Here is a 50477-nt window from a genome sequence, read left to right as displayed (position 1 = left end):
TCTGCTAAGGCACTACTCGCTCGAGTAATGTGCCTTAGCGAGTATACTCGCTCATCTCTAACAGCTATCATTTCAGTGAGTGTGTGTAAAGAGCAGAGAGGGAGGGGGACCAACAGGCTGCAGAGAAACTCTTGAGTCTCCTGTAGAGATGAGCAAGCCTACTCGGTAAGGCAGGCTCTCTCTCTTCCCCCTGCTCCGCTTCACTCACTCGAGTAACTGCCTTACCGAGTAGGCTCGCTCATCTCTAGTCTCCTGTCTATCACCCATATTTGCTCTCTGATTGTCACACATGGGGTTTAACTGAGGAAACAAGTGAAATGCTAAGGACTCGCTCATCTAATTACTCCCTTACACCATTTAATACATATTTGAATTGCGTATTCTATTACACGCAGTACATCGCGGCAATTCAAATACATTGATTTTCGCTGTTACACTCAAACGAGCGGTTTTTAATTGCATGTCATTAGCGCGTAAAAAGAACGCAGCGTGTTCCATTTTACTGCACAAGCCGTCAGACATGCGCAGTACAGATTTTTGTTTTTACACTCCTGCTTTTCCCGTGTCATCGCCTAGCGATGATGCGGAATCTGCAACCTTTTCGCAACATGATTGCGGAAGGGCCGCGGTTCAGACGGATTCCATTGACTTTAATGGAAGCCGTCCGTGCAGAATCCGCACAAAAATGGAGCATGCTGTGGTTTTTCCTCTGCTTGCAGAAACCGCAATTGGTTTCCGCAAGTGTGCAGGAAGAATCAATTTTTCCATACCATGCTATGGGCGCTATTTGCTGCGGACACCTGCCGCGGATTCCTCAGCAAATATCCATCCGTGGGCAGGAGCCCTAAGGCAACTGAGTTCTGCGCCAAACATATTTCCATTAGATATAAATTCAAAAGCCACAGTAAGACTGGTTTCACACAGCCAAGAAAATCGCGCAAGATTTGTGCATTGCGAGACGCACAGATATGAACTCCATTCTTTTGAGTGGGGTCATTCACATTTGCAGTTTTCCTGCATGGCACCGCGACGCTATACAAGAAACACATGCCGCAATGCATGTTCTATCTTGCTGTGATAGCGCCCACTGTCTGCAATGGGGCAGCAGCTGCAGCGCCGACCCCACTGAAAGCAATGGGAGTACTCCGCAATCCTCTGGCATGGCTGTGACAGCCCCGGCTGGGGGAATCCCTTCATTGCCGGCTGGGATTCCCAGCAGTGATGCAAGGCTGTCTTCACATGAAACAGCCTCGCATGTACGGGGCTTTCACGCAGTGGAAAGTGCGATATCGAGCTGCAAATCACGGCCCGATCACCTACCTAATCTGAGCCCCCAGCGTAACCTGTCTTCACACGGGCAAGAAAATTGTGCGAGATTTGTGCGTTGCAAGATACAGAAATCTCGCACAAATATGGACCCCATTCTCTTGATTGGGGTCATACACGAGTGATGTTTTCCTGCATTGCAGCGCGATGCTGGAAACGAATCGCGATATATTCTACTTTTGCGTGCTCTCGCATCTTCTTATCAATAGGGCCGGTGACAGCATCACACTGCGTACTCGGTGCGCGCAATATGATGTAAGGTCTCGCATTGAAAACACGGGTGATTTTCACGTGTGAATTCCATCCGATAGCGGTATGGAAAGAACTCGCACGTGAAAATGACGCGCTGATTTCAACATGTTTTTTTCACATGAACAATTTTTCTCTCACAGCGACGCTTCCAGATGGAAATATCGCCGCCTATCCGATTTTTGGGGTGATTCCTCGCTCATAAATTTCTATGGAATCCTTAAACAAATGCCATCACATTCGCGCGCCGTGTGATTTGCATACGGGTGCGATGTGATTTTTATCACTGAAACTATTGGAATGACTTGCAGTTTTTTTATATGTGTGAAAATGTTTGAAAAATTCCAATTGCGTAGATGCGATGCCTTTTTAAGCAAACATGCGTTGCGCTCGCATCAAAAACTGCCGGTTTGTAAGTGCAATATCAGTCCGAGTTTCTTGGACCGAGATCACACTCACTTGTGTTAGGCCTGCCTAAGCTCGGCTTTACGTGGACAAAATTTGCGCGCACAATACGCAGAAAATAGAAACCATTGGTTTCAATGGGTTTGTTCACATTTTTGTATTTTGCGCGCATTTCCCTAAAGAATAGAACGTGTGCTGTCCGTCGCTAGCAAGCCTTTAGCGTACGCTCACATGGTGGAATTTTATGTGTGAATTCCCCCTCAAAATCCGCACCTTTTTGGCGCAGTTTTTATCAAGGATCCGCTCGCAGATTTACCCCCGTCAGTGGGCAAAATCCACGAATTCCGATGTGGAAAATCGCGGATCCTATCAGAAAGGGGACACGTCGCCTCTTAACGTGTCGGAATGCCACACACGGATTTTGCCCGCTGACAGGGCTAAGTCTGCATGCCAATCCTCAATAAAAACTGCGCCAAAAGGATGCAGATAACGGATTTTAGAGACGGATTCATGTGGAATTTTTCCAAGAAAATCCCGCCATGTTTGCGTACCCTGACGCGTCACCTCTTGATGTGGAAACGTACGGCGCTTAGATTTTCGGAACATAGATTTACCGCGCGGTTCTGCGCCATAATCCTTGTCAAAAAGATGCGGACTTTAGAGGCGGAATACATGCGCAATTTTTCCACGCTTAGTTCCGGCGTGTGAACGGACCCTAAATCTGTCCTTTCTGTATGCTGCAGATTTTAGCCCCTTTCAATGCCTAAATGCCATTAATCTGCCATCTGTAGATGCGCCGCAGGGCATGCTGGGAGTTGTAGTCCCCACAGTCTAAAGACGACATGATGCTCCCCGCTGTGAATCACTGAGCTGCTCTGTGTGACTGACATCCGGCTCAGCCAATAGCATGAGACCATGAGAGAAGCGCCAGCCAATAGCAGCAAAGCAGCGCGCTGAAAGTGCCGGGGACAGCGGAGAGCGGCTCTCCTTAGACGGGGTCTGTGCCGGTAGTCGCCATGACCGCCCACTCGTTCACCGTGCCCATGATTATCTTCACCACCTTCTGGGGCATCATTGGCATCGCGGCCCCATGGTTCGTCCCGAAAGGCCCCAACAGAGGGTAAGCCGGGCCCTCCATACACATCCCTGCTGCAGAGCAACCTGACAGTGCATGCTGAGACTTGTAGTCCCCCACACATCACAGTGCATCACTAGAATGACCTGTCAGATCTGCACGTGCTGAGACTTGTAGTCCCCCGCCTCCCAATGTACAGCTGTGTAGTAGCAGGATGGCGTATGGGCCTGGCTACCAATATTGCGCTGGCGGTGTGGATGCGCCCTGCTGTGACCGCCCTATCATTGTAATGTATGGACGCTACGCCGATGCAGCAGAGCTGACATGTGGTTTACATGGGACTGCAGGTAATTGGCTGAGATAATTAAAGGGATTTTCGAATAGGCCATCGGTATCAGATTGGTCGGGTCCCACCGATCAGCTGATTGAGGGCGAGCGGCGCAGGCCTGTGACGTCGCAGTGATGGATCACATGACCTGAGGGCAGCTCAGGGCTTTTCCAGGCAGAATACTATTGATGACTGCGGTGTCCTCAGGATAGTTGATCGCTGGGGTCCGTCACTCGGGACCCTGACCGATCAGCTGTGCAGGTGCATGTTGTCAGCGCCGCAATAACACAGATTGGAGCGGAAGCCTCAGCGCCGACCTCAGTGTAGTGGCCGGCACTTGTAACTGCAGGTACTACGGCTCACGTTAATTACAATGTAAAAAAAAAGTCCCCTCATGAATCAGATCCCGTCACGGATCTGATCCATGGGGGGAGGTGAAAAGACTTACGGAATCTTTAGTCCGCTGACCTTTCCCCAACTTCGGTGCAAAATGGGGTCATTTGTGGGGTTTCTCCATAGTTTTGGCCGCTCAAGGGCTCTACAAGTTTGCAATAGGGCCTAAATTACCTCCGAGCCAAATGTCTGTTCTGAAAGCCTCCGGCTGCTCCTTTCGGTTTGGGCCCCGTTGGGCATCCAGACATAAGCTTAGGGCCACAATGGGTATGTTTCTGAACACAGGACAAGCAGGGGGATCCATTTTGGGGTGTAAATCCTCATTTTCATGCGCAGTATAGAAAAAAACCTGCCTTTAAAATGACACATTTGCAAAAATATGACATTTTATTTTTTCTCCTCTAAATTGCATTAACTCCTGAAAAGAAACTGTGGGGTCAAAATACTCATGCCGCCCCTCAGTGAATACATTAAGGGGTGTAGTTTTTAAAATGGGGCATTTATGGGGGTATCTATCATTCTGACACTTAGGAGCCTTTGCAATCCTGGCTCGGTGCAGGAAAACAAAGTGTTCCTCAAAATGTTGATGATAATTGTTAAATTTGTACGTCTCCTAAATGGTTAAAAAAACCAAAGTTTTTCAAATGTGCGTCCAGAATAAAGTGAACGGATGGAAATGTAGATCTTATCAAAGATTTGTACAGTGTGTTTGTGCATATTTGAGATATTATAGTTGAAAATATGAAAAAATGTTCCCAATTTTGGTACTATCTACATGAAGTACAACATGTGGCGAAAAAACATTGTCAGAATCCCTTGGATTTGCAAAACCTTTACGGAGTTATTCTATGTTCTAGTGACACATGTCAGATTTCCAAAATTTGGCTTGGTCATTAAGGCGCAAACAGGCTTGGTCACTAAGGGGTTAAGGTGCTTGTGAAGCCTCTTCTCCATATGAGAACACCAGTATAATTAAGCATTGGAGCCCAGCAACTTCAGGTTACACTTCTGCTACAAAGAGCGGGTACTGGGCAGAGGGGTGAGAACCAACAGAAGAAAGGCATTGGCGGAGTCGTTGGGGCTGACATGACCGGTTCTTGTGAACCGATGTACCCCACAGAGCCCTCGGGCTGGGTTCACACGGGGCGGAATTGCTGCAGAATTTCCAAACCCAAGAGTAAGCAGCAAAGTGGATGAGATTTGCAAATATCTCGTCCATACGCTGCGGACAAGCCGCGCGGCGTGGAATTCAAATCTGTGCCATGTCCATTGTATCGCCGTTTCCGCTGCGGGCTCTGTTCTCTCTATGGGAAGAGATTTCTACAGCGGCATACGGGCAGACAAGCCGCACCAAATGGCGCAGGTTGTGAAGCGGCCTCTCCGTGGTGGAAATCTCGCTGAATTTCCCTGCGGTCCCGCTGTGGACATTCCGGGGGATCTCCGTCCCGTGGGATCCCAGCCTCACTGTTCCAGTTGGGGGGATGCTGTATTGCGGGTCTATACTGCAGTGTATAATTGGGTATTCTTCCCAGAGGCAATAATAGTTGAAGGGGAGAGAATCTCCATAATACGGCGTCTAATACGGATGATTTCACTAGCTGATCCTTTTATATTGACTACTTCTTGTCTTCTTTCCCCTCTTTCAGGGTCATCATCACCATGTTGGTCACTACGGCCGTGTGCTGCTACCTCTTGTAAGTATCGGCTCTTCTGTATCGCTTTTACAGAATCTGGGGGTTCTGTTTTCATGCTCCATTCAGGGGCAGGAAAAGGGAATCCTCTGGCCAAACGACATCGCCACGAGAAAATCATAGCAATATCGCATTGGTGGGCCATGCGATATGGCTGTGTTTTCTCGCAGCAATATTGCGATTTTGTGGCGCTGCAAAGTGTGGGGGGCTTGAAATATAAGCCGTACCCCAAAAATAAGCCCTAGCTGCAGAAAAAAAGAAAAGAATACATCACCTTAGAATTGCTGTCCGGCTCCACTGAATAATCTTCCCAGTCCCCAGCACTAGTCTTCATTATCTCTGCAGGCCGGGGATTGAAAAATCCCCGCCTCCTGGAAGTGCTGCCTCTGATTGGCTGAGCGCTGTGACGCTTAGCCAATCAGAGCTAGCGCTCGATGAACTAATGATTCATTGAATGGCTCATCAAACATTCAGCCAATCATCGCCGAGATGGGAATTTGCTGCTGCCTAGCCGGTAACTATGAAAGCAGCCGAGCGCTTCAGCGCAGCACGCTCTACGTGGCTCCCATGGAAATGAATGCAGTCATACACGAGTGATGTTTTCCCTCACAGCGATGCGGCGAGGTGAAAAATCGCTACATGTCCTATATTTTTCGCCTTCTCTGAACGCATCGCCCATTGTTTTGAATGAAACCTTTAAGACCTCGCATGGCGTCAGCATGCAGTCCGATACGTTGCTTCCTTCTGAAGTGTGTGAAGACCAGAATCTCACAGAAGCAATGAAAACCGCCTCGCGTCCGCGGTAAAACTCACATTGACGAGCGCAATATTGGGCAGAATTTCTTGGCCCAATATCGCACTCGCCCGTCTGAATGTAGCTTTAAAGAAAACTTATCATGCCTTCAAGTCAGTAGGGCCGGCTGCGTAGCTCTGTAGCCGCAGCCATGCTGACTCCTACCGATGTCTGCTCACTGTCAATGGATGATGTCACTGGTGGGGACTACTCACTAAAGCTGGGAAAAGCCCATGGGGTAACAGGAGGGGGTAGAGGGAAGAGAAAGACATTGTTGGCGCCAGCCCCGCTCACACGAGGACGTGACTGGTGCCCTTTAAATGTTAGTTCTTCCTGACTCTCATGCACCATTGTACAGGTGGTAATATTGGATGTCAGATGTGATTACTGGGGGGCACTAACCATTTCCTGATGTTGCTTCTCTCCTCCATAGCTGGCTGGTGACCATCTTGTCCCAAGTCAACCCACTGTTTGGACCACAGTTGAAAAATGACACAATTTGGTACGTGCGATTCCTGTGGGAATGAAGAGGTGCCAGGCCTATGAGGTAAGGTGCCCGCTGTTAGTGGCTCATTATCGGCTCCAACATTAGAGATTCTTCACATGGAAAATGTTTAATGGCAAAAACTGAATTTGGATCCAAATTTCTAAGGGCTTCTGCACACGGATGCGATGTGCCTGCGGCTTGTGGAGCCAATGGGGGAAGAAGCCTTGGCATAGTGCATTGGATTCCTCATGTACAAACATATTCTCCCCTAGAAGCATCGGTATTGGGGTAGAATAGCTATGTGGAAACGGCGCCCAACGGAGCGTTATATGACGGCACACTTCCTCTGCCTGAGGATGTGGTGATGGCAAAATCCATAGAGGAGTTTAAAAGAGGACTAGATGTCTTTCTGGAGATGAAGGATATTACAGGATATAAATCTTAGGTTAATTGTTAATCCGGGTTTACAGGCAGGTAGGAACTATGAGGGGTTGATCCGGGGAACAGTCTGATTGCCATTAGGGAGTCGGGAAGGAATTTTTTCCCCAAAAGGGGCTAATTGGCTCCTGCATCTTGGTTTTTTTTTTTTTTTTCTTCCTCTGGATCAACAACATAGGAGGCTAGACAGGCTGGAGTAGATGGACATTGTCTTCATTCGGCCTTACATACTATGTTACACTGGGGCCTATTTACTAGTACTGTCTAAAAGTTACACCGTGCAAACGTAGACTGGACGGTCTTTAAAACACACCTGACTTATCACTGAAGGATAAATCTAGCAAATTATAGGACTGTCCAGTCTAAGTTTAAACCATCTAATCGTTGCCTTAGTTTGCGCCAAACTTCTTACGCAATTTAGACCACGCCAATTAGGAAAAACTGAAGGTGTGTCAAATTTCAATGGGTTTGGTCACAAGTGTTCTATTTTTGTGCATATTGTGCACAGAAATAGTGCAAACTGAACTAAACTTAATTGGCCATTTGCATAAATGGCATGCGTGGTTTTTTTTTTTCTTCCTTTTATTTGTGCGTGCATAAAATCCGCACAGACCTGCGCAAATGCACTTGTTTTAATGTGCAGCCGGCCTAAAGGTCCCTTAATCCAGGGTGACTATCGGGTGCATGAGTGCCCAACAGCCATCTCGTGGACTGCAGCCTGCCTCTCACTCACTTCGTTTTTCAAGTAAATGGAGGCGGAGCGGCTGGGGGTCGTCCCGGTTGCACTCACAGTAAACAGGAGTCGCTGAAACATTGAGCGCTTCCCGTTTACACAGCCGATAGTCACTTTGTATTTAGTTTTGCTAAGAACCAAGTGAGTTCAACAAGTGGACAGATTCTCGCTCGGTGGCCGCATGCGCACATGATGGTTGTTGCCTAAATTTGCGGCGAGAATTCGCCCGATAATCACTGCATGTAAAGTTCCCTTCAGCCTGCAGCAGAAATCCAAGGCTGAGCAATGGAATTCTGTTGCAGATTTGTACGCAGGGGCGTAACTATAGAGGGTGCAGTGGATGTGGTTGCACCCGGGCCCAGGAGCCTTAGGGGGCCCATAAGGCCTCTCCTCTCCATATAGGGAGCCCAGTACTATGAATAAAGCATTATAGTTGGGGGCCCTGTTACAAGTTTTGCATTGGGGCCCGGAAGCTTTAAGTCATGTCTCTGTGCAGCATGGTTTGGGTATGGGTATGGGTATGGGTACGGGTACAGATACAGATAGAGTGGGGGGGCCATAACTCACCTTTTTGCATCAGGGCCCCTGAGCTTTTACTTACGCCCGTTTGTACGTATATTTATCCACCTGCACACATCTGCGCGCAGCGACCTGCTGTGGCTTCTGCATCAAGAATTGACGTGATATGGATTTCTATTGCAGTCACTAGGAAGCAAAAGCCCTTCAACTTCTCAGTAGCAATATTCCTCTATGTGAAGCCAGCGGTGTTAGCTGGAGAGTTGGTGGTGAACATGCAGGACGTTTGGCTAGTAACATCAGACCTGTGACTGTTTGTGAGTCGGTCCATGGATTAGCACGCTGCAAACCAATCTGCCACAAGAGCTGTGTGTCTTCCATGCAGATTCTGATCTGAATGTCATGAAAATGGTGGAAAACTCGCAGTATTTCCCAGGCAAACCTGTATCAAAAAACACATGTAAAATCTGTACCAAATGTGACTCCGCTCTAATCCGGAACCTCTTCTCTTTGCAGGGTTCCAGTGAATGTCGTCTCCCTCCTCCACCCGGTAGTAGTTGGATTACTGCGAGGATTCTTCACCCCCTTCTACACTTGTTGACCAATTCCAGCCCTTGTAGACACCCCTCCATCCTGGTTCTGCCTGACATTCCGGATAATTGGAGACTTGAGCCGGGGCTTATGTGATTATTGTGTGTTGTGAATGAAATGTACAGGATTATTATGAGACCCTCGTCACTCCCGTCTTATGACTCCGATACATCAATGGAAACGGACTTAATGTTTTCCCCATCAGAGGTGATCAGTGTGATCCCCGTCGTCTCCCAATACACATGGAGCCTGTAGTCATGTTCCTGCCAGACATGTAGCGGATCATGGCTGGCTGATGCAATGGCTGCTGGGAAGTGTACTTGCAGATCATACATGGTGGATGGTCAGGAGGGCATGTAGACTAACACTTCCCCAGTGACAAGTCACAAGGCGTAAGGTCTGGGGAACGTGGAGGCCGAGGAAGTTCACTGTCGTCACCATCTCCCCTACCAATCCGTCTGTTTGGTAGTCACTAGGGATGAGCGAGTATACTCGCTAAAGCACTACTCCCTCGAGTAATGTGCCTTAGCCGAGTATCTTCCCGCTCGTCTCTAAAGATTCGGGGGCCGCCGCAGCTGACAGGTGAGTTGCGGCGGGGAGCGGGAGGGAGAGAGAGATCTCCCCCTCCGTTCCTCCCTGTAGCTCCCTCCCCCTGAATCTTTCTGGACGAGCGGGGAGATACTCGGCTAAGGCACATTACTCGAGCGAGTAGTGCCTTAGCGAGTATACTCACTCATCCCTAGTAGTCACCTATTCAGCTGGCTTCTGACTTCACCATAGCTGTAGCGTCCAGATAAATTGCCAGGATTGTTTCTTCATAGAAGAAGGGGCCGTACGCTTTCCCAGAGGTTGTAGCGTAGAGCACATTAACCTTGGGGGGGGGGGGTCGCACATACGCTCAATGTACATGGGGGGGGGGGGGGGGGGTTCCCCTCTTCCAGATTCTGACACTGTCTGTTGCCCAAAAGGTAAAAACTCCATGAAACCATCGCTTTCCATTACCGTTCACAGAAAGAACATGGTCGCACTTTGTCGTCAATCGGTAGAGATAACATCACAAACATTTGCGCAGAATCTTCCAGTCGGCTGTGGGGCGTTCAGTTCTCTGCTTTCTCTGACGATGGATTTCTGAGGACTTCCTGTGAAACTTCACGGACGCTCTTTCTGGCGGCCGGCCGGATGATTTCACTTGCAGATGCAACCATAAAATAGAGTATCTCTTAGGAATTGTGCGCCCGCTGGGAGGATCTTCATCAGACTTTGTTCGAAAATGATCTTGCACGCTAATAACGGACTGGTAGATGTGAAAATCAAGGACGCAAAACGCTCTGTCTTCATTCGCAGCCATTTTGTCTCATGTCCCTCGCGACAACTACGGCAGAATAAAACATTTTGGGCCTTTTTTTTAGCAAAACTGTAACAGTAAGACGGTCCTTGCTGCCCATAGCAGCCAATCACAGTGTAGCTTTCATTTTACCATGGCAGTATAAGAAATGAACGCTGCGCTGTGATTGGTTGTGATAGACAACGAGGACGTCTTACTGGTAGACAGTTTTGCTAAATGAAAACTTAAGTTTGTTTCCATTGATCAAATTTCTGTATCGGAATGTCATAAACCGGGAGTTATGAGGGGTTCACATCAGGAAGATCATTTGTAATAATCTGTTATAATGTGCAGGTTAATGGTCCTTGTTGCCCATAGCAACCAATCACAGTGCAGCTTTCACTTGACCTCAGCAGCTTGAGATGAAAGCTGAGCTCTGATTGGTGGCTCTGGGCATTATAACCATTCTTTTTCTGTCAGTTTCGACAGCCCGCCCCCCTTCATCTGTATGTTTTGTGGTCAGGATTTAGTTCCGCTGCCCTGTAACTTATTTATTTATTATGTGTATTTCCGGACTGTGCAATAAATGAGATAACACGAAGAAATCCTCGTTTTCACTCGTTAACGATGCAGATGAGCTGTACGGCGGACCTGGAGAGGTGGTGCATGTGTGTATTATAGGAAGATTCAAGGCAACAGGAGGCAGAAAGGTTAGAAATTAAGTGTGACTTTACTCAAATGATTGGAACACAAGACAAGAGTTCACATTAAATTGAAAAGGGGGACATAAAAAAATCCCCCCCCCTTTTTTTTTGTTTAAAACCCCTTTAACCCAATTTACAGAATTAGAAAAACATGGCGGCCTTGTAAAGCGCTGTTCATGTCTGCGTTTGGGGGTTTCCGTGTTCTGCCATAAGAGCTGTATCCATCCATGGCAGACCCCGTTGATTATACAGGGAGGGTCGTCTGGCTTCGGTCATGCCCTCCAGCATTATCCCAGATGAAGTAGCCCAGCATGCTGGGATAGATGCGAACAAGACGGCAGTACATCTGTCCAGTGTGTGTGCTACTACAGCTCAGCTAAATTTAAGTGAATGGGACTGAGCTTGCAGTACCAGAAACAACCTGTGGCCAGGTGTGGCACTGTTTCTGGAATAAAGCAGCCATGTTCCACTAACCCTGCATAATGCCTTTAACATGGCAAGAAATGAGCTTTCACAGCATGAGAATGATATGCCCGCTGTGGAATGTGAGGCGGGCACAGGTAACGATGCCTCCTATCAGACTTGTTCTGACTGGAAGTGGATTGGCATTTGTAATAACAGGAGGTTCATATGGATAGACCTTCCCCTTTAAATTATAGGGGTATTCCCAATTTGTGAACAGAAGCTGTTCTAGTCCCTGTTCTTAAGTATAACGTGATTCAGTTCCTCATCTCTGCTTGATGTCAGTGAAGGAAACCATTCTTTATTCTATTCAGCGGTTGAAACCCCATCCTGCTCGCGTCCAGCCGACATCCGTAAAGGGGCTTTTAGACGGAATGATAATCGTTTACTTTTCATCCGTCCATTTTCTGCCGGCATAAAAGTCCTCATCGACTCGTTCACTAATAGTTCGCTTTAAACAGCGCTCATTCAGTCATAACAGCGAATGTGAATGACCGAACGATTCCTGTCTGAACGAGCCAACGCTGTATCTGCCACTACAAACAGGCTGCATGAGAGCGAACGCCCTAACGGTGACGTCACCTGCTTGTTCCAACAAGAATCTGTGTGTCTAAACGTATGCCAAGTACTGCCTATGTGCTCCCCTTGTGCTTTAAACTTGGAACTTCGCGAGACCCCGGAACCACTGAACAGAGGAATCAATGCAAACCGGGACTTCAGGGTGCTAGCGGGACTTGTCCTTTATCAGAAACCCTGCTGAGCGCCAGGCGAGTCCATATTTTGCCTCTATTTTAACATGGTGCACCCGATATCTTCAGGCGCTGTTATTCTACAAGCAGTGAGTCTCAGGCATTGTTCACATGCCAGAAATCTACGGCAACGTTCACATAGCGGGGATTCAAAATTCCCAATGCAGAAAAAAAAGCGGTCATCAGTTTTTGCTGAGTATTCGCACTTGTCCCGTTCAGAGGTGCTAAAGCCCTGAGTGGATCGGTGGCAGAAATCTGAGGGTCAGCCTCTGCTTTCTGCCAATAGAAAAGCCTGCGCTGTAGCCTTAAGGGCTTATTCAGACGACCGTATATCGGCCGGGTAGGCACACTGAGCGATATACGGTATCCCTCTCAGCAAGGGAAGGAGGCTGGAAGAGCTGGCAGCAGTGCTCTAAGCTCCCGCCCACTCTCCGCCCCTCTGCACTATTTGCAAAAGAGAGAAGGCGGGCAGGGGCGGAGTCAAGTTCCCCGACTTAGCCCCGCCCCATCTAACCCCCTCCCATTGCAAATAGTGCAGAGGGGCGGAGAGGGGAGCTCAGAGCACTGCTCCTGGCTCTTCCAGCCTCCTCCCCCTGCAGAGAGAGACGCCGTATATCGGCCAGCGTGAATACCCAGCCGATATACGGTCGTCTGAATAAGTCCTAAGTTGGTCAAACAAGGCACGCAACCAAAAACCGTCTCTACAAACACAAGCAAGTTGTGCGTGACTCTCTGATATCGCGCTCTACGATGGCCAAGTAGCTTGTGACAAAAAAAAAACAAAAAAACGGCTTGGATCTTTGGCAAGAGTCTAGTGCTGTAATGGGCCACAGTCATTAGATGCGACATTACGATCTTTGTGAAGCCCTAGTCTTAGGAAGAACCGCCTATAACGGGTGTATTTATGTGCCTGTAATATGGATGAGGGTCCCCGGCCCGACCGTACGTCTCGTGGCTCAAACACAGAACATCGTAGATACCTATGATCCTCAATTCGGGTTAGTAGAAACGTAGTCGGGCCACTCATCTGTATAATGCGCCTGTTAAAGGCTTGTGTGAAACTGGCCTGAGAAAATGGCTGCTCGGACACAGAAAAAGGAGAAAAGTCACAAAATATCAGCTGCCCGATGTACTTCATGTTTGGTATAAAATGGAATGTAAAGAAGCTCACATCGGAGCGTCCATCATAATCAGCTACACATTGTATAGACGACGGCCCTTTCACACAGACATATGCAAGTTGCATCGGACACCCATCAGTGTGCTGCCTGATCCCACAGCCTACGGATATTGGCTATAATGGGTCAGTGAAATAACTGGACAGCACCTAGAATGGAACGGGCCCCGATATCACACATTGTCTCATTAGCGTTCATTGTGAGGCCGAGGAATGTATAGAGGGTAGGGTCACAATGGTGAACCTACCAGTAGACGGCAAGGTACTGCTTACCTCTTACCGTCATATTTCCCATGTTCAGTCACCGTTATCTTGAGCTTATATATACTTGGAATGTCACGACTTGACTTCAGCTCTGAAAACGAGCCCAGTATGCAAACTACTGTCCCAAGGCAGAAATAGGGGACACATATAGGTCTTCTATACAGTGTATACAGGCAGCCATAAGGTAGACTGAAGGGTTAGTCGCACATTATAAGCCACACCATTACCAGAATCCAGCTTATCCGTGCCAATAGCGGTCCGTGATTTGATTGGCCGTACATACATGTAATATGACAAATGGCTGCCTTCACAGTGTATAGGCGGACACGTCTGAGGTTACTACTACTTACAGTTGGACAGTAAGTCCTTCTCCTTTTACGTCACATGCTTGTAATAAAATGGTAAATGTTGCAGTTGGCGTTCACCCTTCAAGGGTGAAATCTGCTGCGGATCCGCATCACAATCTGCACCAATGGCGCGGGTTTTGATGTGATTTCCGTCACGGTTTTCACACGGAATTTGATGTGGATTATCCATTGTGGACAACTTGCACCATTTCCACTAATTAGGAGCAAAACGTAAAGGAGTTTTGCAATTACCAAGGAGGCTCCCAGTGACAATGGGACCTTATTGCTGGACATTCATGTCATAATCAATTATCGTAAGACTCCTTTTAGGTCAGTGGTGGACGTCACACACAAGAAGATTGTAAGGACGGTCCGCAAAAGAGAAAACCTTCACATCAATACTTCACATTAAGCCCAGCAGCCGCTCCTCATCCCGGATAAGCACTATCTGGTGACCGCAGGCTCTGCTATTACGCGGACCCCCTCCTCCAGCAGTAACAAGTCCAGGGCAGAGGCCCGCGCCAGTCGCCTGTCGATGCGCCGCAGCCGGAGAATATACAGAACAATGGCCAGCAGCACCACCAGAATGCAGGCGAAGAACAGGTAGTGGTTGTAGACAAACGAGATCCTGTACCAGCCCGCGTGAGCCGGGCGAGAGCTTCCCTGCCGGATGTCCCTGCAAGAGGAAACAAATGTTTGAACAAGGTAGTGGCGCAATAAGGACGAGCAGATGATTACCATGTATTACAAAGAACTGTACACCCGTGTGATAAACTGTAATTTGCAGGCAATGAACTACATTGTCTTACACAGTTCCGCTCACATTAGCGTGTCAGAATTGTGTAATACACGAGCGCAACAAAAAAGAGAAAAAAAAAAAAAAAACACAGCAGGTTTTATATTTTTTTTTTTGTATTTCCGTGTGGTCCCGCTAAGGTCATTCCGCAAGATTTACGTCCCATGTGATCGCAGCCTTAGGGTGCATTTCCACTATTTTTAAACATATGCGGTTTTATACTGTAAAAGTACAAAAACGTATTCTGCAAAAAAAGACTTATACTTTTACATTTTTAAAAAAGTGTATGTGGATAAGAAAAAAATAAAAATAAAAACAGAACATGAAAAGAGAAAAAAAAAAGAAAGACGACGGTGGCTGGAGAGGGTTTATAATCTGGTTTTGCCTGCTGCTTGATCTCCTCTGCTAGATAGCGCAAGTATTTTTACAGACAGAAACATATTGCACATATGCCAATACATCAGACTATAGGAAACCATTGTAGCAAAAAAAAAAAAAACGTAAACAAACTGATACTTTTCTTTGCAGGACACAATAGTATAGTTGACTATGCTACAGTGTACTGCAAAAAAAACAAAAACAAAACAAGTTGAAGGGCAAACATGAACATACACAAAAATGTAGACCATAAAATTTGTCAAAATTTTTCCTACTAAACCCTAAGTTTACGTTAAAGTATACATTTTTTACACAATAACCAGTATAAAAATGTACATCTTTAATGGATACAAAAAAAAAACGTGGGAACATGTCCATTAGTCCCAACAGGACAGGAGAACCTTAGGTGTGCTGTCGGACAGCCTAGTTTCCCTCTGCTCTCTCCTCTCCTGCACATTCCATGAACTGATCAGCCTGTCGTCCAGCCTCACTAACAGACCTTCTATTGAGACTTGCGGACCTTTTACGCAGGCTGGTTATCAGGGGCCAGTATTCCTCTGAACACTTGTTTGCCCGACAATCATGCCACGTAAAGGGACCAACAATAAGCCAATCAATGAGCAAATGCCCGTTCATTGTCAGAGCATCTCCCGTTTGCAAGAAAAAAGTTGCTTGCTGCTCGGCGGTACATCTTCCCTTGTGAGCAGTTGGCTTATAAGGTCGAACGTTTGTATTACAGATCCTTTGCCTCAATAAGCCTATTCTTGGGGGCAAAAAAAAAGAAAAATGAAACAAGCGCTAAATCGGCATGCACATCCATCAGCGCTCATTACATCGGCCCTTGTAAAAGACCATTAGGCTGCAGGCATATGTGGAAGCTACCGAAGACAAAAAGGTGCAAAATTTTTCATTAAACCCAATTTAAACATGATTGTCACCCAAAATACATGCATTTGAGTAAAAAAAAAAAAAGTTTGTCCCGCAAAAGGTGCCCATAAACTTTAAAACATATGAGCACTCCCAGAAAAAGTTAGGCTCACTAGGCCACTAAAAAGCATCTGCTCATTTTGGACTAAAACACTCTGCCAGCCCCCCCCCCCCCCCCCCCCAGGTTAACCCTTTCCAATCAGTATACAGAATGGATGTAGGATAGCGAAGAATGATTAGTCATGTACTCCACAACCAGAACCCTGATGTGTACAGATATGTACAGAATATTCTATATAGAAGGTCATTTACCTGAGCGGCAGGAAGCGAGTTTTGTAAAGCATAGCCCCAAGCGTCCACTGCACCTCCTTGTCATACACCAGCTGGGCAGTCTTGAGATTTGGGTAATGGTACGGAAAGTGGAAACCGTCGTGAAGAACTTTATGCATCCAAGCGGACTTAAAACACTGATACCTGGAAAACAGAAATGTACGAAGATCCGAATCTACAGCGCCGACATGATCAGGACAGCCATGATGTCCAACATCATAATAAAGCTTACTTTAGTCGATGCTTGTCTGCATGGGCAGAGTACAGACCGCTGTTAAAGCGCTCAGTCAACGTGGTCCAAGGCATGCTACAGTAATCCTATGGAGAAGAGCAGAAGGGGAACATGTATAAACTAGTATCAGAGCTGTGTAAAGCGCCGGGTCACGGCCACGTACCTTGGCAGCTTTGGAAAACTTGTCACTGTTGTATGGTCCTCCCATCCGCAGAACGTCCTCTGTGCAGTAGTAAAACTCGGAAAAACCGTAGAACTCACTGTTGGAAAAATCAATGGCCGGCTGATAGACACTGTTCAGATAGGCCTGAGAGTCATTAGATTTGGCCAGTAATGGCTCCAGTAGTAGCCGGCAGCTCTCCCAGTTCCCTTTGCCCAAGATATGAAAGTCCTGGTCCTGTCGCTGAATCTTGCCCTTATGACCAGCTGGTAAACATGGGTCCATGTACGGGGTGCTGGGATTTATTCCGGTCTGTTCTCCTGACGCTCTACACAAAAACGAGAGGAAGAAGTAAATTAAATATTGTACCGTGTTCAGAAATACCAGGCAGGTAATATATTTATTCTCTGTTCAATGCCACAGAATCTAACTGACTTGCAGGAATGCTGCCTTTCAATAGGTGGCGCTGCAGAAGTATTGTTCCATCTCCCTTATTTGCATATTACCCAGAGGAGCATGAATGGCCCTATAAGTCTCCTCACTCACTCACCTTCTAGGTGCTCTCCCTAAGGAGAAAAGATAGTGTGCCTGACCCACATTAAAGACATTAATCCCTCTTCTACAGGATGGGACGTAAATATCTGATCACTGGTGGTCTAACCGCTGGGACCCCCCATGATCCCAAAGCTGGTGTACAGATAACCCATGTGAACAGCAATGGGGCACAAGCTCAACTGTCGCTCCATTCACCTCTATCAGACAGGCAGATATCGCTTGGCAATCTACCTCCATCCCATAAGAGTGAATGGAGCAGCTGTCATGCATGCACACAGCTGCTCTATTCACATGGGGCCCTTTCAGTGGTTAAACCCCCAGCAAAACAGATATTTATCCCCATCCTGTGGGCAAGGTATATATGTGTTTAATGGGCAAACCCCTTTAAAGGGACCCCCTAGTTTCAAAATTCTGTCTCAGGACTGAAGCGTGGACGCAATATATAACCTGCACTTGATTTCTCCTTCACTGCGCCAATTCTAGTCCAGTTTTCGGGCAGCAAAAATGGCCACTGCCATGTTTAGACTACCTAACAACCCACAGTGCATTGGTAGTGTTAGACTACCAATGAACTATACCCTTCGGAAATTGGCCAGTGCTGCTCTCAGTTAGAAAATGGCAGCACAATGGAGGAATGGAGGTGAAGATCAAACAAGGTAATGTAACCCTTCCACCCTCCGATCCTGGGACGGAATTTTGGCCTGAAACTTTAGAGTTGCTTTAAGTCAATATGGGGCAGTAATACAGTAGTCATTGCTGGAAAAGTCAAGACATTCTATTCATTTGCTCAGGCCAATCAACACACAGACTTCACAAATGACACAAACTTTTCTTCCAAAGCCAGAAATGTTCCTAGTGCAGTTGTCACTTCCCTTGCCCCGCTGGAGTAAAGGAGTTTTCCCCATCAGAGACATGCCATAAAATGTCTTATAGGCTCCATGTTTTTCGGAGAGGGGAAGGCTCCCTATATGCACCCAAATAAGAGACTGTATGGAGAGCTATACACGTCTCTACAGTCTAGTATATGGCATCTATGGAAACAGCCGGGCCCGAGGTCAAGAGAGACAAGGTGCATTGTTCATTGATGTCAGTTTCAATCTGGACTAGAATCAAGTTATTAAACATTGGAATTGGCCCCCCCAACAGTGCAGCTATTCCCAATGACTATGAAGGATATACCGATTTTTGGTCACAGTCTTATTGAACACCATGTCTTCGTAGCGTTGGCGGGCAAAGTTCCCTCCGAAGCCGAGGAACGTGGTGACGTACACCCTGTAGACGTGCTCCGTGTGCTGCAGGTCACATCCCAGGTTGAACTCTGCCAGCATCATTTTTGCAACTTCCTCCTGAAATACACATAACAGAATGAATGTGACAAGCCATGTGTGAAGTAAGTACGCCCCGAACGCTATTATAGAAGTTTGTATACAGAACGCCATTATAGAGTTTATATATAGACGTAGCCTACATAAAAGTTGAGTAACTTTGTAAATGTATTACCGAGTCTGATTTAAACTCTGCATTATACCCTGTTGCTGCACTCACTACTCTGCTGGTGGGGTCACTGTGTACATACATTACTTATCCTGTACTGATCCCGAGTTTCATCCTGTATTATACTCCAGAGCTGCACTCACTATTCTGCTGGTGGAGTCACTGTGCACATACATTACTTATCCTGTACTGATCCCGAGTTTCATCCTGTATTATACTCCAGAGCTGCACTCACTATTCTGCTGGTGGACTCACTGTAATCATACATTACTTATCCTGTACTGATCCAAAGTTACATCCTGTATTATACTCCAGAGCTGCACTCACTATTCTTCTGGTGGGGTCACTGTGTACATACATTACTTATCCTGTACTAATCCGGAGTTACATCCTGTATTATACTCCAGAGCTGCTCTCACTATTCTGCTGGTGGAGTCACCATATACATACATTACTTATCCTGTACTGATCCTGAGTTACATCCTGTATTATACTGCAGAGCTGCACTCACTATTCTGCTGGTGGAGTCACTGTGTATATACATTACTTATACTATACTGATCCTGAGTTACATCCTGTATTATACTCCAGAGCTGCACTCACTATTCTGCTGGTGGAGTCACTGTACACATACATTACTTATCCTATACTGATCCTGAGTTATATCTTGTATTATACTCCAGAGCTGCACTCACTATTCTGCTGGTGGAGTCACTGTATACATACATTACTTATCCTGTACTGATCCGGAGTTACATCATGTATTATACTCCAGAGCTGCACTCACTATTCTGCTGCTGGAGTCACTGTGTACATACATTACTTATCCTGTACTGATCCGGAGTTACATCCTGTATTATACTCCAGAGCTGCACTCACTATTCTGCTGGTGGAGTCACTGTGTACATACATTACTTATCCTGTACTGATCCTGAGTTACATCATCTATTATACTCCAGAGCTGCACTCACTATTCTACTGGTGGAGTCACTGTGTACATACATTACTTATCCTGTACTGATCCCGAGCTATGGTAGGATCAGTCGGGAAGAAATTAGGAAAATTGGCTTTTACCTGATTGGGTCTTTTTTTGCCTTCCTCTGGATCAACATAGGCGGAGAAATAATAGGCTGAAGTAGATGGACATGTGTCTTTTTCTGCCTTGCACACTATGTTACTATCGATAAGCTTGTTATCAGACACAGCCCTAACAACACTTCAGCTGAACTCCTATAATGCTGGAGGACAGCATTTCCTATATCTGACTACTGAATAGTGTCTTCTACATCTCTCAAAATACAAATCTCTACATCAAACTTTGCAATAACTGAATCAAGAAAGAACGCTGGGAGAGGTCAGCTCTAAAGCCAGCAGAATTAGGAATGCAGCTCTGGAGTATAATACATTAATGCATTTCCAAAAATATATTGATAGACTGATAAACCAGCTTCTCATGACACTGGCCCCCGTATAGCACATAGGGAAATTACACCCCGAGTCCCAGACGAGGACTGATGACAATCTGCGTACAGCACTGCAGAATAGGATGGCGATGAAGGTGACAAATTAGACCTTTGGATTTGAAGCAAGACCCGTACTTACATGTTCTGCAGAGGGGAAAGTCATTGTTTTTGGAACTTCATAGGCAATCTGCAGGGAGCCACCACCCATATCCATAATGCCCACCGTCCTTTTGCGGATGATGGCGTCTTCCTGTGTACCTATCGTTACCGCGACCACCGCATCCTCATCTATGGAAACAAGAGCATAGCAGAACCATCACACCAGAAGTAGTGTTCATGGAGGGGAGGAATTTCTGGACCTCCCGCCAGCTCTCTAGCAATATCATTATCAGTGTATATTGGCTGATAACAGAGAATAAAGTAATGGGCATTATGTATTGTTGGAACGCTAGGAACGAATCAGATTATGAAGCCGTACACAATGCAAGTGTCTGCATGATTTTTTGATATGGCTAATGAGAATTTTCCCTTTAACCTCTCAACAATGCGGCCTTTTTTAAAATGTGTTTTTCATTTTCCCCTACTTTTAAAACACAATCGTATTTACCCATCCACGTCGCCGTCCGAGGGCGGGTTTCTAGCGGGATAAGTCGTATATTTCAATGGTACTGTGTAATGGACCACATGATGTACTGAAAAACTTTTAAAAAGTGGAATGAAATGGAAAAAAAAAATGTAATTTGCGATATCTCGGGGGGGGGGGGGGGGGGAGTTCTAGCTTTTACAGTGTTCACTGCGGCAAAAATGACGCGACAACTTTATTCTGTGCGTCAATACGATTCTTTGGGGAAAAAAAAAATAAAAAATTCTGCCATCATCTTCTGACAGCCATAACTTTTATTCTTCCGTCTACACAGTTGTGCGAGGACCTGCCTTTTGCGGGACGTCCTGTAGTTTCCATTGGCACCATTTGGGGGGATCACACGACCTTTTGATTTCTTTTTTACTACATTTTTTCTTGAAGACGGAGTGACCGAAAAAAAGCACAATTCTGGCGGTGTGTGTGTGTTTTCCTATGTTCACTGTGTGCGATAAATATTACCTTACTCTGATAGATTGCACTTTTGTGGACACAGATAGCATACCAAACATGTTCTTGGGTTTTCTGTTTTGATTTTTTTTTCTTTAAATTATAAACATGTGGAAAGGACGGTTACCTCTTATTTTTCCTAATCATTACTAAAAATGGGAAAAAAAGTTTTGTTTTTTTACTCATTTTTACATTCCCCCCCCCCCCTAATTTTGGGAGAGAGAGATCTCCCCTCCGTTCCTCCCCGCTCTCCCCTGCCGTTCCCCGCCGCCCCCCGAATCTTTAGAGACGGGCGGGGAGATACGCGGCTAAGGCACTACTCGCTCGAGTAATGTGCCTTAGCGAGTATACTCGCTCATCTCCAGATAACATTATTCAGTAACCTCCACTCACCTTCTACGACGTGGTCAAACCGTCCAAGTACAAAATTAATACTAATCCACGCGTAAACACCTGTAGAGGGGAAACAACCGCATATAAGGGGATATACAGTGACAAGCCGCATAAGTATCATACACGGAATGGCCACTTTATTACAGCCCCCATCTAGTAGCACGTTGGACCTATTTTGGCCTTCAGAACTGCAGCAGTTCATCATGGAGTAGATTCCACCAGGTGTTGTAATTGTTCTGCAGGAATATTGGCCCCTGTGGACAGGAAGCTTCTGGTAGTTGCTGTAGATTAGATGGTGGTGCTAACATGTTCTGACCAGCTGAAAGGAAGGGGTCAGCGATTCATGCTGCTTGTGCCAAATTCTAATCTATCAGCATGATCATCAGATCTCCTATCAACAGAAATCTTGACTCATCAGACCAGGAGATGTTTTTGATTCAGTTCTTGCGCTCTTTTGCGCCTTTTTGTTTATCCTAGTCACAATAGTGCTGGAACTGGTCATCAGCTGGGGAAAAAATTAGTTGGACATTTGGATACGTTAATGGCAGCACCAGCGTTGTATTCGACTGCACTGGACTGTTCATCAGAACGATTCTTGACATCCTCCTCTGACCCCTTTCAGTGACGAGCCAATTACATCACTTTATGTTTATCCTTAACCACGGCATTCTCTGCCTACTCTTCACCCTGCTTCATGAGAAAACCCCACAAGGTCGTCTGTATGAAATCCCGATCCCGGCTAGTCTACTGCTGGTGACCAGACCTTGTCAGAAGTCGCTCAGATTTCTGTATTTTCGCATCTAGTGTGAATTCACACTGAAAATGATGGAAAACGTGGCATGTGATTTTATTCTGCACTCTGGGGTCTAATTTCCATACAGGGACGTGCCAATCATAAAAGGGTCGGGGCTCTAATAAAGTGGCCACTCAGTGTGTACAGAAGACATCATCTATTTAACGAGTTTTATGATACCTTCTTGTTTCCCGGAGATGACCTCAGCGTGAGCTTCGGAGAACAGAAAGTTAAACTCCTGGGGGATGTCCTTCACCAGATCCTGGAGGATGGCGGTCTGCTGACTGACCAGAAAGACATATATAACACAATGGTAATACAGGGAAGACCCTATATACAACCAATACAGGGGTCTCACCTCTCCGGCAGGACCCTCATGCCCGCCGTGCACAGGATGTACAGAGGAGTCTCCTTATGTTTAGCTTTAGGGATGTAAGATGTGGCATAAGTTAGAAGGGGGTTCATGTAATCACTGGCTTTTTCCGGTGTAGCTGCCATTGTAGAGATCCCTGAAGGAACGGAAACAAAAAGGTGCATATGAAGGCGTCTGCTGCTCTAGGAAATTATTTATATATATATATATATACACACACATACATACACACACACACAAGATATATATCAAATATATATTTAATAATATGACAGCTGATCTGATAGCAGCAAAGTTCCGTACCTTCACAAAATAGTCACTAGGGGGCAGCACATACCAAATTACTCAACAAGCTAGAATTTCATAGCAAAGATACGGTACAGTCACAAAAGGGGCATCATATAATAACAATTAAGTATTTTAATACACATTAGTGTCAATATTTGTATCAACGTCACATTACGATGTCAGAACTAATACTATTTTATATATATATCAGTTGTGTTTTTTTTGTTTTTTCTTTTCGTCTTTTTATTTTTTTTTCAATATTTAAAAACTTGAGTAAAAGGCGAAAATACAGTTTCACTTTTTTTTTTTTAACTGTAAAAATGTTTATGCCATAGTCAGCAATGATGGCAGCATCTATAGGGTTAAACGGTGTAGAGGAGTGATTAGATAAGTCTTCGTGATTTCACTCCTTTTCTGGGGGGGGGGCCCATATCTGACAATCAGCGAGCAAATATGCTCTGATTGATGAGGGTGGGGATGTGGTAACACGAGGATCACAGATCTTCACTGCTGACCGCTGGTCTCCCTTCCCTCTCTCCTCTACATCTGTCACTTTTTTAGCCACTGTGTGTAAATTCAGTATTCTCAGCCCCACTTCAAATGGCTGTAGCTCCGTTTCTGTGAGGACTATCAATGTGCTTTTTCCCAGAAATCTTAGCTTTAAGATAACTCCGAAAGCCCGTTGGTAGCGCTGATAGAACCGGAGGTACAGCTGTTTGAAGTAGAATGAGCTTGTTTATAACAGTAATGTCCTTTTTCTTCTGGTATTTGCAGCCGCATCTGCGATGGAGCCTCTGACCGGAAACGCCAACACAGATGTGAGACCACCCTGACGGAAGCTCAGAAAATCCCACTAACATCAGTGGGAGGTAAGACAGAACAGTTTATTGGGGTTACTAGACGGGGTTACACATGGTACCTGGTTTGATCTTCTTCACCACAGGTTTGCTGCTTCGATCCCTCATCTGTTTAATATCCAGGAGGTCGTGCGGGTTGCCGTTGTGTGGTGGCCAGAAGTACACAAACACCCGGGAGCCACTGCTGCCACAGTCAATGACGATTCCATAGTTTAACTTGGGGTCTTCTGTGTCTGTGGCCTCCAAGTCCTCAATCTGGTCCAGATATCTACAAAGCATAAGAGGTCACATGGAGGAGGCAGGAGAACCGCCGACTGCAACCAACTAGTTCACCTGCTCATGACTCAACAAAGGGGTCTTCTTACAGAGGAACCAGCCGGGGTGGAAGTATAACTCCAAGCACTATACCAAAACATCTTAGGATGGGTATACTCCTTAAAACTGAACCACAAAATACATTTATGGGCTTATAGAACAGGGGAAGGGGGGGGGTTGTCGAGGAATACAGGGATGTGTGATGCGCTTTTTTCCCCCATACTTACCTGGGTCCTTGTTCCCTCGGCCCGTCTCATAAGCTTAGTTCATTGTGCTTCTATATCTTACAGTCCTGCACTTGTGCCGTTGTGCTGTCAGTCTACCGGGTCCGGCGCCATGTCTCTGGCCTTCCAATATGGCCACCAGACTTTTCAGACTAGCTGATGTACTCTGATGCACAGCAGGTTTACAGGGCATCATCAGTGATGTCCCGGTCGGGTCTATTGGCTGCAATGGTCGCGTGGGTAGACCATTGCCACCAAAGAAAACACAAGACTGGAGCGGCAGCAGGAGGGGAGTAATACCCTGTTTCCCTGAAAATAAAACATACCGTGAAAATAAGACATAGCATGATTTTCCAGAATTTTTGAGGATGCAAAATGATTTTTCAGGCTTTGTGAGGATGCTTGAAATATAAGCCCTACTCCAAAATTAAGCCCTGCTAACAGTTAATTTAAAAAAGTCAATTTAAATAGTGTCCAGGCAGCTATACATATAAAAAAAGCTAAACCTTTTTGAACAAAAATTAATATAAGACACTGTCTTATTTTCGGGGAAACACGCTATATATATATATTGGAAGACCCACAGTGTGCATTGGATGGTTAGAAATGAGCTACCGCCATATTGGCATACCAAAACAGGACCCGTGGACCGATTGATAAGCAGCACCCCGGCACAAACCGATATTGTCCCCAGGACCCAAGCTCCAACTGCCCTGCAAACCCCTTCCCATCAACTCTAACTTTAGCAAAACCAAAAATTCCAGACCGATTCCAAAATTAGAATTCCGTTTTAATTTTTGTGACAGTTTGTCGAACATCGAACCAAAAAGAAGTGTTCTAAGCCAGAACAGACGACACGAGGCGTCACTTCTCGCAGTTTACATACTCCATGGAAGTACAGATACATGGATCCACTAAAGAAGATACTTTGTAACAACCTCCAAGACAATCCGTCTCCCCCGACTGCACTTTCCGTCCTGGGAGGAGGTTGTATAGATCTGCTAATGGGTCTAATGCACAAGAAAACAGTATTGATGAAGATTCAAACACTCCGCTGAGGCCCCTAATAGGAGAGATTAGATTCTGCTTACATCTACAGAGTGTCTGTCTGCTGCGACAAGCCCATCTATTATATGAAATCATCGCGCCGCACGCGGGGAAGCTCGGATCTGCTTAGTGAGCAGAAATTAATATGGAGTCACTGGTTAACCAAGTCATGGCTGGGAGATAATAGACTACAATGCCCATTAGGACCGACGTAACGTCGTTAGGACTCCACACGGGCATCATGTTCCCGCCCGGGCGCAGCGCTCGCCGTCGGGGGATCTGCGCTAGCAGCCAGGCTGGGCATTTACAAGCATTTCGTGGTGATCATAGTGAAATTGACCGATCCGAGTTGTAACTGGTAAGTAAAACCTCAATCAGGTTAGGATGTAACAGAACTTGTCCCTGCAAGCGGAAAATCCGACCGCAGCGCTGGTAAGTGATGGAATTATAGCGGGCCCCATCTGGGCCGGAGGATACAAGATCTGTGGTTACATCATGTCTCGGCTTCCTTTGTGGCGGTCTTGAAGGATGCTGCTGCGCTCTCTAATCCCTTTTGTCGGAAGCGCACATCATTAGGGCCGGTTAATGAGGGTATTAACACGTCTGGAAACGCCGTCGTCAAAACTGCAGCGATCCGGGTCTGCTCCTATAGCCTGGGTTAAAGGTATTTTCTAATGTTTGAGCCTTTAATCCGCTTTTCTACGATTACCGGCAAGCGTTTGGTTCTCCTCTCGTGGCAGCTGACACTTCCATCGTGACACGGACGGAATGATTTGGTGAGGATTTTCTAGACCGTGCGAGCGTTACTGTCCGGCGATGACAGAGGTGCTGAAGGTGTTATCATCGTCATCCGTGACTGTATCCTACAGCCTCAGCATTTAACCCTTCCCCAACCAGACCATACTAAGTTTTTGGAATTTTCATTTCGCCTTTCAGGGGCAACTAACTTTTTTCTTCATTTGCATCGATACGGGGGTCCTGTTTTTTGCAGTTAGCGTTTCTACAAGTACCATTATGTTGCATCTACATATTCGTATTTAGGATTTATTAATTTAAAAGGTAAAAAAGGTATAAAAGAAGTAAAAAAAAAAAAACAAACCTCAACCCAATTTCATCCTGTATTTCCCATTGTTCATCACTGCTCTCACCTATAATAAGTGTATGTTAATAGTATGTGTTGTAAGGGTTATGGGGGATACCAAATACGTGGGGGTTATGTTACTAATGTATATAGCGCATACATACTCCGCAGCGCTGTACACAGATTATCAGCACTTGTCATCGGTTCCTGTCCCCATAGGAGCTCACAATCTGATTTCCCTATTAGGCCACTTTCAGACGGGGGGGTATTTTAACTCTGTAGTTGTGTATCTATGGAGCTACTTACGTGGCTGTGTAATGCGCAGTGTTTTTCAAAAACACAAATGGGGAGATGGGATAATAGATGGAGAAGGGTCTGGCTGTGGCTCACAATTCCCAGTCATTGTTACAAGGCTGGTTAAAAAGTCGGACATTGACTTGCAGGAATGCTGCCTTCCAACAGGTGGCGCTGTAGCTGCACGGTTTCATCTTCTCATTTGCATGTTTCCCAGAGGAGCGTGCATGGCCTTATAAGCCACCTGACACCTTCTAGAGGCTCTCCCTAAGGAGAAACGATACCTTTCCTGAGCCACTTTTAAAAGCACATTATTTACTATATTTGCACGTTTTTGTATTATTACGGATCAATATTTCCACAGTAGACAATAAACTGATGAAGTACTGATGCCACACAGCTGTATTGTTATCTGTATTATAGACAGTACTGATGCCACACAGCTGTATTGTTATCTGTATTATAGACAGTACTGATGCCACACAGCTGTATTGTTATCTGTATTATAGACAGTACTGATGCCACACAGTTGTATTGTTATCTGTATTATAGACAGTACTGATGCCACACAGTTGTATTGTTATCTGTATTATAGACAGTACTGATGCCACACAGTTGTATTGTTATCTGTATTATAGACAGTACTGATGCCACACAGTTGTATTGTTATCTGTATTATAGACAGTACTGATGCCACACAGTTGTATTGTTATCTGTATTATAGACAGTACTGATGCCACACAGTTGTATTGTTATCTGTATTATAAACAGTACTGATGCCACACAGTTGTATTGTTATCTGTATTATAGACAGGCTACAATAAGCTCATCTGAAACTGCTATGACTTTAGAGTGTGGAAGGAGACGCACGAACACAGGGAGATTTTATAAACTCCAAGGGGCTCTCCAGGCAAACACTACTGATGACCTATCCTCATCCATGCCATTGTAGCCCCGACATATCACCCCTCTGCTCCATTCACTTCAATGGGATCACTGAAGAAGGCAGAGTTCAAGTGTTCGACTATCTCCAGTGCTCCCACTTAAAGAGTAACTTCTCTTTTAGTGAACTTTTGACACGTCAACATTTTTGATCAGTGGGGGTCCCGCTGCTGAGACCCTCACTGATCGCTAGAAAGAGGGGACTGCAGCGCTTGGCTGATTACTGGGCTCCCCTCGGCAGTCTTCGCTGCTTGTCAGCTCCTCTCAACATCTCAAGACAGCCACACGGAGGTCTATAGACATCTTCAATGTACTTCTATGTGTGCGTCTAACAAGCAGCGAAGAACGCCGAAGGGGCAAATGCTCGGGTGAGCGCTGCAGCCCCCTCTCGTTCTAGCGATCAGCCTAAGTCTCAGCGGTGGAACCCACATTGATCAAAAAACTTTTGACGTGTCTACACTTTAACCCCTTCCACACAAGCACCATACATGTACGGCGCAACAGGGAGCAGCTCTGGCATCGTACCGTATCTCTCCGACGCCGATTACCAGGCCGCGCTCCCGGTCACTGAAGCGAGATTGTGGCTGTAACTTAAAGCCGCAGTCCCGCTGCAACCATTGCTGTGAAGCTTAGCTCCGATGACAGCGATTTAACACTTTAGATGCCTCTATCAATGAAGACTGCAGCATCTAGAGGCTTCAGAGAAGGATCCCTCCTTTTCCCCATCAATGTTTCTAGGATCTCATCATTGTGTGCCGATGATTGCAAGGACAAAAGGACGGCAAATTAGGACTCCTAGGTCTGACATGCACAAATGGTGAAAGCCATAAAAAAAATTTTTAAAAAATTTAAAAAAAAACCACACACAGCCAAAAATCACAGATTCACAAAAAGTGAAATAAAAAGCAATCCAAAAGTCATGTGCACCCCATGTGCTTGTCAACGGAATGTGGAAAACAAAATTGAAACAAACGTGAGAATTGTGGGGGTTTTTTCGTACACCTCAATTCCCAAAACGCGCAAAAAAAAAAAAAAAAATTGAAAACAAAAAGGATCAAAAGGTCCCACAATAGTACCGAACAAAGCTTAAGCCCGTCCCACAAAAATGAGACCTCAAAATGGGGTGACTTATGGGGGTTTCTAATACATAGGCCTCTCAAAGTCACTTCAGAACTGAATTGGCCCCTGAAAAATAGATATTGGATTCTTTTATTAAGATTTGAAAAAAAATGCACCCATAATCACACGTCCAAAATCAATTAAAAAGAGGTTTTTCAAATGGTACCAACGTACGGCGCACATATGGTTAATGTTATTTATTATCTATTTTTCGTGGTATAACTGTCTTACAAGCCAAAAGAAATTCAAAAAGTTTGAAAATTGCATATTTTTCAAAAATTCCTATACAAATTGTGCATGCATCAGTAGGTACAAATTACAACTTCACCACCAAAGTCATCAGAACATGAAATAATCTGCTTCACGGTCTCAGTGACTACGGGACACAATGCGATTCTCATGCACCCATTACTATAATGGATCTCCGATGACCGTCTGCAGACAGAATATGGAATTCCATGGCAGTTGTTCACATGGATGGGTTATGATGTAATACATATTCGCATTGACTCTGCATGCTGGAGACGCCATATATACATCCATGGCAGGTCCTGATCAGACGACCCCTTTAACCCCTTGAGTGGCACGCCTGGAAATTTTCCGGGACGAGCTCCACTGCCGATAGTGATATAGCCCGGAAGATTTCCGGGCTATGTATCACTATGGGAGCTGCAGAGCACAATGCTACAAGCTGTGAGAGTGTGCTCTGCCTGCACAGACCCACAGAGAACAAAGCAAGGGCTTTGAAAAACAAGCAGAAGATATTGCCGATCTGCCGGCAATCTCCTGCTTCTAAGTCTCCTGCTTTGTTTATAGGTTGCCATAGAGACCATCGGCTTGTCAGAAGCAAGCGATGGTCTCTGTGGCAGGGAGAGCTGGTGCTTGGCTGTGAGAGAACAGCTAGGTACCAGCTCTTACAGCAGAGATCAGAGAAAACCTCCGATCTCTGCTGTGTTAACCCTTTACATGCTGCAGTCTATGTGACTGCAGCATGTAAAGGGCTGTCACTGCAGCATGTAAAGGGCTGTCACGATCGGACCCCCGGAATGTGATCAGGGGGTCCTGATGGGTCCCTGTAGAAGTCCCCTAAAGGGGCAAAAAAAAAAAAAGTAAAAAAAAAAAAAAAAAGTAAAAAAACTATAAAAAAAATTATAAAAACACTTGTCTCCCTTTACTTTGTAAAAAAATCAATAATACAATCACACATGTGGTATCCGTGTGCATCGTAATGACCCAGAGAAGGAAGTTAATACATTATTTAACCCCTTAATGACATGGCCCCTTTTTTCCCCATTTCTTTTTTTCCTCCCCCCTGTTTAAAAAATCACAACTTGTCCCGCAAAAAACAAGCCCTCATATGGCCATGTCAATGGAAAAATGAAAAAGTTATGGCTCTTGAGACGCAACTGCAAAATTAGTTGAAATTCAATGATTAGACCATTTTAAAAAACCTGCCCTGGTGGGCACGACAGGGTGGTAGGCAACCCGCCACTCAAGGGGTTAAGACAGTAGCTGCTTCAGCCACAAGTTCAAGTCCCCCTCCTGCAGCTCCCATCCCTCCCATGACAGGTGCACATTAAGCACTACTGTAAGTCTTCCCAAGATCTCATGGCATGCTCTCCCTCTTTGATGTCTCCACCCGGATACGACCCAGATTACGGTTTTCACCAAATCATCTTAGACCAAAGAGGAAAAAGACGTCTAATGGGCGAAAAGTTAGACAAAGTAATTACCAAAAGACTTTAATCATCTGCAAAGTTTTCAAGCCTCCGAACAGCAGCTGCTGCGCTGGGAATCACTTCAGCAAGTCCCAAGGAACTCGGCATCTGGGACTTCACAGCCACGGCTGACCCTGGAGACAGCTGTGAGGCGGAGGTGGAAGAGGCAGCACCTGGCAGCACAGATCCTGGCCGCCGCTAATTAAACTGCCGGGCAGTAAGAAGGACAGCGCATCGTTATGTAACAGGACAGACTGTAAGGCCTCGTTCACACGGGCATGGTTTTAGCGCAGAATAGGTGCGTAAAAAAAAATTCACGGCTAACTGCTCGAAAAATAGCGTGAATGGGCAATGTCCAGCTATCAAGTCTTGAGCTTAATTAGCGGTAAAATTGTCTGTTCACGCGATCGGAGGTGCGGGTTATCCAGCTTCCATAGGAGTCTATGGAGACTCCTGCGCAGCTCGCAACAAAGATGGGTCAGGTCTAGAGATGAGCGAACCTACTCGGCCACGCCCCTTTTTCACTCGAGCACCGCGATTTTCGAGTACTTCCGTACTCGGGTGAAAAGATTCGGGGGGCGCCGTGGGTGAGTGGGTGGGTTGCAGCAGGGAGAGGGAGAGAGAAAGAGACAGAGGGCTCCCCTGTTCCCCGCTGCTACCCCCGCGCCGCCACGCCTCCCCCCGCCCCCCGAATCTTTTCACCCGAGTACGGAAGTACTCGAAAATCGCGGTGCTCGATCGAGTAATTACTCGAAACGAGTAGGTTCGCTCATCTCTAGTTAGGTCCTATCTTTTCTTGCAGCACGGACCTTAGATGCGAGCATTGCACACGCATGTCCTATCTTTGTTAGGTGCGAGTTTTTTGCGCATCTAAAATTTCGTCATCCGAACGTTTCTACAGGAAACCGTTGGTTCTATTAGACGCAGGTTTTTTTCACACGCCTGTTCTGCGTGAAAACGACACCCATTTGAAAGAGGCCTAAATTGTAGACCGTTGCGGCAGGGACCCCAGAAGCCGGCGTCGGGTAAATGAAGAACAGCTTTCAAAGCCAGAGAATTGCACACGTTTGTTTTCTCATTGGGAACTTTTTTAAAATTTTAACTTTTTTTTTAACCCATTCAGGATGCGGCCCTTTTTTTCCCCATTTTTCCTCCCCACCTTGAAAAAAAAATCATAACTTATTTATCCATTAAATGTGTCTTTCTGCAGGCCACATTTACACGCAACGATTATCACTCAAAAGATGGCTTTTGAGCGAATTTTGAGTGATAATCGTTGCGTGTAAAAGGGTTTTAACCAGCGAGGGTTTTTTTTTGTTTGTTTGTTGTTGTTTTTTTAAAATAGGCCATACATTTTTTTTTTATTCAATCTTTAAAGCCCTCTAAAACCCCTTTAAGAAAACAGATTCTATGGAATGGCGAATCTCATGCCTATGAAGCGGTGACAGATATAAGAATTCAGCCCAATTCTACTAACCTTCTAAACTGCCGGTCGTGAGGCGCCGCGCCGCTCCAGATGGTGGGGTGAACAGCCGCCAGCAGAATAAGCAGGAAGATGACGATCAAAATCGCCAAAAGGGCCACTCGCTGCCGGGAGAACAGTGTGACCGAGGGCAGGCTGCAGTGCCAGGACACCGGAAACAGGCAGGAGAAACTAATCCTGGAAGACAGAACGGAAGACACCAACTCATCGGAAGAATCACTCCTCTCGGTACTAGTCTGCCGCGAGAAATACTCTAGAATTTGAGAATCCAGAGGAGGGCATATTATGAGTATTGTAGTCCGCCCATTCTATTTATTACTTTAGTTACCCACCTTTGTACCCGCTCAAGCTCTGATATGTCCTCGAGTACCGCTTCCCAAAACTGTCCACAATATTCTACATGTGGTCTGACCAGTGACTTGTAAAGAGGAAGAACAATGTTCTTGTTATGCGCCCCTAGACCCCTTCTGCTGCACCCCATGATCCTATATGCCTTGGCAGCAGCTGCCTGACGCTAGTGCACTAAATGACCCGCTAGTTCTCCTATAATACCAAAAACACCGACCCAATAATTCCCGTAATGTGGCTTTATCACCTGGGAAAACTCCCAATGCAAAAATAAATGTTACTTTTATCACACAAGCGTCCGCAATTCTGTCCATGAAAAATGCATCGCTTTCATTGCAGGCGCAGTTTTTGGTATATGTTACATCTGTTTTCACTGCATTTCTTACGCGCTCGCAAAAAAAAAAAAAAAAACGCAAGAAGGCCCAAATTATGTTATCCTGACAACACAAAAAAATAAACAAAAACAAAAAAAAACACGATTTTTGACCAAAATAGAAGATTCTGCAATTATTTATTTATTTTTTTTAAACACCTTTAAATCCACCCGTCTGAATACACCAATTTAATACAATGTCTCTGTATTCAGTCCGTAAAAAATAGGGACTGAATACGGACAGAAAATATGCCAGTGTGAATGGGCCCTAAAATTGGAAGTTCTGGCTGACAACAGAGAACAATTGGAATCATTTAGCAGTATTGAAAACGTCCGGGTAGCTAACGAGCCAGGAAATAAGCAGTCGGCTCCTTACTTTTTGGACTGACTGTTGTCTATGAAAGGTGCTATCTTAGGGCTGGTGTAGAACTACTACTCCCAGCATGCCTGACAGCTGCCAGGAGATGCTGAGCATTGCAGTTTTCCCAGCTGCACACCCACAGGTTGGCGACCACCTCTGTAGCTTAGTGTCCCCTACGGCTCTCTGGATGTTGCAGAACTACAACTCCCAGCATCAGGCTGTTAGCACATACTGGGAGTACTGGTTGTGCAACAGGTGGAATCACTGAGCTACAGACGTGGTCTCCAACCTGCAGCTCTTCAGCGATTTTTAAGACTACAACTCTCAGCATCTCCTAACGACCTGCAGCTGTCAGGGCATGCTGGGAGTTGTAGTTTTATAACAGATGAAAGCCGCCCTGAAGTAATGTATCCGTATTTACACTACCTGGCCATAGGATCCCGTCAGCTGCTCTGTGCGCCTGCCATCCACATGTCACCTCTTACACAGGACTGGAGTCACATGTCACCTGTACAAGCCTCGCCGCCGCCTCCTCTGGCGCTGACTGGGAAGTACACGAGCGTCACACCTGGGACACGGCCGGCATTTTCTCTCGGGGTTCGGATTACGTGATGAACATTAACCGCCCAGATAAGACGCTGCGGAGATAAGAACACGACAGTCATCAGAAGCAGCCGGAGAACAGTCACAGCGAGCAGGACTAGGGGGAGGAGCCTGACAGAACGGTCACAGCGAGCAGGACTAGGGGGAGAAGTCTGACAGAACGGTCACAGCGAGCAGGACTAGGGGGAGAAGCCTGACAGAACGGTCACAGCGAGCAGGACCAGGGGGAGAAGCCTGACAGAACGGTCACAGCGAGCAGGACCAGGGGGAGAAGCCTGACAGAACGGTCACAGCGAGCAGGACCAGGGGGAGAAGCCTGACAGAACGGTCACAGCGAGCAGGACCAGGGGGAGAAGCCTGACAGAACGGTCACAGCGAGCAGGACCAGGGGGAGGAGCCTGACAGAACGGTCACAGCGAGCAGGACCAGGGGGAGGAGCCTGACAGAACGGTCACAGCGAGCAGGACCAGGGGGAGGAGCCTGACAGAACGGACACAGCGAGCAGGACCAGGGGGAGGAGCCTGACAGAACGGACACAGCGAGCAGGACCAGGGGGAGGAGCCTGACAGAACGGACACAGCGAGCAGGACCAGGGGGAGGAGCCTGACAGAACGGACACAGCGAGCAGGACCAGGGGGAGAAGCCTGACAGAACGGACACAGCGAGCAGGACCAGGGGGAGAAGCCTGACAGAACGGACACAGCGAGCAGGACCAGGGGGAGAAGCCTGACAGAACGGACACAGCGAGCAGGACCAGGGGGAGAAGCCTGACAGAACGGACACAGCGAGCAGGACCAGGGGGAGAAGCCTGACAGAACGGACACAGCGAGCAGGACCAGGGGGAGAAGCCTGACAGAACGGACACAGCGAGCAGGACCAGGGGGAGAAGCCTGACAGAACGGACACAGCGAGCAGGACCAGGGGGAGAAGCCTGACAGAACGGACACAGCGAGCAGGACCAGGGGGAGAAGCCTGACAGAACGGACACAGCGAGCAGGACCAGGGGGAGAAGCCTGACAGAACGGACACAGCGAGCAGGACCAGGGGGAGAAGCCTGACAGAACGGACACAGCGAGCAGGACCAGGGGGAGAAGCCTGACAGAACGGACACAGCGAGCAGGACCAGGGGGAGAAGCCTGACAGAACGGACACAGCGAGCAGGACCAGGGGGAGAAGCCTGACAGAACGGACACAGCGAGCAGGACCAGGGGGAGAAGCCTGACAGAACGGACACAGCGAGCAGGACCAGGGGGAGAAGCCTGACAGAACGGACACAGCGAGCAGGACCAGGGGGAGAAGCCTGACAGAACGGACACAGCGAGCAGGACCAGGGGGAGAAGCCTGACAGAACGGACACAGCGAGCAGGACCAGGGGGAGAAGCCTGACAGAACGGACACAGCGAGCAGGACCAGGGGGAGAAGCCTGACAGAACGGACACAGCGAGCAGGACCAGGGGGAGAAGCCTGACAGAACGGACACAGCGAGCAGGACCAGGGGGAGAAGCCTGACAGAACGGACACAGCGAGCAGGACCAGGGGGAGAAGCCTGACAGAACGGACACAGCGAGCAGGACCAGGGGGAGAAGCCTGACAGAACGGACACAGCGAGCAGGACCAGGGGGAGAAGCCTGACAGAACGGACACAGCGAGCAGGACCAGGGGGAGAAGCCTGACAGAACGGACACAGCGAGCAGGACCAGGGGGAGAAGCCTGACAGAACGGACACAGCGAGCAGGACCAGGGGGAGAAGCCTGACAGAACGGACACAGCGAGCAGGACCAGGGGGAGAAGCCTGACAGAACGGACACAGCGAGCAGGACCAGGGGGAGAAGCCTGACAGAACGGACACAGCGAGCAGGACCAGGGGGAGAAGCCTGACAGAACGGACACAGCGAGCAGGACCAGGGGGAGAAGCCTGACAGAACGGACACAGCGAGCAGGACCAGGGGGAGAAGCCTGACAGAACGGACACAGCGAGCAGGACCAGGGGGAGAAGCCTGACAGAACGGACACAGCGAGCAGGACCAGGGGGAGAAGCCTGACAGAACGGACACAGCGAGCAGGACCAGGGGGAGAAGCCTGACAGAACGGACACAGCGAGCAGGACCAGGGGGAGAAGCCTGACAGAACGGACACAGCGAGCAGGACCAGGGGGAGAAGCCTGACAGAACGGACACAGCGAGCAGGACCAGGGGGAGAAGCCTGACAGAACGGACACAGCGAGCAGGACCAGGGGGAGAAGCCTGACAGAACGGACACAGCGAGCAGGACCAGGGGGAGAAGCCTGACAGAACGGACACAGCGAGCAGGACCAGGGGGAGAAGCCTGACAGAACGGACACAGCGAGCAGGACCAGGGGGAGAAGCCTGACAGAACGGTCACAGCGAGCAGGACCAGGGGGAGAAGCCTGACAGAACGGTCACAGCGAGCAGGACCAGGGGGAGAAGCCTGACAGAACGGTCACAGCGAGCAGGACCAGGGGGAGAAGCCTGACAGAACGGTCACAGCGAGCAGGACCAGGGGGAGAAGCCTGACAGAACGGTCACAGCGAGCAGGACCAGGGGGAGAAGCCTGACAGAACGGTCACAGCGAGCAGGACCAGGGGGAGAAGCCTGACAGAACGGTCACAGCGAGCAGGACCAGGGGGAGAAGCCTGACAGAACGGTCACAGCGAGCAGGATCAGGGGGAGAAGCCTGACAGAACGGTCACAGCGAGCAGGATCAGGGGGAGAAGCCTGACAGAACGGTCACAGCGAGCAGGACCAGGGGGAGAAGCCTGACAGAACGGTCACAGCGAGCAGGACCAGGGGGAGAAGCCTGACAGAACGGTCACAGCGAGCAGGACCAGGGGGAGAAGCCTGACAGAACGGTCACAGCGAGCAGGACCAGGGGGAGAAGCCTGACAGAACGGTCACAGCGAGCAGGACCAGGGGGAGAAGCCTGACAGAACGGTCACAGCGAGCAGGACCAGGGGGAGAAGCCTGACAGAACGGTCACAGCGAGCAGGACCAGGGGGAGAAGCCTGACAGAACGGTCACAGCGAGCAGGACCAGGGGGAGAAGCCTGACAGAACGGTCACAGCGAGCAGGACCAGGGGGAGAAGCCTGACAGAACGGTCACAGCGAGCAGGACCAGGGGGAGAAGCCTGACAGAACGGTCACAGCGAGCAGGACTAGGGGGAGGAGCCTGACAGAACGGTTACAGCGAGCAGGACTAGGGGGAGAAGCCTGACAGAACGGTCACAGCGAGCAGGACTAGGGGGAGGAGCCTGACAGAACGGTCACAGCGAGCAGGACTAGGGGGAGAAGCCTGACAGAACGGTCACAGCGAGCAGGACTAGGGAGAGAAGCCTGACAGAATGGTTACAGCGCTAAATGTCATCCATACGCGTACGGTCGCCCCAGAGCGCCATTACTCGGCCGTGCGCCACATCTACAGTCACTACCGGTAGTAATAGGCAGGACATACAACTTACAGGGGTACCAAGGTATAAAGTCATCCCCTAGGCACAGGACCGGTGGGCATCCAACTGCTGGGCCGACGCACTGATCCCAAGAACAGAGGTCCGCTACCCCCCGTGTGTATGGAGCGGAGGTCGCGCAGGCGTGCCGCTGCTCCACTCACTTCAATCACCGGGATTGCTGAAGCGCTTGAACTGTGTAATCGCCAGCGTTTTCACTACCGTGAATGGAACGGCGGCACGGGATGAGCGCAATCCCCTTTAAGTAATCGCTGCGCGAGGCCCAGCGCCTCCTAGTGATGTTTAATGGGTAGTTCTGTAAAGGTTTAATTTTTCAAAGATAATTGGTGCATCTTTCAGGGCACCTCTGGATCAGGGCTCTTTTGAAGAAGCAGAATGCCATCTGCACCTCTGGGCAGCCGGACGCCACCTGCACCTCTGGGCCCTTCTCAGGGCAGCCGGGCGCCACCTGCACCTCTGGGCCCTTCTCAGGGCAGCCGGGACCCACCTGCACCTCTGGGCCCTTTTCAGGGCAGCCGGGCGCCACCTGCACCTCTGGGCGCCTCACCGGGCAGCCGGGCGCCACCTGCACCTCTGGGCGCCTCACCGGGCAGCCAGGCGCCACCTGCACCTCTGGGCGCCTCACAGGGCAGCCGGGCGCCACCTGCACCTCTGGCAACGTCACAGGGCAGCCGGGCGCCACCTGCACCTCTAACGTCACAGGGCAGCCGGGCGCCACCTGCACCTCTGGGCGCCTCACCGGGCAGCCGGGCGCCACCTGCACCTCTGGGCGCCTCACCGGGCAGCCGGGCGCCACCTGCACCTCTGGCAACGTCACAGGGCAGCCGGGCGCCACCTGCACCTCTGACAACGTCACAGGGCAGCCGGGCGCCACCTGCACCTCTGGGCGCCTCACCGGGCAGCCGGGCGCCACCTGCACCTCTGGGCGCCTCACCGGGCAGCCGGGCGCCACCTGCACCTCTGGCAACGTCACAGGGCAGCCGGGCGCCACCTGCACCTCTGACAACGTCACAGGGCAGCCGGGCGCCACCTGCACCTCTGGGCGCCTCACCGGGCAGCCGGGCGCCACCTGCACCTCTGGGCGCCTCACCGGGCAGCCGGGCGCCACCTGCACCGGCAACGTCACAGGGCAGGCGGGTATTTTATGATATATATATATAAAATCTATCTATTACACACACATACACTCACACCTATCAGCAGTTGAACAGGAAACAGATTATTTGTATACTTTTATGGTATTTCCTACAAGACAAAATAGTAAGGCTTTCTAACATGCTGGGACTTGTAGTTCTATCGTTTACCTATCTTGCTCAGTATCAGCCTTCCTTTACTTCTATTCAGTATCACGATCCGCTTTTCTTAACTCTCCAGTCACGACATCAGCTCCGCCCTCCCCATATCTCAGAGCCGGTGCCCTCACCGCCAGCTACAAAGATGCCCTCAGCCTCCTCCTCACCCGGAAGTCGCGCCGGTCCAGCGCTAACACGTCGTCAGCTGCCGCTTGTCTTATCAATAAACTTTATTGAGCGTACAACCTCGTGCATGAACATTGACGTCACGTGACATGGAAGGGATCAGGCAGTGCTGTGGTTGTCAGAGCCCCAGGGATACATGACAGGGACAGCAGCTACAGCCTGCAGCCTCTCTAATTAGTTCACCCAAACCTGAAAGTTTACTTTTGGGTAAAATTTGCCTCCTTTCACAACTCTTATCTAGGGTTTCCGATGTTACATCTGTAAGGGTGCGTTCACAGGGAACGGGTACCGGCTTATGGCTGCGGATGCAATTGGTGGCCACAGCTGGGTGGAATCGCATCCGCACACTGGTACCCGTTAGGTGTGACCGCACCCTGAGGGTGACTGCTGCCATGGGGAGAACAGGCGCTTCCCTGCTAGTTGCCGGCTGCACTTCTTTCCATTGTTTCCAGTTGGAATGCGCTGTGTTCGGCCGCCTGCGGACGGGCGGATTTGCACTGCGAAATCCGGAGCAGGATGTTGCCTCTGGATTCTGCAGCAGATCCAGCCCATAGCATGCTATGACAATGCACGATTTCCTGTCCACGCTGCGATTTTGTGCGGGCTTCGCACAGCCACTTCCATTCTGCAATCATTGCAGAATGGACGCGGGAGCCGCGTCACCACGATAGTGAAGTGATAAAGTAGTAGTGGCCCTAACAGTAATAGTGACCCTCTTAATGGCTCAATTAGTTATAGTGACCCCCATAGTGGCTCCTGTATTTACAGTGTCTCCCATAGTGGCCCCAGTAGTTATAGTGACCCTCTTAGTGGCTCCTGTATTTACAGTGTCTCCCATAGTGGCCCCAGTAGTTATAGTGACCCCCTTAGTGGCTCCATATTAACAGTGTCTCCCACAGGGGCCCCAGTAGTTATAGTGACCCCCTTAGTGGCTCTTGTATTAACAGTGTCTCCCATAGTGGTCCTAGTAGTTATAGTGACCCCCTTAGTGGCTCCTGTATTAACAGTGTCTCCCATAGTGGTCCTAGTAGTTATAGTAACCCCCTTAGTGGCTCCCATATTAAGTGTCTCCCATAGTGGTCCTAGTAGTTATAGTGACCCCCTTAGTGGCTCCCATATTAACAGTGTCTCCCACAGGGGCCCCAGTAGTTATAGTGACCCCCTTAGTGGCTCTTGTATTAACAGTGTCTCCCATAGTGGTCCTAGTAGTTATAGTGACCCCCTTAGTGGCTCCCATATTAACAGTGTCTCCCATAGTGGCCCCAGTAGTTATAGTGACCCCCTTAGTGGCTCCCATATTAACAATGTCTCCCACAGGGGCCCCAGTAGTTATAGTGACCCCCTGAGTGGCTCCGTATTAACAGTCTCTCCCACAGTGGCCCCAGTAGTTATAGTGACCCCATTAGTGGTTCCAGTATTAATAACGACTCAATTAGTGGCCCCAGTAATATTAGTGCACCCCAAAGTGGACCTCTGGCAACAACCCAACACTCAGCCTGCAGTTCTGGTGAGGCAACCCACTGCTGTAATCATTCTGTGACCCCCGACCTCTCTGAACACAGAGTGATTACAGCAGTGGGCCACCCAACCAGAACTGCAGATAACTTAGTGAGTTAACTGTTTGTGGGTTTGTTACCTGGCCGGCTGGCAGCTTACAATAATATGGCCATTAATATGGCCAGTAAAAAATAAATACTGGCCAGGTGGCAACCCCTCTGAGGCAGCAGGTTCAGGATGCCTCATGGAAGGGGCATCCCTGATAAAGATGCTACAATCTTGCATTAGGGCCAACTGATATAAATCTTAGGCAGAAAGATAACTTGTCAATTATCACGGCATTGTACTTTGTACAGAAAGTTGGCCACAGATGGATCAATTTGGCACCAATCTGACCGTCTAAAATCAATCAGGGAAATCAGAACTTGTGCAAAGAAAAAGTTGAGTTTCCAATAGCAAAAAGTTATGTTTCTGCTTTCATGCTAAAGAGATCCTAGATCAATCGAGAACTAGAAACTGGAATATATGGATGAATTTTCTACTTTTCCAACTCGATTTGATGCAATCTGCTAACGTGGTTAATTTCTCATAATCAATGGAGAACAAAGGACACCCTTTCTTCTAATTATATATATGCCATATGTATGCTGGCAGAGAAAGCAGACGCCGGTGAGAAAGAGGAGCAGAGGAGAAGGTCCTGACACTGATGTGTGACGTCATCGGGTGCCCGACCAGGCTGGAGAGGAACTGCTGATAAGTATATTCCTACTTGAGAAAGTGTGAACGAGCAGTGGGCACGTAAGTCAGTGTAAGTGAGAGTGAACGAGCAGTGAGTATGAACGAACAGTAGGCAGTGAATCAGTGTGACTGAGAGCGAACAGGCAGGAGGAGGGTGAGTTTTATATATTTTTAAAAAAGCATAAACAGGCAGAGACATGTGAGGAGGCGCTCGAGTTCGACACATCACCAATCGGGTTGACAGATTACTGGGAGGGGCTAGTGAGGATCCAGCGGTCATGGTTCACATTGGCACCAATGGCAAAGTCAGAAATCGATGAAGGACCCCCAAAAATTATTTCAGGGACTTAGGATCTAAGCTCAGGGTGAGAACCTCCAAGGTAGTTTTCTCTGAAATACACCAGAAAGGCAGCGGGAGATTAGGAGTTAAACAAGTGGCTCCAGAGTTGGCGTAGCAAGGAGGGGTTTGGGTTCCTGGAGAACTGGGCTGACTTTGCTGTCAGCTACAAGCTCTATCGTAGGGATGGGCTGCATCTTAATGGGGAAAATATGGCTAGAAGGTAAGTAATGGTAATGGGGGTCAAGCGGGGGGAAGGGTTAGTACAGTTAGAACTGACAGAACAGTCAATAGCCAATCTTATAAATTGTATGGTAACTAATTCAAGAAGTCTGATCAGTAAAGTGGGTGAGCTTGAAGTGAGAATGTCTGAAGAAAACTACGATATAGTAGGAGTAACGGAAACATGGCTTGATGATAAATGCGATTGGCCAGTGAACTTACAGGGTTACAATCTCTTCAGAAGAGACCGTGAGGTCCAGAAAGGAGGGAGGGTAGGTCTATATGTTAAATCCTACTTAAAGGGGTTGTCCCGCGCCGAAACGGGTTTTTTTTTAAATTTTTTTAACACCCCCCCCCCGTTCGGCGCGAGACAACCCCGAAGCAGGGGTTAAAAAAACAAACCGGGTAGTACTTACCCGAATCCCGGCGGTCCGGCGTCTTCATACTCACCTGCTGAAGATGGCCGCCGGGATTCTCTCTCTGTGGACCGCAGGGCTTCTGTGCGGTCCATTGCCGATTCCAGCCTCCTGATTGGCTGGAATCGGCACGTGACGGGGCGGAGCTACACGGAGCCAGCATTCTGCACGAGCGGCCCCATTGAAGACAGCAGAAGACCCGGACTGCGCAAGCGCGTCTAATTTGGCCCTTAGACGGCGAAAATTAGACGGCAACCATGGAGACGAGGACGCCAGCAACGGAACAGGTAAGTGAATAACTTTTAAAACTTCTGTATGGCTCATAATTAATGCACAATGTACATTACAAAGTGCATTAATATGGCCATACAGAAGTGTATAGACCCACTTGCTGCCGCGGGACAACCCCTTTAATACTGAGGCTAAGAAAAGATACAGGGGTTGGAGCCCCTATATTAGGGGTTAAAAAACTTCCTAATTACCTCATGTAAGTAGTTCATACCCTTCAAAAATAAAAGAACTACAAATAGAAGGAAACCAATGTGGCTCGAAAAGACTACTGGGGGGGATAATAAGTGAAACAAAGAAAGCGTTTAAATTACTAAAACAAGAAGGAAGTGAAGAAGCGCTAAAAACATACTGGGAAAAAAACTAATTATGTTATAGGAAAAGTTCCAAGGAGGAGATAGAGAGACTGATTGCCAAAGAGAGCAAAATAACCCTAAACTATATTTCGATTATATAAAATTATATAAACAGTAAAAGGATTTGTATTAAAAGCACTGGCCCTTTAACAAATAATGCAGGAGAAATCATAGAAGATGATGGGGAGAAGGCAAATCTATTAAATAGTTTTTTTTAAGTGTATTCACGAAGGAAAAAAAAATGTCACACGAGATGCAGGGGAATAAGGTGAACCCCTCGCTAAATATCACCTGCCTAACACAGGAGAAGGTGCAGAGGTGGTTAAAGAAGATTAAAATCGACAAATCGCCGGGGCCAGATGGAATACACCCAAGGGGTCTAAGGGAACTAAGTGACATGATAGACAGACTTCTGTTTCTTATATTTATGGACACTATAGAGACCGGGGTTGTACCACTGGATTGGCATATTGACAATGTGGTTCCAATATACAAAAACGGGTCAAGAAGGGAGCCTGGAAACTACAGGCCGGTAAGTCTCACTTCAATAATTGGAAAAATATTTGAGAGACGCCATCCTAAAATACCTCAAGGAAAACAATGGCATAACTCCTCACCAGCATGGGTTCAGGAAGGGTCGATCACGTCAGACCAATTTGATCAGCTTCTACGATGAAGTAAGCTCTAGGCTGGACCTGGGAGAGTCTATTGATCTCGTGTATCTGGATTTTTCTAAAGCATTTGACACCGTGCTGCATAATAGGCTGATATATAAAATGAGACAGCTCGGATTGGGCGAAATCGTGTGCAGCTGGGTAAAGAACTGGCTCAGAGATAGAAACCAGAGGGTGGTAATAAATGGATCGTACTCTTGATTGGGCCACCGTTGCTAGTTGGGTGCCACAGGGTTCAGTACTAGGCCCCATTCTGTTGCGCTGAAAAATGGCAAATGAAGTTCAATGTTGATGAATGTAAGGTTATGCACATGGGCAGGAAAAACGGATGTCACCAATATACACTAAATGGGGTACTGCTAGGGAAAAGTGAGATGGAAAAAGACTTGGGAGTACTAGTTGACTGTAGACTTAACTGGAGCAATCAATGCCAGTCAGCTGCTGCAAAGGCAAAAAAAAGTCTTGGGGTGCATAAAAAGAGGTATAGGGGTGAGGGACAAGAACATTATTCTTTCACTATATAAGGCCTCAGCATGCAGGCAAGCCATACTGCTAAATGAGGGAGCCAATTACACCTGTGGAGGACACCAATGAGACAGCCACTCACACAACCTCCTAATACAGAGGGGGGTGGCTGCTTGATGTATACTCCCACACAGAGTAGATACAAAGTGTCAAACCTTCTGATACATGTAGTCCACTATGCAGACGAGCAATCTATTAATAATGCCAAAATAGTTCAGCGGGTTGCTCTGCACCTCAAAAAGTGAACCACATTGGTACAGTCACCCTGGGCTCCCCCGGCGTTTAAAAGCCGCACTGCATGTGAATAATACATAATAAATGCGAGGTATTAGTTGGATTTTGCCAAAATACTCGAGCTCACAAGCCAATCGTCAAGGCTCCCCGCATTTTGTTAGTCCCTACACTAATACAAATGTATCACAGAAAGGAAAATATAAAAACAATCACTGAAAACGGCCATTTACTTACTGACACAGGAGGGTGCACATGTTTATGCCGCTATAAAGAGTAAAGCATTGCTCAGAGACAGAGAGACTGACAAAAAGAGACAGACAGGCTGACAGACAGAGACACCTGTGGGCTTTTTTTTATATTAGATATCTGCTCCAAATACAAAGTGACACTCTGAATGATCACCTAACCAAGCAGATTCAGAAGTTCGCAACAACCATTTTTCCAAACATTTTATGTTCGTGTAGCGAACATCGGGTCAATCTAGTGAAAGTACTAATGACCACTTGTCCGACTTTCCGCGTGTGACGTGTGAGTTAAATGCAGAGCCTGACAGCACCTGTGAATGTCAGTTACTGGCTCTTAGCTCCGCCCCCTGATCACATGATGATGACATAATCACAGATCCTTTATCCTTGTGCACTGAATGAGGGATTATAGGCAGACTACATCCCACACAAACCCCTGCGGCTTTAGTTGCTATGGATACAGCAGTAGTCAGTCTGGCAATTTGTAGTTTATTGTGAGACAGCTGGACAGCTGTGTGGAGACTCCAATAAACGACACCTCATAAATTTACACATACATACACTCGTGTGCTCACAGGACCTGTGATGATGTTACCGTTATGTGATCAGTCACATGGTCTCTGAGCTAAATTAGGGATTATGGGCGGGCTACATCCCCCACAAACCCCTGTGGCCTCAGTTGCTATGGATACAGCAGTACTCAGTCTGAACGTTTGTGCCTGGTTGTTGCACACTTGTGTGGAGACTCCAATAAATGACACCTCACAAATGTCCACATACATAGTTCACAGTGCCTACTGATCAACAACATTGAAGTACAGTCCTTCACCACCATCTTCACATCTCCTGAACGTGATATCATGTCATCTCAAGTGCTAATGCCGCCAACAGCAGTGCAGCCTTCATCTAATCATCAACAGTTGTCCAGTGTTGAAACGAACCGTGGCTGTTGTGCAAACATGTCACCACCACGCCACCGTAAAGCTAATGCAGCTTACATGACACAGCGACAAGTCACGATTTCACCTTAGCCACCAGTTAAAGTTCGTAGATCACATGCAGCTTATATGCGAAAGCAATGTAGCAGAGCTGTGTGACGTGCATGTAGCAGAGTTGTGTGTGTGACATGCATGTAGCAGAGCTGTGTGTGTGACGTGCATGTAGCAGAGCTGTATGGTGGATTGGGCCACCAGAAACACTGGTACTATAATTTCCTAATAATTACTAGTAACATTAAAGCCACTGACAGTTGAAGAAATCCCTTTCATAGCAGAAGTAGTCCCTAACGGCAATGCCGTCTTCCAGCAGGATGATGCACCCAGCAACTCTGAGAAAATCATTCAGGAATGGTTTTAGTAACATGACAAAAAGATGAAGCTGATGACTTGGCCTCCAGATTCCCCAGATCTCAGTCCCAATTGAGCATATGCAGGATGTGCTGGAAAATTAAAGGGGTTGTCCCGCGCCGAAAAGGTTTTTTTTTTTTATTCAATAGGCCCCCCGTTCGGCGCGAGACAAACCCAATGCATGTGTTAAAAAAAAAAAAAAACGTTTAGTACTTACCCGAATCCCTGCGCTGCGGCGACTTCTTCCTTACCTTAGCAAGATGGCCGCCGGGATCTTCACCCACGATGCACCGAGGGTCTTCTCCCATGGTGCACCATGGGCTCTGTGCGGTCCATTGCCGATTCCAGCCTCCTGATTGGCTGGAATCGGCACACGTGACGGGGCGGAGCTACGCGATGATGCGTAGAAGGGGGCGGAGCCAGAACTCCGCTCGTGCCGAGACCCAAGAGAGGGGAGAAGACCCTTCTGTGCAAGCGCGTCTAATCGGGAGATTAGACGCTGAAATTAGACGGAGCCATGGAGACGAGGACGCTAGCAACAGAGCAGGTAAGTGAAAAACTTCTGTATGGCTCATATTTAATGCACGATGTATATTACAAAGTGCATTAATATGGCCATACAGAAGTGTATACCCCACTTGCTTTCTCGGGACAACCCCTTTAAGTCTGATCCATAGGGGGATCTATTATGCAGATGGTTTTAAAATAGTAGTTGATGTATGGGAAGAACTGTGTATCTGCACCGTCAAAGGAATATTTCCATCTTAAACAGTTTTGGCATATCCACAGGATATGACATAAAAGCCTAATAGGTGATGGCCCCAGATGTGGGACTCATACCTATAGAGAGAATGTAAGCCCTATGACGCCTGTTTCAGATTCTATGCCAATACATTTTCCATAGGTCTTATTGGAGAGGTGGCCACAAATATTCTTCTCCACTGGTGTCTATAAGAGCTGCGGAAAGAACCTAGTGTTACTTTAAGAGGGTTGTCTGAGACTTTTACTACTGATGACCTATTCTGAGGCAAGGTTCCCCTGCTCAAAATCCTCACTGATATGCTGGTTGCTGGCCCCCCAGTGCTGGAAGCAAATAGCTCTGTCAACATTGTAACGGCCTGGTTTGGTACTGCAGGCACAGCTCCTATTGGATTTAATGGGAGCTGTATCAGCCACGGCTGTGCAGTCAGAGTTGTTGAGTCCCATTTTGGTAGAGTCGGAGTTGGTAGAAATGTACCGACTCTGGATTATAAAACAAACACACATATATATATATAGAGAGAGAGAGATATAGATATAGCGAGAGAGAGATAGAGAGATATATATATATAATTTTTTACTAGTGACATAGCATATTTACAATTTAGTAAAATTTAGTGTTTTAAAATTGTATTCCAATAAATATATTTTAGGTTCTATCTGAATAGCTTGATTATTTTATCATAACAGCGAGGAAAAGCCGGATGTTACTATATTTACTAATACAGTAAATGTATCACTTAAGGCACATGAGTCATATATGAAGGAGTCAGAGTCTGGGAAAATTGAGAAGTTTGAGGTTTGGTTTACCAACTCTTCAGCCCCGATACCAGTAGTACCAAACCAGGCCACTGCTATACGAACAGCGCAATCTGCTTTCTTGGGTTATGACTAGAGATGAGCGAGCGTACTCGGCCACGCCCCTTTTTCACCCGAGCGCCGCGATTTTCGAGTACTTCCGTACTCGGGCGAAAAGATTCGGGGGGCGCCGTGGGTGAGTGGGGGGTTGCAGCGAGGAGTGGGGGGGGGGAGAGGGAGAGAGAGAGGGCTCCCCCCTGTTCCCCGCTGCTACCCCCCGCTCCACCACGCCCCCCGGCGCCCCTCGAATCTTGTCACCCGTGTACGGAAGTACTCGAAAATCGCGGTGCTCGATCGAGTAATTACTCGAAACGTGTAGGTTCGCTCATCTCTAGTTATGACCAAACTGTATTTGAGAAGAACGCTTTTATCATGTTAGTCGTGGAGCAAAGGTCAAAGACTCTGGATATAATTTTTGCAATCCGGCTGAGGCAAAGTAAATATTCTGGAGATAATGAGGTTAAATAATGCTGTAATCAGTAGTGATTACTGATATAAAGAAGAGTGCGGCCAAAGCACAGTAATCCACACAGCCGGCAGAAAGAAGAAAAACCATCTTGTTATTGGGACATGATGGAAAAGAGAATCTCTGAGAGCCAATAGCAAGGATGCCGAATAGACACCAGAAGGAAGCAGCCTGGTCTGTTCTCCCAAGCGCTGCTTCACTTCCATTTGACTCATTTTGGGCTTTTTGAGATCTAGTATTCAAAGCTGAAGTGGCACAGAGGTTGGTAGGGCACCACCTGATGCTTTTGTCCTGGCAAATGTTCGGGGTCTCTGTTCACAAATCTCCATTAAAAATGCTATTTTCTTACGTCTCGCTGAGCTTTAGTTATAAAGGACTATGAATGAAGACAGACAGATATAAAGGGGGATTGAAGCGCCTCGCTGAGAGTGACAGATAAGATTATTGCGAACTTCCGGTTAAAGTTATTTTGCAACATTCCAAGTATCATTTTCCTCCTGTTCAGCGGGAAGCCATCCGGAAAGTTTCAGTTCAAAGTAAAGTTTGTTTTTAAAAATTGCTGACTCCCTCTGTTTGTAACCGCCGCCCCATACATCATAATTACCATTCTGGGGTGTGCAGGCGCCCTTTAGCTGCCCAGTGTTGGCTGATGGTGATTAAAGGGTTCTTACCCCATGAAATCACTTTCTATTGGCATTACTCATAGGCTTGCCGACTGGCTGTCCCTGGGTGCTGATGGACAGCCGTTCTCCCTGGAGGGTTTGGTATCAGGATGGGGTTAAAAACGCTATCTTTTCTCCTTAGGGAGAGCGCCTAGATGCTGATTGAGGAGACTCAAATGGCCCTGCATGCTCCTCTGGGTAATATGCAAATAAGGGGGATGGCCAGTAACGGACCCCGTGTTAATTTGCTTTTTTAACATTTTATCCCTAAAGAAAACTCAAAAGAATTGTTTCAGATTTGGAAAACCCGTTGAGTAGACCCCTCCGGGCGGAGCTTTATAGGTGGGTTACGGGCCACTAAAATATACAGGACGGTGCGAATCAGACCGCAAAATAATACGTTTAGTTGTGATTGGTTTAAAAAAAAAGGCAGTAAACAGGAATTTGGGTCCAAAGAAGGGGTTTATGGTAAATGTGTGAATGCGTGTTCTGCATATTACTCTTGTATTTTTCACATAGGTAAACTAGGCAGTACGCAGCAAATACGCATATATACGCTGTATGTTACATCTCCATAGTCTATATTGGTGTATAATACGCATACCGTGTTTCCCCGAAAATAAGACAGTGTCTTATATTAATTTTTGTTCAAAAAGGTTTCACTTTTTTACATGTATAGCTGCCTGGACACTATTTAAATTGACTTTTTTAATGAACTGTTAGCAGGGCTTAATTTTGGAGTAGGGCTTATATTTCAAGCATCCTCAAAAATTCTGAAAAATCATGCTATGTCTTATTTTCAGCGTATGTCTTATTTTCAGGGTATATACGCTGTGTGTCACATCTCCATAGTCTATATCGCTATATAATACGCACCAAACTACAACATGCTGCGTTTATTTTCGCACGCGTGAAAAAAAAAAAAAACAAGACATAAGTGGCCCAATGGAAACCAATGGTCTTTTAGCACCGCGTATTACGCCCGTGAAAGATACACCCCTGTAAGTGAGCCCTTAATTACAGCCACAACTCCTTGGACGACTACAGAATAGGTCAGAGGACTAGTGACCTTGTCACCCTGACCTTGGTCTACAAAAGTGAAGCGCCCAGGACTCTTAGTACGGAGCGTCTTCTTAGCCCCGCCCCCTCCCAGTCACTCCGTGCCAGGCACGTGACCGCAGCGCGCGCTGACAAGAACAGCGGGATTATGCAAGGAAGAAAAACGGACTGACAAACGCTTCAGCCAATCACCGCTGACCCCGCCGCTTTCGCTTCTCCAGCCAATCAACGAACAGTAAACAAATAGGGCGCTAAAGGGCGAAGTGCCTAGCCAATCAGCGCTTGACAAATAACGATTGACATCCTCGCTGGCCAATCGTCGCCGAGATTATGCAACAACTCGTCCGGCGGCGGCCAACCAATGCGCGCGGAGTGGGTGTGTTGCTGGGGGGGCCCCGAGTTTGCGGGCGTTTCGGTGGCGCCACCACGGCGGTGTCGGGTCAGCAGCGGCGCTCAGGGGCCCAGACCGGCGGCCGCGAGCAGCCCATAGACTGCACCATGGAGCTGGAGGCCGTGCTGAAGGAGCGAGGGGGCGCGGCCGCCGGGGATCCCGCCCGGGTGCTGGGAGCTTGGGTGAAGCGTGGATGGCCGGCTGCGGGCGGGCCCGGCGCTGACACTGAGCTGAGCGCCGCCGAGTCCACGGCCCGGGGGGAGAAGGAGCTGGAGTACGAGGCGCTGCCGGAGGGCTCCACCGTCACCACGCACATGCTGGCCGGGGCCGTGGCCGGCATCATGGAGCACTGCCTC

The 50477-nt window shown here is 47.6% G+C and overlaps 3 protein-coding genes across 3 annotated transcripts in view; 2 read left to right on the top strand and 1 right to left on the bottom strand.

Moving 5' to 3' along the window:
- The first annotated feature begins 2913 nt into the window (after nt 1-2913).
- Nucleotides 2914-9937, top strand: ATP6V0E2 (ATPase H+ transporting V0 subunit e2). The gene is made up of 4 exons (XM_066601119.1): nt 2914-3100; nt 5423-5470; nt 6694-6807; nt 8951-9937. Exons 1-3 carry the CDS (start codon nt 2997-2999, stop codon nt 6785-6787), a joined length of 246 nt encoding a protein of 81 aa, XP_066457216.1. The 5' UTR covers nt 2914-2996; the 3' UTR covers nt 6788-6807; nt 8951-9937.
- Nucleotides 9938-12875: 2938 nt separating this feature from the next.
- ENTPD7 (ectonucleoside triphosphate diphosphohydrolase 7) lies at nt 12876-39068 on the bottom strand. The gene is made up of 13 exons (XM_066601118.1): nt 38875-39068; nt 33913-34124; nt 32399-32581; nt 24244-24449; nt 23022-23172; nt 22844-22947; nt 21871-21930; nt 20527-20675; nt 18610-18776; nt 16879-17203; nt 16716-16801; nt 16466-16627; nt 12876-14728 (listed from the first exon to the last, which is right to left on the bottom strand). Exons 2-13 carry the CDS (start codon nt 33918-33920, stop codon nt 14497-14499), a joined length of 1833 nt encoding a protein of 610 aa, XP_066457215.1. The 5' UTR covers nt 33921-34124; nt 38875-39068; the 3' UTR covers nt 12876-14496.
- An 11031-nt stretch (nt 39069-50099) lies between these two features.
- Nucleotides 50100-50477, top strand: part of SLC25A28 (solute carrier family 25 member 28) — a 12676-nt gene continuing 12298 nt past the window's right edge. Inside the window, exon 1 of the mRNA XM_066601117.1 lies at nt 50100-50477. This exon is cut by the window's right edge and continues 24 nt beyond it. Within this exon, the coding sequence (XP_066457214.1) occupies nt 50229-50477 (249 nt within the window). The 5' untranslated portion in view covers nt 50100-50228.

Source organism: Eleutherodactylus coqui, chromosome 4, assembly GCF_035609145.1.
Source record: "Eleutherodactylus coqui strain aEleCoq1 chromosome 4, aEleCoq1.hap1, whole genome shotgun sequence".
Lineage (NCBI taxonomy): Eukaryota > Metazoa > Chordata > Amphibia > Anura > Eleutherodactylidae > Eleutherodactylus > Eleutherodactylus coqui.
The sequence above is the reverse complement of the archived record's forward strand: the minus strand, read 5'-3'. Positions and strand labels throughout refer to the sequence as shown.

What these genes read in the sequence shown, in the direction of transcription:
- ATP6V0E2 (XM_066601119.1), top strand. Translation starts at nt 2,997, where the DNA reads ATGACCGCCCACTCGTTCACCGTGCCCATGATTATCTTCACCACCTTC. An exon ending in CCGAAAGGCCCCAACAGAGG is followed by an intron (nt 3,101 to 5,422) that starts GTAAGCCGGGCC and finishes CCCCTCTTTCAG; the next exon opens with GGTCATCATCACCATGTTGG. An exon ending in GCCGTGTGCTGCTACCTCTT is followed by an intron (nt 5,471 to 6,693) that starts GTAAGTATCGGC and finishes TCTCCTCCATAG; the next exon opens with CTGGCTGGTGACCATCTTGT.
- ENTPD7 (XM_066601118.1), bottom strand. An exon ending in ATGAGGGTCCTGCCGGAGAG is followed by an intron (nt 22,948 to 23,021) that starts GTGAGACCCCTG and finishes CTTTCTGGTCAG; the next exon opens with TCAGCAGACCGCCATCCTCC. An exon ending in CATCTCCGGGAAACAAGAAG is followed by an intron (nt 21,931 to 22,843) that starts GTATCATAAAAC and finishes TCCCCTCTACAG; the next exon opens with GTGTTTACGCGTGGATTAGT.